Source organism: Mesitornis unicolor, unplaced genomic scaffold, assembly GCF_000695765.1.
Source record: "Mesitornis unicolor isolate BGI_N332 unplaced genomic scaffold, ASM69576v1 scaffold21095, whole genome shotgun sequence".
Taxonomy (NCBI): domain Eukaryota; kingdom Metazoa; phylum Chordata; class Aves; order Mesitornithiformes; family Mesitornithidae; genus Mesitornis; species Mesitornis unicolor.
Window position 1 is genome coordinate 11,468 of NW_010185065.1, and position 52,002 is coordinate 63,469.

At 37.5% G+C, this 52,002-nt stretch overlaps 1 protein-coding gene across 1 annotated transcript; it reads right to left on the reverse strand.

The window, feature by feature from the left end:
• Window positions 1-11,397: 11,397 nt before the first annotated feature.
• Window positions 11,398-38,733, reverse strand: ITGB8 (integrin, beta 8; the record flags this gene model as incomplete). The annotated part of the gene is made up of 13 exons (XM_010184716.1): window positions 11,398-11,830; window positions 11,924-12,087; window positions 13,192-13,295; window positions 14,909-15,134; window positions 17,372-17,777; window positions 20,624-20,758; window positions 23,363-23,452; window positions 23,547-23,642; window positions 28,521-28,679; window positions 31,262-31,427; window positions 33,165-33,411; window positions 35,848-36,022; window positions 38,648-38,733. Coding segments are annotated over 13 exons (2,177 nt in total), but the record flags the coding sequence as incomplete, so codon positions are not given.
• Window positions 38,734-52,002: the final 13,269 nt, after the last annotated feature.

Consider the following 52,002-nt stretch of genomic DNA (forward strand, 5'->3'; position numbering starts at 1 on the left):
GGGAAAGATGCTCTCAACCAGCAGACAAGTGTACAAGGGATCAGACATACAGACAAACTTTCAATTTGTCTACTTAGTGCACAGTACTCAGGTGATAATCAAGAAAAGGAAAGGTAGAAAATTCTGGAGGCAAGAACTTTTTTGCTCTGAAAAAAATAGCTGGAGACCAGGACTTCAGTGGGAACTTTCTCTGAAACATTCACTGTAACCTCTGCAGGATTGGAGAGAGAAAGGCAGAGCTGTAGTGCTCGGAGGGTGGTATGTGGAAAAGACATGAAAATTATGTATCAAATGACGACATACTAATGTTAGGAAGTATTATCAAAGGAATTGGAAAAGAGTCACATGGGTATGTTCCTGTGTCAATAAGTGGTTCATCTACATTTTGAATCCTGAAAATAGCTGTATTCCCTCATCCTTAAGGTAGGAAAGGAAGATGCCAGTGATAGGAAAGGATTAGAAAAGGGCAGCAACGATCATCAAAGATAAGGAAGGGCTTCAGAATAAAAAATGACCATGGAGTCTGGGAAAGGTGACTTGGGGGACATATGACAAGCTCTAGAGAAGAGAGTGGCTGGGGCTCAATGACCCCCCTGTTCGAATGCAGGAGCTATAGGCCACCAAGCAAAGTTCTGTGTTCAAAACAAAAGGAAACAAATTTTCATGGAGCAGTTCCAACCTCGGATTTTTTTTTAAAGTAAGTTCAATGGCATGTACTTGAAAGTGAGGGTTATTGAATAAACAAACTAATCAGATGTAGGAAATTCCCTAAAGCAAAAAGTGATCGGAGGTTGGGGGATACTCAGGGAAGTAATATATACTTGGAGTATATATATAATGCTTCCCATGGCACCTCATCTCCACTGTTGGAGACAGCTACACTGGGCTAGATGGACTCTAGGTCTGAAAAAATAGCGCTATACTAAAAATAGTACTTTCGTCAGAGCATGGTTCTGGTGCTATGAGAGTACTTGTCACTACTTTGTCCCTAAGGTAAGGAAGGCACAGTGCCACTCAACTTCCTGGTGAATACTGTAAATAGGATTTTACTTTAACAGCTTGTAGGGAGGCACCCTGGCGAAGTAGCAGAAAAATATAATTCTAAGGACATCTCAGAAAGATTCAAACTTAAAAAACCAAATCTTCAAACAAGTCCCTCACAAAATAATCCATTGAATTAGCAAGATTTCAGGTATGCTATACTGGTGACTTCAGTAGTAGCTGTGTATAAACTGACTATAAATTTTATATCCAATAAAACTGCAATAACCCAGGTGCTGTAATCATAGCAAAATCATAATACTGTCTTCTTTGGAAAACCTTGCTCAAAAATAGCAATTCCCTTATCTTGCTGGTTCAAAGGATTCTGCAGACTTCACTTTGTTGGCAAGAACTTGCATTGGCCTAGAGGAGCAGCAGTAGCTGGGCACTGACCAAACAGGGAGTAAAATCTGGCAAGGTAAACATGCACTTGCATTCCGTATGAACTAGGTCAGCAAATGTATCAAATTGCTTAAATGATAGCAGTTAAACTCGGTAACAGGCTTTCCTTCAAGACATTTCAAGTGATGTTGACAGACATTTAATTTTCCTTTGCCCCCCAAAAAAACCACCCCAAAACTGGGTACATTAACACACTTGACAAAAAGCCAGCTAACTAGACAAGAAAAATTCCTAGGTAGTACAGGAATTTACAGTGAATTATACATTACTTTATGTTCCAGTAGTTCAAACCCAAACGATTTTTTCAGTGAGTGAAAAGGGAATAAATAGAAAATGTAAGAACTCTTCACAACAGTTCGTAGCATAAATTATTTGTGATGCAAGAGAGACTATCAGCTAAGACAATAAATAAAGCTTATGCTTTGGCTTGCCAAACAGGTTTTGTAAGATATCATTTTTTTCAAAGAAGGATTATAACACATGTTACATTAACGTTCCTAATGTGTATATATCTGATCTCAAAGGGGACCTTATGGACTTGATATTCAAAGATGCTCAGCATGTTCACTCCTGATGCAGTCTTCCACTGAGCCACAAGGGCTCAAGACTTGAACCTTGTCTGGAAATTAATCTACTTGGGTTTCATTTTAGGCAGCATGAAACACTCTTGGTCTGTCATAAGACAGTAAATCTTCCTCCTGAGAATGTCACTTTTTTTTTCGTTTGCGAATTGATCTGACACAAGATCTTTCCTTTCTTTGGTGCTAATGATTCTTTCCTTTTTAAAAGCAAGACCTTACTTCCATAGGCATTAAGAATGAATTGGCTAAAGAAATATTAATTTATTATTTTAAGACCATGATTAGAACCTATTCATGAACCAAGAATCACCATATAAGGTGCTGCATCTGTCTCCCATGATTTAGGTTTAATATGCAAGGCAGCAGTCAAAAAAAGACAAAAATGTGAGGACTGAAGGAGACGAATATTGGGGAACAATACAAGCTGTGGTTTCAACATGATAGCAGCCTAGCTGTTAACAGAAACTGGGATATGGATAGTAATTTTTAAAGGAAGATCCTGCTATGCATGAGAAATTAGGGGAGGAATCCCATCTTAAATATATATCAAACAGGTATGTGAGACTGTATCTGTATGTGTAGTATTTGTATTTATATAGTGCTTGTATTTATATAGTTTGGTCTTACAGGCTATTTAGCAATCAGGGACTTCTTGATCCTGAAGAAAAGTTAATTTGGATGGAATATGCAGACACACACATAAAGGTATACAAGAAGAAATATTTACAAATAATAAAAAATTATCATCAGAATAGTGGTTCTGGAAAGGAAATGTGTCTTTGGGTTCAGAAGCTGTGAGGGTATCAGATTTTAAAGGTTGCAGCCAGATAATCCCTGTGGGTATCTGAGGACTGGCAACTGCACCAAGAAATAGCCCTGACTTCTGTACATTGAAAAGGAGTAGAGGAATGTGACTGCATCTGATCAGGTTTGGAGATGCTCTGTTTAGCTTTGCATTACAGACTTCAACTCGTTCTTGTCTGCCCCAAAATAAAAAAGCTCTCCTCATCAGCTGTTCGCTGATGAAGCCCTCTGATTCAGTGTCTGCAATTTTCAAAGGAGGCACAGTGAGGAAAAATTTCTCTGATAGCCCGATTTAGATATGGAAAGATGCACAAGAAGCTGAGAAAGATGGGAAGTACTTATTTTAGCTTTTTTTTTTTTTTTTTTGACGCAGGAGCCTGAGTGCAGCTGCAGAATGATTCAAGGACAGAAGCCAAAACCACATGCTGTAAGCCTCAAACACTTCTGAAGACAAGGATAATTGAGGTAGAGAGCACTGTGTTTAAGTTGCAGAAGTCTTTAATTCTACTTTGTCCACAGCAGAATAAAGCAAAGGTATGTCTAAAAATTCTGTGGAGGACCTATCCACTGACATGTCCCCTTTCTCCTCAGCAGTTCAACCATGTAGCTTGCACACTCGGTGATGATTTGAGTGGATATATCAAGGCTATGGTCAAAGGTTAAAGAGACAGAAGGGGGTTGTGGGAAAGGCTCCTCCTGTGAGCAGTCTTAAGAGCAGAGGAACCCCACTCAGGACCAAGTCCTGGGCTCTACATATTGCTCAGGCATGAACAAGAGGCTTAGGAAGAGGTTTAGGGCCCCAAAAGAGGGACTTGGAAAGCTGCAAAGCTGAAATACATACATCACATGCACCGATTTCAATAAGCATATGTGACATAACTTGGCAATATTATGGTTTTGTGGTTAATCATTTAGTTTTATCGGCTTGCATACACATAATCTTTATTAAACAGTAACTGTTCTTCATGAATCATGCAGTTCAAGGCCAAGAAAGCAATCAGAGGCCACATTATTCTCTGGGCTGAGCAGATGATAGAGTGGTTTGCAAAAAAGAAGACACTGCTTTCTGCCACCCATCACAATTTCCCAGAGATGAGGGGCCAGGCGGTGATAATGTTGGGGCCCTCTCTAGTGCTAATAAATCAGACTGGCAGCCTATGTCTAGGTAACATGAATTCTGAACAGTCCAACCCAACCTGGACCACCCCAAGATTCTCAAGCAGAAGATGAGCATCCAGAAGCCCCCTGCACCACAGTGATGGGTATGTGTGCTCTAAACACAGCTTCAGACCATCTAGGTTTCTGTAAAACTAGACTTTTTATTTAATTCAAGCAATACCTTTAAACTGTTTGGTTTTAAACCCAAGGTAGCAAGAATGTATTTCCAAGGTTCTTGTCTTTGTTGTAGTCCTGAAAGCAGAAGAAACTACCCACTTTTCAGATTAACTCCTTATTAGTTAAAATCAGTCTGTTATCAAAGTTTCTGTTTTTAATTCTAATAATTGCCTTCTGGTTGTCATAGTGTATATTCAGATCTCCCCTCAAACCAACTATCCCTAATACCAAACTGTTCTCCTCTCATCCCCTCTGTACACTCTATCAAGCTCTGCACCTACCACAAAGGGAATCATGCAGGGAGAGAAATTTGTAATAGTGTGCACCTACATGACTGGTGTCAAAAAAGTGGCTGAAATCAGGATCCCCTTCCTCCTCTGGTTTTAGAAGCTGTAATTTAGGTTTCTTTCCTCTTTGGAGAGACTGAGCAGCAAGCCTTTTTCTTGTCAGTGGTATCTGCAACAAAATAGCAGTTGCATTACATTTGAGCCAAATTAGGACACTCTTGTGCCCTCACTGACAACTTTGTGGATGTGAGTAAAAATTGGTTAAATACAATGCCACTAGTGTAAAAAAAAATCCTATCTGCCGTTTTCTGGACATTTTAAGGTATATAGGCATGATTTAATTGCTGGATTTCAGGGCACAGGAAGAAAGAAAGACTTCATACAGATCACTTACCATCATTCCACAACAAAAAGGGTATTCAACACAGCTTGGTGCCAGGATCACTGTCTATAGAAGACTTCTGTGTTAACATTAACCTTATTTTCAGGATTACTATCAAACGGGAAAATGAAGTCCTATGTCTGTAGCTCAAGCTACATGCTTAAATTACGTCTCAAATTCAGATCTAGGTTTATGTTTACTCTGAGTTGGTGACAACACTGATGTTCCCTCTATAAGAAACTCTCAAGGAAAATGTGTATTTTTCCATTTGTGGCACTGGTTGCACGTGCTTGCTCTGTGCACAGTTTGTGAATGCTGGTGAATCTCCTGACTCTATGAAAGGCAATTTTTCAGCCCCAATCTCATCAGTCATACTGGGATTACTTTCCTTGCTTAGACAGAAGCAGCAACAAAGTTGAGCAGATTGTCCTTGTGACTCACTTATTTTTCTTTCTAGTTTTGCTGTGCAACTTTTCACAGTTTTTTCTATTGCATTGTTGAGTCCTGAACACTGCATGACAATGATGACTGGGCACATATGAGTTGTCACTTGATTCTAGCTCGCTCTCTCATCCCCAGAACAAAAGCTGGATCAAGTTAGGAGCATGAACAGCTAGTTTTACCAGTGATGTTTTTCAGGTGTCTTGGTGCCACAGCTGTCTCTTACTGAGGCATCATGGTCTTACAGCACAGATTTTGAATGTCCTTACACACAGCACATCTGAAGTCCTTTTAAATGAGACATTTCATGGCCTTGTGTAAAGCAAATGCTATCACAGACTCTGCATGAGAACAGAACGTGTGCCACCTTCCCAGTCTGCTGATGCTTTTTCACTAGTACTCATAAAGCAATTTAGGCTTGCACTGAGTGGCATAGACAGGGCATCTGCAGAGAAATTGACCCATTCCCAGAGCATTAGCTCCTCTATCACCCAACAGAGCAAAGCAGAAGAAATGCGATCTTAACCACATATCAATCTATAGATTGTATTTCTACAAAAGGTATATTCTTGACCCCTACAAAGTGCTAACACATCCTGGTGCATTTGTGTTTCAGTTGGGTTGGGCCAGGTAAACCAGCTGCACCTCCAAACTACTGACTGCTACCGTGTTCCTTTCCACCTTCTTGAAGTCCACCCTGAATGGACATTCATCTGTTTGCCCACACCTGACAAACATGGTATTCTTCATATTTTCTCTCTCCAGGCACAGTATTATTCCATTTAAAATGATTTATATGCTTCCCTTTGCAAACATTTGTACACCTTAATGAAAGTGCTTTGTATTTTTAAAAGGAGGTGAGCATCTCTTCCTTATCATAGACATATTAAACATTAAAAATATGAAAAATCCATATGGATTAAATATTGATTTTATTTTTTAGAGAGCAAGTACAATGATGTTGCATTAAAATAATGCTATGTCATAGTCGTTACATCTCTGATAGAAAAATAAACATTTCAATATACTACAGTGTCAACTCATTAATAAATATCAAAATAGAAGTTAGTAGTCAACTGAAATTAATGAACAGCTATAAAAGTATACTATTTTAAATAATAGAATATTCAGTATATTTCCAGACAAACAAAAGTAGTGATTTAAAAGTATCATTTAAAATGTAAAATGAACAGTAAGAAGTTATAAATTTATTTAAAACCTCTTCCCTTACTAACATTTTCTAAGCATAAAATCTAGAGAAACATCATTTGCGTATACTTTTTTTACAAAAGGTAGTAAATGTTAAATAGAAAGATAAAAACTAGTATTATTAATAGCTGTCGCACCATTTCTAAATAAGACACTTTAAAATAGCTATTTTTTGAAGCAGTAGTAGGTAAAGTGAAGAAGATGTTAGCACAGTGAATTCATCCAACACTAATGCTTTCCTAAACGATACTTTCATCTTTCAGCATATCCCTTCAAAATATAACTGGAAAGCCCAAACATAACACAAGTATCAGAATGAAATATTAGGATTTGGGTAGAAGTTATTTTAGCAAATGCCAAACTTTTAAAAAAATTATTTTAATAAGTAGGTACCTTTTTTAAAGGATGTGTGCAGAAAAGGAAGCAAAGAGAACATGCAATCCAGAGCAGCATTTCCAAAGTTTAAGAATCTACTAATTTTGGTTTTTTAATTTTTCCCTTCCTCCCTTCACCCCCCCTCCAAATGGCCAACCATTCTGAGCTGGCTTGCACTCAGTGAAACCCCACTGATTTGGCTCGCTGTAGAAAAGCATTTACACTGGCTAATTTTGACTTCTTTTTTTTCCTCCTCTCTCCATGAATTTCAAGTCTCTGTAAGATCCATGACATGTTTGTGCATTGAGCAGTGTCACAATCGAAATTAAAAGTGTTCTTAACTACTGCTCCATTTCTGCTTAGCAAATAAATCTTTCCCCTCTCCTGCAAATGGACAGACAAAACACTGGCACCATGCTTCACTCACAGAGCAGAGAAAGCGTCACCCAGCACTGACTCAGCACAAATGCCTCTATGAAAAGTGCCCTTTCTGAGCTACAGCTTACATTCCTTGAGGCTGGCTGGTGGAGATCCTGGGGCTGGTGGGAAGTCAACTGGCAGATGCCCAAAGACTTCCCTGAAGCTTTAACTGAGGTCTGCAGCATCCAGGTTTACAGTACATACTGGCACAGGTGGTCCCTTGCTAGGTTACATGCAAGCATTGTTTTTGAGGTGTAAAAATATGAAAAGCTTGCAGTGCTAAAGACAGGGCATGGCCAAGTGCCTAGTACACAAATTGTACCACCTCTGCCAAGCCAACCTACTTTGAAGAAGCTTCCTGCTCTGACAGCTGGAGAAGTGTGGTCCCAGAGCACCATCTTTGTAGGGATGCTGTAGGATCACTCTCAGTTCTGGAAACTGCAGGATGAGGATGCCACCCCCTGCAAATCCTTGCACAGGCAACAGTACCCTTGCACCTCCCTATCTTGGGTACCACTAGGGCTTATGGCTACTTCCAGGACTAAGACTTGCTTGAAGCTGCTTCACACATTCACTCCCACAGTTTTGCAACACATGCATGTTTAGGTATGCACACTAAGCAGAAAACAAACACTATATATAACCAGAGTCGGAAAATAATTTTTTTTTACCCTGCAGTTTGAAGAATACTTTACATAGCAGGTTTGCATGACACCATAACAAGGAAAAAATAAATCCAGTTGAAAATAATGGATAAAATGTAAACTATGCCTATACAAACGTCCTTAAGGTTCACTTTCAACATTCCTTGTGAACATAAGGGAATTTCAGCTAGGCACAATGAAAATTCCTTGCATACCATGTACACATTTTCTGGATGAAACAGCTATTTTCCCACACACTTCTATAGCAATGTTATTAACATACTCATGATGCTTGAAGACAATAAATTTAAAGTACTTCTTCATTTTTAGTCTTAAAAAAATCTGAAATAAAATGCTTTTTAATTGCATAAGCATGTCATTTCTGAACTGTTAGACAGTTAATGGTAAAGGTAAAAAAGCGGGATTAGAATTTGGAAATTATGCAAATAGATTTTAAGATTAACAAATCTGCTGTGAAAAGTCATGCATATGTTCTGTTTGTGGGAGCAAATAAAAAAAAACCTCCCAAACCCAATGATGAGATGCAACAGTATCTGCTGGTATATTTTTAGGTAAAGGTATGCAATCAAATTATTTGACTTGTTTATTTCATTTTTTGAAGAAGTTCAGTATAAAAAGTTTTATTTAAGAAGTTTGGAACATTAGACTATTCTGAGGCTAGATTTTTTTTTCCTTATTTTTACAAGCATCTTTGATGCACAATACATTGAAAACTAATATGAACTAATTCGTCTTTATTATCTCCCATATTAAGCACTATAGGAAGCAGAGTCCTTCTGCAATCGCTGAGGAAATTCCTTGTGAATTACAGGCTGCTTTCTCATTTAAGGTCATGTGCTGAGGGAACACAGCTCCCTAAATAGTGAGGCTTTTGTTGGGCTATTCATCTTCTGCAGCAGCTCTTCTGAAAAACACGGTCAAAGGCAGAGGGAAACAAGTACCAAGCAAAGCCAGAGTTTCTCATGGATAGATTCCATACCTAGAAACAAAGCCTCCTCCCAAGGATTCTGCTCTGTATAAACTCCCCATGGGCCTTCTAAAAGCCTTGACCTGTCACATTAGCAGCAGCTTATTCTTTTTCACCAGCCTCCTCCACAATACAGCAAAGCCAAGAGGGAGATGCAAGAAAAGCTTTTTTCTTTTTTTCTTACAGAACTTTCTTTTTTTTTAACCTCAGGACAGCAAGCAGCTTACAGTGCAATTTGTCCTGTGAGCCTGTTTTATTTGACCAGAGCATTTTAAACATTCGGGTAGGTTTCCAATAAGGAAATAGTGGCCGTGCTCCTTCACAGGCAGTGCTGCAGAAGTAGTGGCAGTGTGATGTGTGTGGAAGGAGGGTTTTACAGCCCAAATCTCTCTCCCACAAAGAACCCAGCTCCATTGTCCTCTACCCACGTAATTTAACTCCCTCTAACAATGAAAAGTAATTTCTAAAGAAAAAAACATTAGCTATCACTTCAGTAAATGCTTTCAGGGCCATTATAGGAAATACACCTGAGGAAACTTTTTTACTTAAAAAAAAAACCCACCACACTGTTTAAAGAACATAATCACATGTTTTGTTATATATTCAGATATGCTCTGCTGAGCTTTCAAACCTTTGTTGTTTTGTTAAGTGAAAGAGATACCCAGAGACTTTATTTCCTACTCACTTAAAAATGCTAATGAATTGTGATAAACTCAACAGCAGGTAAACATTTATCGATCTTTTATCTTAATCCTACTGAAACCAATAGTTTATGGAGGAGGAAAATGGTTCTATATGTTTTGAAAGAAAATGAAAGTTTAAGGTATACTTGATAAATTACAGAATTAATCTGTAATTAAGATATTACAATGGAACCATCACTAAAATCAGGGTTCGTGTAAGGAAAACCCTTTTTCTGTAAATGAGACACTTTTACTTGTATGGTAGAAAGCTCAGGGACTACTCTGAAGACTGCTTTAGAAACACTTAATAGTCCAGTTAACTCTTTTTTAAAAAAACAAGCCCTAAAATCAAAAGCTTTTATGACAATTTAATGGATAGCCCATTGTCTATATATTATTTTTCTTGATCGGTCACTCGATCCATGACTCAATAAATTAACTGTGAATACCCATATAACACTTGTCATTTGTTCTGCATCCTGCCTTCCTTTCACATGTATACTCCTCAGATTTCAGTGGGAATTTCCAGAAGAAATACAGAATAGGAAATATGAATATATACTAATTTCTAAAAACTGCATATAAGGAGGTCTTGCTCTGTTTCTGTAACTCTTATCTGTGACCAGTACAGACTGATATTTAGCTAGCAGTAATTAATGTTGCTAAAATGATACACTACATACTCTCTTTTGAGATTATTTTTTTACTAGCAAGACTTTAGTGCATTAGAGATTTTCATAGGGTTTCAGCAGCATAAAGTCGGTCAATGAGACTGTTAGCTGATTCTTCCAACTAGCATATATCAATAACAAGTCTTCTACCACTATAGCTGGGTTCAGGGGTAAGAAAATGCTTCCCCTTGACCTTGTAGCAAAAATTCTGCTCTCAGATAAGCTCATATTGGTCCTGCTGTGTTTAGAATTTTTTGCCCACTTCTGAAGGCAGAATTTGCTCTACATTTATGAAATCAATTACTGTGCTCTCTTGAGAAAGAGACTCCTGTTTTCCTCACCTTCTTCCAAATTGCAGGTTCTTTTCCACATCGCACTGGACAAATTTCTCAATGCACAGTCACAAAAAATTGAAGTGGTTATGTAAGGATTCACAAAATCTAATCCAGTCAACTGATTTACATAGGAAAAAGGAGCACATGTGTAAAATCAGACTATGCCTGACATTGTACAAAAAGAACAAAGCCCTTATTTAGCAAAACACTGACATGTAGCTAGCAAACCAAACACAGCTCTGCTGTAATTTATTTGCTTGCAGTGGAGTTGATGCTGCTGACTCCAAAGATGGAAGTCAGCCAGCAATGATCATCATGTAGACTATGCTGTTGGACAGAGGAACTCTCTTGTTTTCTGTAGCCACTCAGTTTCCAAATACCTTAAAATTCATATATACATTTTTATGTTTAAAACAAGTAAAAAAGCTAAAAATTACTCTTTATCAGATATAAATTAAGTGACATCATAACATATAAAAAACTATATATATATAAAATTTATCTCTGTGTGTGCACACATGTGTATGCATATACACACACAACTATACATCCACACCACTAAGCACTCATTCAATCCAGTCATTTTTGTTAAGTAATGAGGAGAAGCTAAGAGGCTAAAGCAGGAATTTAGTCAACTGAGAGAACTATAAAAGTACCGATTACTCTATTTAAGAGTGTTTTAATAGTTCTATCTATTGCTATAATATACAGCAATGTTAATATTTCAGTCACAGCTTTTGTCCACTCCCACAGACCACACCAGTACTAGCTACATGTAGAGTGAGATCAGTGCTTTGTCAGACTAGTTCATATCTACATTCTAGGCCATAACTAAATAAATTAGAATATGCTAAAGTGCTACATCACACTAGTGTTCCTGAACAGTAGTAATGCACATTTCTCTTTCAAAAATAAAAAAATACAGCAGCTATAGTATCAAACATAGTCACATTATGTGAATATGCTTACATGTCACTTTGTTACAGCATTCAACAAAACGCATAACACAAAACCGTATGGCAACAGTCAAGACTCTGATAGAGTACAAAAGGTAACTTTTTAAAAGTTGAGCATGATGGAAATAGACATTTGCAGAAAACACACAGTCTTCAGAATTCACACTTGAAAGTTTCGTTTAATCGTAACTTGCTGATGTCGATATTTATTTCCTCTGGTTTGTCACGTCTGTATGTTACTGTTCTTGTACAAACAGTAGGCAAAAACATCTTATCCTTGAAGGAGAAGATACAATTTTTATCAATGGTTAGCTAACTTTTATGTGCAAGAAAAAGATTATTGAATATGATGGCTCTGAAATCAATTACCTTCTTTGTTGCAGATACTCTGTAATCAGCTGAAGACTTAACTTTATTGCTACTCCCCTGCAGAATTATCTGCCTGATGATAAGGACAACAAGCAACCCTATCAGAAAGGTTACTATAAAGATTATGGAAAAGACTCTAAAGTAGCTTCGTCCAGAGAAACATTCTGCAATGAAAGGAAAACACAAGTGTAAAGCTTAAGGTATGAAACACGCATGTCTCTTAAACAGTTATATCTACCACTGCATAGTAATGTCACATAAATGTAACAGCAACCTGATATAAGTTAAGGGAAAACAATTTAAGGGAAGATAACAGGCAAAGTGGCCATATGCAAGCTTTTAAAGCATACACGAAAGACAATTCCAATTAAGATTCACTATAGAAAAATGGTCAAACTATTATTCCTTTAATGTACAGAATGCAGGCTTCATTGTGCTGGCCATCATAAACTCTCTGTGAACTGAGAGGTTTATAGCTGAAATAGAGACTATGAATAACCAGAGATGTACGGGGCCAAGACAGCTTAATCTTCACAAGATTTCAGTGCAGGTCACTGGCAAAATACAAAAGAAAAAGTGGTTTCCTGAATCTTTGTCCAGTGCTCTCCTCACTGGTAAACCACACAGAAAGCTTTCCTTTAATTAATAACAAAGCTATGAGAAAATTATTCACAGTTAGTTTTCTCATTTATGAACAAATGTAAGATAGAGAGGTGTACGAAAATGTGAAGTGACAAAAGATAACCATTTACCTGCAGTTTTGTTGCAGCATGGACTGATTAAGCTTTACAGCATTTTATTTTTAAAAAAATTGTTCTTCCACAGCCCTCATAACTGTGAGTTGTTTTATAATTGAAAGGAATATTTAAACATTACTGAACATGAGGTAAGCATTCTACTTCATTATTCCTTGTTTCTAGTAATATCAAATAATGTAAGCATATTCAAAGTAATAAAACATACAGATGCCATTAACAGATTTTTATAAATATTTCTTTAAGCATGTCTCAGGCAGGATTATTATTAGATGTGACTTCTCAAGGAGCAGGGAAATTTGATTTAACAATACTTGCCAATCACACTTCCTGTTATTATTTATCTTTTATTTTCCCTGAACCTATGAGTGATTTTTCTTTTTCCTGCTTGTTTTCTTTGTTATTGTAATAATATGACATACTTTTGAAAGACATTGTAACACTGGTGAATTCAATTACCAACCCAAACAGATTGTCATCTCTTATTAAAACTACCTAGAAAACGTCACATACCTGAAGTCTGGTCAATATAATGCAGCAGGTAAGTGCATGAGGTTGTGCACTGGTCAAGTGTAGCTTGAGATGCATTGTTAGAATGATGACACTGAACACAATTCCTGTAAAATAAAAATCTAATTAAAAACCTATGTCTTTCTCTGCACTCCCCTTAAGGAAACTGTATCAACAGACTGACGTATCACTTGCACATAATGCTTTCCTGTTGTTAGTAAAAACATTGCGCCATTTATTTATTTTTTTTCTGGAATGTGATGCTTCCTCTCAGCATTTTATCCCTGCGATGTTTCTCAGAACCAGCTAGTCAGAAGTCGTAAAGTAAAACACGTCTTTGGCTCCAAGCCACCTTCATCCAGCCCCAGCTCTGCATTTTGTGATGGATGCTTTTCAGGGAGCATAGTTAAGGGTCCAGCACCCTTTCTTCAGCTGTCAGCTTCTAGTTCAGTCCTAGTCTTTCTTATCTGTCAGTCTCATTTGGATACACCCTGGGACCGAAGGAAAGAAATAGGTGTAGAAACACAGCTTTGTTAATAATTTTTGGATGCTATATTAAGACAAAGCCACATAAGGTCCCGCTGCTGGGCAGTTAAGAGGGTCAGCAGCACAAGGGGAAGCAGTGCCGCCAGTCTCACTACCTTCACTTTATAGCTTTGCAGAAGATGGCCATCACAAGTGATCCTTAAAAAGCTTTGACTGAATTTTTAACAAAGATATGCCATCTTCTGAATTTATTAAAGGTACACATTTCACAGCAACTTTAAACAAATGTAAGCCAGCAAGGCTAACTGCATTTTATCCAGGGAAGTCTTAGCAGTTACCTTTTCAGACATGGCCCAGCTCGGCTCTCCAGAATATTTACCAGATGAGATAAAATTCATATTACTCTAATAAACAACAATTCTGCTTTGATGCCAATTCCCTTTCCAACTAGAGGTTGATCTCTCATCCTCTTGGGCACAGTGGGATGCAGGAGGCCACATGTGCTGATGGGAAGGCATAGAAGAGCTGTGCCCGAAGACAAGGCTTCATTGACTCTTTAAGCAAGCATCAGCCAATGTGCCACTGACAGCCTGGTCTAGTTTCCTCCTTGGGCTGCTCATTTTGACCTCCACACTGTCTCTTCCTTTACATGGGTAAGAAAAAATGGCATGCTTTAAAACTAGCACAACAAAGACTAAGTGGTTTAAAACAGCGTAATGGAGAACGTTGTTCTCTAGGTAAAACCAGCTCTACTCTGCTGACTGACAGCAGTGACAATGCACAGGTACCACTCTTGTTCCATGCCTCCTTTCAGCTGAAAAGCACAAAGGGAGTGCAAAAATAAATTTGGAGAATATTACTGGACTTAGTGGCATTCAAGAGTAGGATATACTGTCCATTTAAAAAACTCTAAATTTATGAGCTTTATTTCCTATCCAGAAGATTTCATACAAACAACCATCTTTTAATAAATACATAAAAAAAAGACTCATAGGACACACCTCCTTTGACTTTAGAAAGCTGAATTTGGACACAGACTAATGAACACAGATACAGACATGCACTTCTGTTAATTGCCAGTGTGAACCCCTCAGCTACATAGAGAAAAGTTTCAAATAGGAATTGTTGCAATTTCCTGTAATCTAAATATCTAAGAAATACAGCCAAGCAGAAATATTTCTCCTTGTTTCAACCCTACAGAGTTAAAAAGACAAGTCTAGCACAAGAAACGTACCAGTTTTCTTCACAGGCTTTGTTACAAGTAGGGCAATATTCACACAAACGGCCAAAGCTTCTTGGATCTGTGCACTCACACTTTCCACATACACATTTTCCTCTTCCACTGCAAATCTGGCCCTTTGAATTCAGGCAGTGCTTTGCTGATTGTAACGAGCACTGGCAACGGTCACCTTCCCAGCCAGCAAAGCATTTGCATTTACCAGCTTCACATTCACCATTACCTACAACATCAGATAGCCTAGTCATATAGTCATATAGTCATATGCTTTTGTGAAAACATAGAAAAAAATATTCATATGCATACGTTCGTATTGCTGGTGCTTCATGTTAAATAGAGCAAGTTTAGACCTTGGCCTGCTAATTAGTTTTTAACTTAACATTTTGGGCTGACATTACCAGCATGATACATATTTATGGCTGCTGTTTCTTATTAAGTTGAGCGAAAGCTGCTACCTTGATCTCATCCTAAAACGTTTTACTAGAATTTTCCCTGTTGCCTTGGATCAAAGCACTGGGGATTAAAAATTACACAACAACCAGGAAAACAGTCTTCAGGCAAACTAAACAAACTTCTCTTAGCGAGAAAACATTCAATTCAAATAAACAATAAGATTCAGTGGAGGAAGGAGTATTGAGTTCATGTGCCCATGCCACATTGCTTTTTTTCCTTTTCTTTTCAGAAGCACACATGATAGCACTGCTTTACTGCCTTTTCCAAAGGACAGTTGACTGAGCTGGACAGGTGGGTATGTTGGGCTTATGAACCGTAAGTTGTTCAAAAAGATCCTAAAAAGCACCCCCTCAGGAATTCACCTTTGGGGGCCTTTACAATTTTGCAAGCAAAGCAGTGGGAGCTTTAGGGCAAAACTCACATGTTTTCCATGTTGTAGCACATGTAGGCAGCTGTACAATTGACATGCTGATGATGTTTAGCCACATTTTTATAACCCGCGAAAGCACCTTTAGGAAATACAGAGAGAGCGCAAAAAGCACAGGCAAATCTCATGAGGTGTCCTCAACTATGCCTAAGCAGTACCTACATTTCACACGAACTGTGATGGCCCTTCTTGTGCTCCAGGGATCCACAAAGCAGCTGCAGAGAGACAGTCCTACCTAACAGATGGGCTCCCCTAAAGAGGAGCAAGGCCAAGGTACAGGCTGCCCCTTTTTTCACCCAGGCTGGGCAAAATGGAGGGGGAAGGGGATCATAAGACATCTCAGAGCAAGGCTCTGTACTGGCAAATACCCCATGAAGGGGCACACTGCTCAGCCATGGCCACAGGCAGCAGGTTCCCCTTGTGGTAGCCTAGGGCAGGACGCCATCACATGTGACAATCTCCAACAAAACCCCTTGGACAAAGATCTCCCTGACTCCTCTGCAAACCAGGGCACCACCATCTCAGGCTTTAGGAGCTTGTAAGTTTGAAAGGTCTGCTTATGGTTAAGAAGTAGTAAATTCACAAAGTTAGTTGTCACAAGGGAAGAAGAATGAGAAGATGAACCATATTTCTTTGTGTTGGAATGAAATATTTAAAGGATTAGGTAACATTATTTCTCTTCATTTTACATAAAGTTCAGTCACCAGCAGAGCAAAACCAAAATAACTCTACTTAAGTCCACTGTATTACTCTAAATTTATCCAACAGTGGTTGAAAAAAAATTGGTCCCTTAATTCACTTATTGGTGAGTACAGAGTGAAATGAAAGGATGCAAGACAATATGGATTTTAAAGTATTTAATTACTTCTGCGGAGAAAAAACCATTCTGGTAGAGATACAGTAATTAATACTGATTCAATTCCATTCTTCCTTAATAACTAAAACTTAAAAGTACATGCTTTGTATTTTTTCATGTGCAATTTTCATTTATATGCTTTCTTTAAAAAACATAAAGTAGGCCACAAAAAGAATTTCTAACACCTCTCCCTGTTTCACTTTCACTCTCCTTTCTAGAGTTCCTGACAGTGTTAAAATATGTTTCAGAATTTGAAATCAGGTATCGCTGTGTCTCTCACAAGACTGATTTAGGGTGTTAGAAAATCAGAATATCATCTGAAAGTTATGATTCCTCCTAATCTCTTAGTATCTCATATTCTCATTAGGTTAAAATGTCTCAACTTGCTTCCTGGGATAATTTTACTGTTTCATCCAAGATATCAGTATCATTACTTCTGAAGAAGTTTCAGATTTGCATCTTAAAATAACTAAACTTAAAAAACCACAATAAATCCCCTAAAAAGCAGTGCTGAGGTTTAGAACATGGTGCATACCTTTACAGTGAAGAAAGACTAGGAGCACAAATTCCTGTGATGCTCTTCAGGACATTTAACACACTAATTCTGCACACATAATTCTTATACTTGAGAGCCTTATAGCATTGTTTTCAGCTACATCATGTATATAAGCTTCAGAAAACAAAACAAAATCAAAATACAGAAGAAATAAATTCTGCAGCTTACCAGAACATAAGTTTCCCTGGTGATACGGGCAGGAAAAATCATCCATTTCACAGTACTTGCCATACACCTTGCCCAGCTTGTTTTTGTAGCAGAAACATTTTCCATCTATGCAATTTCCTTGACCACTGCAGATGGGCTGGTCCTGGTGTTGTCTGCACCTCTCAGAAGAAAGCGTACCTCTATTAGAGTTACAGTTACTATCACTGCAATGGGACTGTTTGCCATCAGGAAAAGTTTCATCAGTCCATACTCTTTTGTGCCTTGCACTGTCTCCATACTGACAGCCACAGCTTTTCTGCACATTAATGATGGCGGTTTCATTGAAACCAATAGGCTTAAGTATTGCATATTCTCTTCCTTCAGTTGTATCACATCCTTTCATTGTAACCGATACATTGAAAAGTACCTAAGAAGAAATAATGACAGATTTTATATTGGTATTATTTCTTATAAATTGTTTAAAATTTTTAACACATAAATAAAGCAGAATCTTACCTTATGGATGAATGTGCAACAGCTAATAGTAACAAAATATTGGTCATTTGTCAAATATGATATATTAGTAATGACAGGCATCACAAATGCAGTTAAAAGCCTAACAGTAGAAGATTGTCAGCAGTCTACTTTTTATGTTAAGAAACCATAGTCCCAGAAGGTAAGTTTAATACAAGTTAAATAGTCATAAATTACCATCATCATCCTCCTAATCTTATTTCATGTGTATATTCTGTATGTATTATAGAAATGCTCAGATGAGAATTGGGACTAGATTGAGCAAGTCAATACACAAACAGAAAGAGATAACTCTTTGCAAAAAGAACCTATAATAAATGTCCTTGCTGCGGAAATGGTCTGTGCAAACAGAAACCACACAGGTTTTTTGGACAGCCCCATCTATTCCTACTAAGACACAAAAATAGCAAAATAGTAGCAGCCTATTTTTGCCATTCCTACAATGGGGATGGAGCAAGAGAGCCTTGCTACTCTTGCTGTGGCCCTGAGCAGACCAACTGCTGTTTTGGGATGGACCCAGTGCCTATCTTTTGGTCCCATCATGGCCATCACTACCATGCCCCAGGACCTCACCCTGATAGGACCTGCAGCAGCAGCAGCTTCTGTGGCTTTCCAGAGTCCTAGTATCAGTCACTGCCAAAACTCTTTGACAGCTCTGACATCTCTGATACTTTTACTGGATAGCAATCCTTGTACTTCATGATTATTTTTTTTTTGGGTGTTTTTGGGGTTTTTTTGACTGGTAAGATTCTGACAGGGTATTCTCATTAAGGCTATTTAGCCTGGCAACAGAAAGCAACTCTTTATCACCCCCTCACAAAGGAAGAATAATCAAGAGGAAAAGGTGAGAAAGGAAGTGAAGAGTGGCAAATACCTTTACATTTTACCACCAAAGAACAAAGATTTCCAAATAAAAAAAGAGGAAACCTAAGACACTGATTACATATGAGGTTGAAACTATCCACAAAGACTAAGACCATTCATTTCTCATTGCTGTCTCCCCTACCCGCTGCGCCCCCACACAAGAACAGCCGAGCCCTTGGGGACAATGGTGGCTTTGTGGTGAGTGGGGCTGTGGCTGCCTACATGGACAACAGGAGAATAATGCTGTGCAGAAGCATGCATTTCTTAATGTCATATTGAGGGGGTACACAGGCTTTGTCTCACCCTTTGCTTTTCTTCTCCTTGTTTCTTAAATGCACCACTACACACATAACCACTCAGCTGCCTACGTTTTGTGCATGAGACTTCTTCCTTTCAGTTTTCGGGCAAAAGCATGGCTATGCTTTTCTTCAACACAGAGCCCTGCTAGAAAACATCAATTTCATGTACAACATGCTACTAGAGAAATGGCAGGGAGACAGGAGGGAAGGGCATATCATGTCTTGCGTCTGAGTTGTGAAATAGGATGGGTCTGAACCACAGCAGCAGAAAGATTAAACACACTGAGACTAAATAATTACAGCACCGTTAATATTGACACTCGTTAATAGCCACAGTTAGTTTTGTACCCTGAAGAGGCCACAGGATTCTTCCAGAATATAACACACTTTGTGTTTTGGTAAGAAAAGGAAGGAAGAAGGATTAGACAATGAAAGGAATGTGATAATTAAGGAAAAGCATTTTGCCTGTAAATAAATACTGAAAGGAGGATTTACGATTAAAATAAATTAATCTCTTGAGGATGGCTCACTTTCAACAGCCGTAGATGTTTAGGACCACATGCAATCTTTTAAAATCAACTGGCTTGGCTTTTTATTAAAAGGAAACAGATATAAATATTTTTCTTTTCATTAAACAGAACAAATTCCAGCCCTATTTCTTATGACATGCACACGGAACAACACTGGAGAAGAGATGAGTTAAGAAGAAACACATAGCAAAACTCCCTTAAACTGCAGAAGCTAATCAATAGCAAGCCATGCAGACAAAGTTCAGGAAAGCACAAAATACATCTAAATGAACATATTTAAAATTCATACATTTAATCTACTGATTTGTTTTGCTATTTCTACACCAGCTGAGATGTATGTACATGGCAAGAAGGAAAGAACTCCTTGACCCTGCTCTCCAGAAACACAGACCTCTTCCTGGCAAGCTAAATGAATTACTCCACTACTCCAAGCAATTAAATAAATATATCAAGGCACAGAGAAGTTGTTCTGGGAAGGAAATAATATTCTCTATATTAGCCAGACATCTTCCCCTGCATTTTCATGGTGCATGATGGTCCTGTTTTACAGTTTTTTTCACTCAGTAGATGGCACCAATACAAATGGGTATAAATAATTTTATTAATTTGATTTATAAAACAAACTCATTATCCACAAACCTGATTGTGCACAAAGCAAGGAGGGGGAAAAGGTGGGATCTTGTACAGACCCAAGGAATACAAAGTCCAGTGATTTTTTTCCACTGGGTGATTATTTTTCAACCTCTGTGTACAGATCTCATCACAATGCACATGGCCATTGTGCTCAGTGGAGGACAAAGGAGGAGAGTTTTAATGGTCATTAGCTTTCAGGAAAAGCTTTGAGCCTTAGTTCCATGAGATTAGTGAGAATTAAAATAAGATTCAGGAAAAATAAAACCAGAGAATAGTAGAGAGTCTGTGATCACTAATCACATAAATCCATTTTCAGTTTAAGTAAATCCCTACAAGATTTCACACCATTGAAACCCAGCCAAACAGAAAAATAAGTATTCCAATTCCTTGAAGAATGAGAACTATCAACATACTTCTTCATTATATCCCACATTTTTACATCCTTCCATGCCAGTCTTTTTACTTCCATCAGGACAGATTGCAGTGATACTGAAATGAAGACCTTGGATCTGGTTATCCACTTGAATTCTCACTTCAGAGATTAGTTTCTGTAACCAGAAAACAAGTTTTAGTCACATTGCAACTCAACATATAATGTGCATTACCGACTAACACCAAGTACGGCTACTATGTCTGACTAAAAATGAAGAAAGCTTGTCTGTGTGAATAAAGGAATGAATCGAAGCATTGTTTCCCATATAAAGACCCGATTACATTCCAGATATACACAACCAGTGAACTGATAATTCTGATAAAGAGGATTAAGTTTTGCAGATAAAAATGTTTTCAGCTTTTCTAAAATGGTTTTGAGACTGTATCTTTGGCAATTTGAAAATCTATTCTAACAACTGTGCGCAACAAAATCTGCTTATTGTTTGAAAGACTACACTGTCTTTTAGTCACACATTTAAATAAACCAACAAACATATATACAACTACTGATACCCAGCAGAAAAGGTTCCTAATTGACTTGACACTTTATAAAGTTCTGATATTTTGCGTCTGTCTTGTTAAAGTTTTCTCTGAACAAACCTAAGGGTGATCTGAAGACTATTGGGATTATTCTTACTGATTTATTTGGGATATCTAGGTCTGTATAAGTCAACAACTAGTTGACCCCCATTAGGGCTTTCTGCAACATAAAATAACAAAAAGGCCAGCTACTTTGTAACTTGCATTTACTGAATGCTTAAAATGCTACTTCCTTATAAGAAGTAATATTGCTTCTTGAACTACTGAAAATTTATTGAAGCTCTGTACAAACCTATGAGCTGAAAATTACACAAAGAGATTATTAGAATTCCTGGCATGATACTATTTAAAAAATTAGTTTAGTGGGATATTTTTACAGCTACTAAAGGAAATTGAATTACATGAATCTGAACGCATGTTTATCTTAGTAACTTTTTGAAAATTAGTGACTCATCTTTGGCTTTTTAGCCAGGGATTTTCAGCCAGGATTTTCCACAACTAAGCCTAAGGCTTCCATGCCTAGAACAAGAGTGCAAGAGGCCCACTGTCATCAAACACCAACACTAAATTTATTTTCTTATCTAAGTACTTTTGCTTTCAAGAAAGCAAAACATTCAAGCCCTGTTCACCATGTGTTTGTATATTACAAGCCCCTAAAACTATTATAAAAATCTTGACCTATCAAATCCAGTGAGGTTTAGGATGGGAAGGAAGATACTGTCTAAAAAATTAAAATAAGGCCAGAGCAAACTGGGGGTGGCTGGAGCAGGAAAGTCCCACTGAATCTTCCACTGAACTATATAATTATTTTGTAAATTTTTGTTTCCTCTCCTTGAACATTTGGCCTGAACTGTGCTTTAAAAATTGGGATACAATTTAGGATGGGCAGTGTAAAACTGGCATACAAAAGGACCATGATCTTCTTTTTTGCCACCAATTTCCTGCAAAATTCCATGCTCAAAATGAGATTTTTTGACTTTATAAGAGAAAGTACACTATCAGTGAGAACTTCTCTGCAATTTGATTATACTGAACCTCTTCTGCTTTTTGAAAGTCTCTGCCTTCTGCACAATGTTTTCAATATGACACTGAGGAAAATGTGCACAAACCAGCTCGATTGAATAGGAGCAGACATGGGACTTGGCTCTTCATTGCAGCCCATTTGCTGAAAGCTAACAGTCTGATTTAGATGGTTAACCTAGGACAATGGATAATTTCAGCCTCCCATGTCCAATTAATTAAAAAGTATGTGATACACGTTGATACCTTGTATATAGCTTTGTAACTGATTTTTCAACTTTTAGAATTTGCATGTTTGTGTAACTTGCACACCTTAACAGCATTCAACCATTTAACCCATCATATTCACTTTGCTTCTGCTGTACGGGCGTCCTTTGCTCTGTTACATCAAATGTATACTTCTTGGTTTCATTTTCAAAGCTGTTTATGTCCCCTCTTAGCAGGCTTTCATTCACTATCAAGATGCCAATTTTCATTTTCAAGCTGCCGTTCCCTGTCAGTCATTTGTGAAAAACAACTTTATGCTCTTTCCCATACTATTACTTTCAGTTGAGAACTCTAGACGAGAGTTCACAAAGCCATTACATAGTTCTCTCCCAAATCCCTATCAAAACTCTTCACTGCCATGCCTCAACCCCCCTGAGTCATTACATTGCTTTGTGCCGTATAAATCCTGCTTTCCACAATATCCACTGTTGTCAAACTACCTCCCTGTAAATTCCTACCTGTTGTCCATTTTCTAAGAATTACACTGTAAAACCCTCTAGTCTAGATGCTGCACTTTCTGCTCTGAATTTATATGGTGCCTAGAGAGTGGTGTCTGGTCTGTAACTAAAGATTTGAGAAGCCAAAATTCAAGTAAGTTCGACACTTCTTTTGAAGTTACATGGCAACAGGTGCAGAAAATTAAACAGCATATTTAGGACTACATTTAGAATAGAAAAAGTGATAGCTCTTGCCTTTGAAACCCTGACAGCCTGGGAATTCGAGAGCTGTCATGGGATAGCGTCACCCACCAACCTGAACATTCAGAAAAGTAGGGAAGTTATCTTTGTGGACTTTAGATAGGTGCCAAGATCTGGGAAATTCCAACTTTAGGCTATGAAAGGTGAAAACTTCCTGTACAAATACAACATATAACATCATCACTCTGATCATACCTGATAGGCTTCTACTACCAAATCATTGAGATTTGCTGCTTGTGATTCTATCTGTCTTGCAACAGTACCAGGCAACAGAGGTAACAGATCCTATGAAAAATACAATAATTTATGCACAGTTTTAATTTTTAATATAAATATTGTGCTTTCAAAATTGGAAAAAGAAATCAAGCTTCTAACCTACTTTATACCAATGGAACTGGCTTCCTTGAACTGCAAAAATAACATTGATGTTATTGTCAATCAACTTTTCAGAGAGCTGCCCAAGAGATGGATGCTCCTGCAAAATACAACAGAAAAGAGAACACTGCAGTTTGGTAGAGAAAAACCTTGTATTTCACATGTGACACAATGCAGTATTCCAAAACCACCCCAATTCTTATTCCTAAATGTACAGAGAAATGCGAGACCTACATCCAAAAGAAGGTGGAAACAGCAAGGCGAGTAATTAGAAGTTTGTTTCTCAGAAACGTGTTTAGGCACCAGCTAAATGCAGCCACTGGGTCAGGTTCTATTAATGTCAGTATTCTGTACATATCTTCTTATGACTGACAGCTTTCTACTTCTCTGTATGTCCAAGACCTGATTTAAGAGTGATGTCTCTAGTCCTCACTGCTATGAACTGTTACATTTTCTTAGCCACGCTTGTGCTTGAAGAAGGTAGCATGAGTTTCACATCTCTCCTCAGTAGTGACATTACTGTATTTGGTAAAGAACCTGTGACAGCATGTCCTGTGCCAGTAACCTGCCTTTCTACACTTCTCATTGAGAGATCTGACATAGATTTGAGAACAAGAGGTGAGTTACTACTCCTTCATCCAAGATCTGGGGAAGCACAAGGGTGTCTGTGTGGTCCCAGTGGACAGTGGAGCTATGTGAGATCCCTCCAGCTTCAGTACTCTAAAACAAACTCTATCTGAAAGTCACTGCTTATTTACCATATATCTGTGAATACTTCTCAAAGAAGAAAATTTAACACTTAAAATTCATGACTAAACATAGAGAAGTGACTGGGAAGTCGGCTTGTGTTTCCCTTGACAGAGATTTCATCTGGACACCTCCACTTACATCAGGTTCTTCAATCTCTTTCCCCTATATACTTCTGCTGTCTTTCTTCTCCTGATATTTTTCACCATCTGCCCCATATTGTCTTTGCACAAACACACTCTGTTTCCCTGCACAATTAATTTCTCCTCAGAGTTACACCTGTTACTCAAGGCACCCTGCAAGTTAATTGTTCTCCCAACAGTAACATGAATGCCAAGACAGCTGAGACAAATTTATGCAAGGGGGCAAAATCCATTTTCCATCATATTGCACCATTATAAAGAGCCTCATATAGAAAGAACAAAGGAGTTTCTTGCTGCAGTTTGATCTTAGCCAGGGTCCACACCTCTCTCAACTTTCCTACCCTTTGGTAAGAGATTATGTTCCTTAAGATAAGCAATGAAAGGTAGGTAACACAGCAATAAACAGGCCTTCTTACAGCTCCCGCTGGGGATTGTGCCTTATGTGAGGGCCCAGTGAGCACACATTCCCACTCCACAGGTGCTGTGGGTGAACTGCAGTAGCAGTGGCTTTGTTGCCATACTCAATATCCTGCAACACTGTACTACAGCCTCCTGTCTTCTCCATGACCACAGACCACAGTGGTGGGGCCTTCATTGTGCTGCACAGTCCTACAGGCCACATGCAACTGTCTGGCAGATCACAGACAGACCAAGTGGTCCCAGGGCACAGGTAGCCAGACATTCTGCATATACCTCCTGCATTAGAAATGTGTGAAAGACAGTGTTGAGGGATCATGAGATGGTGGTCAAATAAGTCAGTTTCAGTGCTTAACTTGTGACAGTAGACACATCCGAATTCCAGTAAAGTGGCCCTTCGACATCTCTGCAACTAATGGCAAAACTCTGGGATCGGTGGCATCAGAAATGGGTTTCCAAGCCCTCATGAAATAAAAACTTATTTAGATGGAGCTTACTGAAGTCCAGAGATGACATGCGTAGATGTGCAAGAGTTGCAGGGACTAAATCCCCAAACTACCAACTCTGCTTACAAGTGTACTTGTCAGCTCTAACTTGAGTGCCCAGCTTGGTTAGTAGTGCATTAAAGTCTCACTTCGGATTAGAAAGAAAACTTTTCTTTTTATTAGAAGAGACTTTTAAAAAAAAGCTTCAACACACCCATACAATCTTTTTTATTTTTAGCATGTAAAGAGATGACAAAAGGAACTGCTGGTCACTCCTGGACCCTCATTTTGCTTGCGGTAATAACCTTGCTGCACTTCATGTATTTTTTTCTTATCTCTTCCCACTACTGCTCAGGCAAATGTACTTTCCTTTTCATCATCTTTTCTTGTTCCAATTACTTCATTCATTTTATTATTTTAACCTACTCTGTTAAGCTGAGAAGACAACTAATACAGATGTTAAGTATTTCAGAAAGGGAGTTAACCAAGCACAGATGTAATTAAAATGGATTAGATTTCTTTCCCGTCTCATGCTTTTTTGCTGACCTCTGTGTGAATGCTTAGCAAAAGTTAGAAAGAACAGGCAGAGAAGTGACTAACTGGAAACACTTCTGATGTAAAGGTTAAGCTTATGCAAACAAATAAAGCAAAGTCCTCTTAACTGGCACAAGGAGGAAATAAAAGTATACCAAAATGAAATCTTAAGACGACCCAGAAGCTAAGAATTGAAGTAGGAAAACAATGTAATTACAGATGGCTCTTTAACTTATCACAGCACAACAAAATTGCACTGATAAGGAAAAATGAGCAAAAATATATTGCGTATGATGTATTTAAAAAAAACAAACAACTGACAGCCTTGTATAAAATAGTATTTTTCCCCTGATTTTACTTGTTCATTTCAAGTTTCTTTAAGGATCTTTATGACTAAAATAATCACAGGCTATAAACAACTGAGAAGTAAAAAAGCAGGAAACCAGTATATCTACCCTTACAGACACTATTGTGTTATTATATCAAATCTACTCCAGAAAGTACCTAATACTGAGAAATATTTCTGTTCCACTCCTATTTTATTATTAAGTGCATGTCCACTATTACATGTGGGCATCCAAGAATTAGTCCATGGTTGAAGAAGATATAGGCCAGCAGTCAGAAAACACATAGGCCAAAATGTGCCATCACAGATGAAAGCATCTTTAAAGCTCATTTCATTTGGGTGGCTAAAAATACAACCTCATTTCACAAAAGGCATTAATAGCAATAAGCATGGAGATTTCTGATTCTATATGGGACAGTAAAATCATGATCTTTCAGTTCAGAATTCAAAAAACACTTTATTCAGTCAGATATCAATCTGTCATAATTACTTAGAAACAGGCTAATTAAATTTGTCTGTATTTTATATTGGTGAGGTTTTCCAGCTGAAACAGAAGCTCATTTCTCAAGTTGGACAGAAAATTAATATAGTTGGTTTTTCTTCTCTGAAACAGACTATATCTTTATTACCAAAGGAATCCTGAACACCAGCATAAGATTTGTACCTTCAGAAATTGCTAATAAATACAGCAAAATCCCTCTCATTTATAGCACTGAAATGGGAGGGGTGTGGGGAAAGACAGGAAAGTTTTGGGATTATTTACTCTAAGTAGAAAGGAAGGGGTTGTTCTTATCCCAGGGACACTGTAGAAATACTGAAACTGAACAGACTGGCTAGAGAGAAATAAATAATCCTGACATCTGCGAGGGAATATCCAAGAGGTGACAGAGGGAGTATATGAATGCAAGAACATTAGACAATTGGAAATCCAAATAACCTTTCTGTCAGCACATGCTCAGCTCCCTCCTCCGCTCAGCAAGGTCCCAAACACTCACTGATTCCCAGAATCCTCCTGTATTTCATGATCACACACCATACAGCGGCTGCTTCCTGCCACCCCACCATCCCTGTAAACACCAGTTGCTGGGATTAAATTCAGGTCTAGCCTAACTTACTCATAGCCCTCATTGACTTTACTAGCACACTGCCAGCTCAGGCTGAATACAGGTTATATATAGGCTATAACTGAGTGCAGCTAGCACTAAGAATAAAACTGTAATGTGCTCTAATGATAGCACAGTTCATATTTCTGTGTTCTGGTGATTATATGACAACTAAATAGTGATTCATGTTTCTTAAATAAATGATTCATATTTATTTAGTTAAAAAAATCAAAGCAATTAAAAACTAAAAAAACTTAGAAAAAATGTCTGTCTTCAATCACTCATGACTACTTTATACATTCTTGAAGAAATTATTTTGAAAGCTAAAAATATCTGCTGAAGGTGTATTATTTCACTACAGTGGATCTGATGCAACTTTTGCACAGGTACGTATTACTACACATTGGTTTTATACTGACACTCAAATGTATTTAATGCTACATTACCACAGCAGAGCTTTGTGGCATGAGAATATTTTCTAGTCCATCATGGTTGAATTAGCTCATTGCTGTTGTACGTCTTCTGTTTTACTCTCACTAAGCCTTTTCAGTCACAGAATCACAGAATCACAGAACGTTAGGGATTGGAAGGGACCTCAAAAGATCATCTAGTCCAATCCCTCTGCCGGAGCAGGAACACCTAGATGAGGTTGCACAGGAAGGCGTCCAGGCGGGTTTTGAATGTCTCCAGAGAAGGAGACTCCACAACCTCTCTGGGCAGCCTGTGCCAGTGCTCTGTCACCCTCACTGAGAAGAAGTTTCTTCTCAAATTTAAGTGGAACCTCCTGTGTTCCAGCTTGTACCCATTACCCCTTGTCCTATCATTGTTTGTCACCAAGAAGAGCCTGGCTCCATTAAAGGACCACAAAGCATGATCACTACTTTTGTCTCATTAGCAGGATCATACAATTCTTGCATATGCATGTAAGAATTGTTCATCATTATGAAACGGTAGTAAAACACCACATCATAACCAGTATCATATTCTCCTCTGCTGTATCTCAGACTCCAAAATATTTCAGTCTAGACAAAAACAATGTCAGTATTGCCCAGTGATTGATTCTTCATTTCACATCTTGCCTACCTAGGAAAATACTATTCTAATAATTGAACTAAAACCCATGTTTTGGCAGCAATCTAAACCCGTCATTTATGCCGTTTTACACCCCTTCTCTGCAGGCAGAATGTATGACATATACCTTACCATACTCGTAGCTTTGATGTACACATTATCTTTCAAATGACAGTTTCCATCATGGGGAATTACGATCCCTGCTAATTTACTATCAAGGGCCAGATGGGAAGTTTGATCTGTCATCACAAGAAGCAGTCGCTTTGCTTCTTTGCGCCATCCAATATGGCTCTAAAAAGAAAGCAAAATTAAGCATAAGAAAGCAGTAACTACATATGTTCTAAAATAACAAATAAAAAATGAATGTGAAACTCTACTTTCAGATATTACACTGCTTAGCAGCACTAAGTTTAAACCAGGCTATTTAAAGCATTTTGTGTGGAAACATACCATGTCCTACATCTGAAAACTACTACTGCGAGTCAGAGATCCACTTACCATGTTCTTTGCTTTTAGAAGAAAGATTTCTCTAAAATATATACAAGTTATGCATTACATAGTGAGTTTGGGTAATAGCTGCCACATCGTGTGTATCTCTGTTACATAAAAAATGCAAATGCATAGCTTTTGGATCTCAGAGAATTGCACAGATAGCATCACAACCAACAAATACGCACTAATTTGTATTGGTACTTGGTGCCCTCTTCTATTTTCACCATATATTTATTTAGTTTATATTCTCATCCTTCCACAATTTCCCTTTTCTATACAGCTTCCCAGAAAGGACATTGGCATGTGATCAACCGATAAACTAAAGTTTGAGTGTCTTCATGCACCAGCAAACTCAAAAATTTTTTATTATGCAGCAAAATACTACATCTATCCACCATTCTAAGAGATTAATAGCAAAGTTGCACCAGCAAGGGTGAATTTAATGTATTTTAGGAATTCAGTGATGTGAAGGAGGCGGCAGGGCAAGCTTATATGTAAATTGGGTTAGGTGCTAATTTGTATTTCCATAACACTTACTCCCCCGCAAGGAAAAAATGGCTGCTTCAAATCAAACTTTTAGAGGCACACATGAATCACCTCACATTCTTTTTCATTATTCTCTCTCTCAATTATTCCATCTTGTTCACTAATTCCATTTTTCCCCTTCCTTGCTCCTCCTTCCAATGATGCCGTCTCATCTCTACCATTTTCCTTAACACTGCCTGGTATCTTTCATGTCATGTGAAAGGAGTATCTGCAATACAGTCCATGTAATCAGCCAGGCTTCATGACTTACTCTCTACTTTCCTCTCTTTGCTTTGCAGAGAGCAATTTAGCTCCCTTCTCAGGCTCATTCTCTAGCTCTGAATGGGGAAGGAGTATCACATAAACAGCAGAGATACAAAGTACATAGGGGTGTGGTGTCTTTCTCAGCCTCCCTCAGACAGCATTCCTCTAAAGAAGGGGTATTTTAAGTTCTGTTTATAAACAAGTTATATCATAAATAATCCCAAATTCTCCCCAGCACTGAAACTTCTTGCTCCTAAAGACTCCACTTTGCCACCTCAAGACTCCTATCTACACACGTCACAGCAACCAAAATTTTAAAGAAGCTTCACATCCTAACCTGCTACTGCTTGCAGGAGGAATGTATTGGTTAATGCAAGATGGAGCAAGTCATAAAGTTCTATTGTAGGCAAAATGAGTGCACATTAATATAAATTATAGTTCATGATGATCATTATGAATTGCACATTGTTCTCATCCTTTTTGGTTCACAATTCAGTTAACAAGAAAGCCTCCTCATGCTCATGAGTCTTTCCATTCTATTGTTTTGGGAAGCATATATTATGCTAGAGTTCACATCATGAGTATGGAATGTGACCAATGAGAAACACTGAATTTTGAGGATTATTTTCCAAAGCTTCAGAATAATTTTTTATGACAGCCGTGATCACAGTGTCTATGAAGAGTGGCTTTTATTTACCTGTTTTGCAGTCCATCAGAATTTGAAAATAAAACTGGGACCAAATTAGTAATTTTTAGCATACTTTCAATACCTTTTCGGCCTCAACTCATTCTATTGCTTAAAAAAAAAAAGAATGTGTAAATGGACAAGACAGAGTTGAAATACTTCCTCTAAGAGGACCAGAAAGATTATCTTATGGAGCATTAGCAAACCCATAAGCCAGCCAACTTTCCGAATTTCTATTGTACTCTTAGGCACAGAAGAAAAACAACATGCAAAAGAGCCCTTTAGAACAATTTATTATTATTTAAAATGCTTATAGCTTGGGAAGAACTGATGCAGATCTTTTCCACCCTTTTATGCATAGTAGAGATGGTGACGCAATTTTCTCAATATACAAAAGCAAATTTTTAGTTGATTTGTATTGTTTTAAAATACAGTCTTCAGAAACTGAGATAACACTGAAGTGCATTTGTTTTCCTTATCTACATGAGCAGGTATGCAACTGATTCTTCAGTTTTCAAATGAGTTCTTAAGTAGAAGAAATGTCAAATGGTATATCCTCACCCATGAATGGAAGGAAGGCTTTAATTATTTTTAAATTAATTTTGCAATTGACTGAAATGAATACATGTGTCTGTTCAAGCAAGGAGCAGTTGCTTTCATTGTCTGTCCCACATTGGTTAGGCTGCTTAAAGTCAGACTTTGAAGAACACCATTAAACAATACTGAAAAATATGTTCTTATGCTCTCCTTTAGCTAAAGGAAAAGAGGGAAGAAATCTTACTATTATCAGTCCTAGAACTGACATTTTGAATTCAGTAACACTGAGCACTGTCGTACCTACATATATATATATAACTTACATCCGTGTCTGAACTACCATTCAGTCATCTGTTAATAGTCACCTTACCTGGCACACAGCTGCCTGAAGCATCGCATCAAATCCCCCTTCAGGTGTATCAATATTCCCAGAAATTTTTTGTTTATTCACTGCATTTTTGAATTCTGCTATATTGTCCGTCAGGGATAGCACATGAATATAACCATGAGGAGGCATACAATCTAAATTATAATCACTGTACAAAAACAAAACAAAAGTCAAACATATTCCATATTTTCCATTTGAAGGAGATGTAAGTATTCCCTATTAACCCATAAAATCCTGTTACTAATGAAGATGTATACATGCATGGCAGATGGAATACTTAAAGAAAAATAACTCCAAGCAAGTTCAAGTTCAGTGGGAATTGGTTTGAATTTACCCTGAATAACAGGCGTGGGTTTTTTCAGTATTTTATGGAAATGTATACAATATAATTTAGTTCATAATAGTAACAGTACATATGTAGTGTTTCTGTACAGAACAAGAAGAAAGACAATATGAGTGAAAACAGGATCTCAGAGAGTATATGATCCCTTTTGGAATGCCTATGGTACTGTACAGCTTTGCTTTTCATTACTCTGAGAAAGGGCTATAGCACCACAGCATTCAGATCCTTTAATAGCTTGAATTACAGCCTACTGGATCAAAACTAAAATTAAATCTAAGTTCCTACACCCACTATTAGTAAATATAAAACTAATGTTGAGGTTAGTGACAGTAACCTCACTAAATGGATGAGAAACTCCATCTACTGCATCATCTTATTTGTAAATGACACTTTAGAAAAATATGTATAAGGGAAGAAAGGATAAAGTTTTACGTAAGTAAGCTAATACCACAGCACCGATACAGGTCATTGCTCTGTGACCCATTTAGAGCACTGGAATTTATAGCCCAAGCTGAGGTGCTCATCTGATTCAGAGATGCTAAGGAGGTTTCATCTCAGTTACTTTTTGTTGCATATGGCGTAGGCATCTGGGCTATAACCTGCCTGCCCCCAACTCCATTTACAGTCAATGAAGTGAAACTGGCACTGTAAGGATTAATACTTCTGCAAATGTCTACTTCTAGGCAAAAAGAATTGTGTCCTGGCAGTGCTAACTGATCTCCACTGACTACATAGACAGTCTAGAGGACTACTTCAGACATTAACATTTAGATCTGTCTAATGAATTCCACTACTACGGCCAGATTCAAAAAATCATTAAGACAAAAAATACACTTATGGACTTCACAGAACTTTGGATCATGTCTTCCTAGGAAAGATAATAATGAGCAAGAAGGTCTGAAACTAAAAATCACTTTTCCAAGTTTTTTACAGACTTGAATTTGTTATGAATAATCTTGTTCTCCAGAAAGTTTTCAAAGTGATCCCTCACTTCATGTAAGCATAGAATGCAAGGTATAAAAGACATGGCATGAAAAAAGAAATGCAAGCCAGAACACTTTCCTTATTTAAAATGGGAGTTGATTCATATTAGAACTGTGGAATTAGATCATAGGATGACTTTTGTTCATCAAATGAGCTGAAAGAAACTGTGTCCCGTCGACAAAAGCAGAGAAGTCCTAGGTTAGAAAGTACAGAACTTTGTGATGGATCTAGGCAACACATATCAAAAATAACTAAGAACACAACAGTTGATTATAAAATTAAATGCAAATCATATTCAAATATACCAAAGTAGCATGGTGTTTGGCTTGTCTTGCTAAAGAAAATACTGCACATTTTGTCTGAAGTAAGTCACTAGATTTTTCAGAAGTTATCACTGTATAATAATTTTCAGCATTTCCTTAGGAACTTTGCTGTAGAACCAAGGTGTAATGAAACAATGACAGATTCTGAAGAGCTATCAAAATAAATATGCATAATACAGATTTGTGTAATTAAATAAGTTCTCAGTGGTACAGTAAATATACAAAGACTACATACCTGCATTGGTTATGGATTCTACCTGGATGAATACTAATATAGGGTGACACAGTTTTATCCACATAGGATCCAAATCCAAGTCGAAAATCAAGAGAAATATTCTCCATCTTTTTAGATAACGCAAATCCAACAGAATTTAGTTTTTCTATATTGTTGTGCATAGAGGCTGAGACATCAACTAAATAATAAAGATCCACAGGGTATTTCTCTAGAGGACGAACTTTTAACATAAAGTTTGCTTCACTTCCTGATTCAAAGGAAACAAATAAGTCTATTTACTATTTTTGAATGGGCAGTCTTAAAAATACATTTATTTTTACAGCAACCTCAGCACAAAGTTGTTTGTGTCAGCAAACAGAAAAGCAAACAAACAAGAAAACCTCACAAGAGTAAATGAAACCTTGAAATATCATTCAAAAATAAGCCATAAAGGAGCTCTCTGTAGAACACCTTGAATTTTTTTTTCCTTGCAGGAGCACTGTGCAATTTATTGTAAAAATCTCACTTCTCCCTATTTTCTTTTTAATTCCTGATTATGCAATCCCTTTGGCATTACACCAAAAAGCAGTAATGACTCTCAAAGGACTCAGATCTGGATACAAATTGTGGTTACTCACTTCAAGGTAGACACTTCTAAGTATCCTACAAATAGTTTGTCATATGAGTCTAAAACATGTATACCATAAAGACAGCACAGCCTGAAAAACTCATGTTAATTATGCTTCAAGTTTATACTAATCTGCTTCCAAAGGTTTGACAAGAAAACTCAGTTAAGATCAAAATATTTTTTTTAAAGAAACAGGTTTTAGTATTAAAAAAATACATCTTTTGGCATACACAAAACAGAACTCTTATTTCAAAATAAAAAATATCTGTCTCTCCTGCAGAACTATATCATGTTCCCACATATAATAAAAATGTTAATGCTCTGGAAGCCACTAAAAATAGTTCCCATGTTTTTGCTTGTCTAGTATTCTGTAATGTCTGACTTTATACAATATGACTTAGCTATTCATGACATTTACTAGTGCATAAGACGTTGCTAGGTAGCATAATTAAAGTACATGTAACAAAGATCTGGCCCCAAAAAGTTAAAACATGCAAACTACTTTCTTTCAGTGGTCTTTGAGCAGAATCCACATGAAAATGTCAGGATTTGTCAGGTCTGGTATGAAGAAAACAGAATTTCAGCGTGCTGTAACTTACGTGTTTCCTTTTTGCCAGTGTAAATTGAATTACTTTTTGTAAATGACCCTTGCAGGTCTCCAGTTTGCACATAGTGAGCTGCTGAGTGCAGCTTTTATTTTTTCCCACGTAAACCCTGACAGTAGGGTATATATAAACAATGACAAAAAACCCCAGTATCAAAATAAAAACATCGTTGCCTGCATGATTATACTGTATCAAATTTCTGTTTTAGGCACAACTATGGCTGTATATCTGTGTATTTCCCTGGGGAATAAAATACGAGCAGGATGTCCATGTACCAAAAGTTACTCTTCTGCAGCCCTTGGAATTTTAGTCTTTTGCCTCCCTAATTCAAGAACTTCCACAAAGCATATGGAACCCCAAACTTAATTTCACCATTTACTGGCAAAAAGGTTCATTAAACCAAAGCTTAGAAAGCTACATTTTTTCTATTAATCCAGTATTCTTTTGGAAGTAAATGTGATTACAGACACTTGTAGAGCTAGGTCAGTTCCTGAGACTGTTTCTCAGTACAAAGCAGAGTATCAGTCACTTCTTTGGAAGGAGAGAGAGAGGGGGGGAAAGGAGAGAAAGTGCTGATGTTACTTTCTCAGTTTTATTATTATAAAGATGGAAACCCAGAATTCCTTTGTGCTTTACACTCATGCAGATCCTTCCTTTTTCTTCTGTAATTGACAGAAAATTTTCTTTTATACACTGAAGATCAGCAAGATACTTTTCCTACTCACTTAATGTTTTTCTACCAAAGACTGATCTCTCTTAAATGACATATTTCTTTCTTCAAATATATTTTGCAAAATAAATAAATGAATTAAATTTTAATATATGTAACATATCCCACATCCCTTTATATAAACTTCCACTTCTGCTGTTGGCTAAAACTACTTTAGAGACAGAAACATACACTGATTTAGCTAGAGTTCAGTTGAGGGCAAACAGAGATATACTAGAAAATCTCAGATCTATAAAAGGACTTGTAGATTTTATTACGGCCAGGAGTCTCACATTTTATATATGAAATGTTAGGCAGTGACTACCCAAGTTTCCTTTAGGAATCCAGTCCTTTCTTATACACTGGCTTCGATGCCTTCATAGTTGTCTAGTCAATGCACTTAAAAGTAACCAAATAATCAAACAATGAATTTAGGAACTCCAGCCCAATTTACATTCAGTAAAGAATACAGTTTATATGCAATTTGTGTAAGTGACTAAAGAAAAAGAACCGAGAAACCACACTAGAACACAGAAAAAACTACCTAAAATCCCTTTTCTGCTTATTACTTGCTTTATCCTGTCCTTCTTCTGTGTTTGACAGAAGCACTTCTTGCTGAAGATCGTACTTGGATATGGGAGCAACATCATCACAGTCCTACAACATAGCATCATTCTTCAAACTAATTATTCCAACCACTTTGTCACAATCTGTGCTTAACTTAAATTGACTATAATATCAATGTGTTAGAGACAACCCAACCTGGACGCAGTTGGACTGAAACTTTTCCTGGTGTCACTTGTGTATTTATTTCATGGTCACTGGGTATTGTGACATGAACTGTGGGATTTTCTATAAAATCTGATTGGCAGCCTCTTTTCAGTAAGTTGAAAACAGTGTCACAGCGTCCTTTCTGTGTTGCGTCCGCCATGAAATCCTGTTTTATAAGAGACAAAAAGTACAAAACAATCTGAGTGGAAAAAAAATCAACTGTAATATGTTCAAAGGAAAGAGAAAAACAAAATTATAGTCCTTGAAACAATAAAATATGTTACTATAATTGCATAAATTGTAGAATAAGTTCATGGAAGCCATATGTTTTTAATAAGGGTAATGACAATATATTTAAAGTGAAACCTAATTGCCACAATGCCTTTTTTTCTACAAAGGACAAAACTTTTGTATGAGAAAGAGGATCTTGCACAATCAGAACAAGCTGACTTTGAAGAAAAAGGAAATTATGTCCTGTCACTATGTCACTAAAAAAATTTCTGTGCTATGCTATGAGTTAGTTATACCAAGAAAGTGTCATTCACATGAAATCAAAACAAGTTAGTTTTCAGAGGAATCCACTAGAGATGTTATTCAGGCTAATATTTAAAAGGAGCAGCAGCAGATCAGCTTTAGATTTATTTAACCTGAATTTTTCTATCACAGATGCTTAAGTTTTACCCCATACCCTACATCAAATCCAAAGTCCATCTGGACTATATCATTTTAGTCCCTAGAAAGAGGAAGCTATGTAGTACAAGACTAGACAGTTTAAGAGGCCACTAACATAAAAAGTCCCTGTAACAACAGAAAAATGATTAGTAGTAGGATGATATCAGAAGCAGCACATCCTTTGTTGCCGTGAAAAGACAAAGTTGCCAAAATTGTGCCAACGTGATCCAATGCAAAATTCCTTCCTGACCACGAATCTGATGATTAGCATGATCCTGATCATGCATGGAAAAAAAAGACAAGATCCTTTGTACTCTTTCAAAGCATTGGTCCATCCCAGCCACAGCTGGAGACCAAACAATGGACAATGTATGGTGTTTCAGAGGCAAATGGGGAAAGTAAACAATCAAAAAGTGCATACAGCCAACTGTGTATTAGAGAATAGTAATTCAGACCCTGAGAAGACCAGAGAAACCCCCTGAAGAAGGAGACTCAGCAGTCATGCATCTTGTTTTCCAAGTTCCAACTCAGTTTTGTAGTCTAACTCTGATATATTTTTCCCATAATCTTTAATGTAGACAAGAGAAAAAACTTTTTTAGGTTACTACTATTTATATACCCTTTTTGATGTATATATATTTCAAAAAGGTAGATTTTTAAATGTATAAAGAACTTAGCTTATTGTTATCACTAACAACTGATAGATATGTAGCATTTTCTGAAGTTTGCTGTAAGGGGGTATGAAGTCAAAGCATCTTAAGTGTTCCTCAGGGATGATTTTCTCCTTTAAAAAGTTGTTTAGAAGAAGAAGGCATGCTAAGCTTAAAACTGCTCCTCAGACTTTGCTCTGGAAAATTTTGACCTGCATTAATATGGGTTTTGCCTTTCCACAACCATGGACGGGTGCATAGGTGAATGAGCTACCAAAGCACCATCTAAGAGGGCTTGACAAACCCCTGGCTTCCATGAACAGCTCTCAGGATTGACATGAGAACAGAAGCAAGAGAAGCAGGGCAGAAGTGAAACCTGGTCAAATCTGAGTACCTCATTAGAAAGAGACCTACTGCAGCTCCAGAGCACTGAAAAGCTGATGTAGCAGATTAAAATTGTGCCCTTTGTGAGACAGGACATCAGGCCACAGTAATGGACAGCCCCACATCGTGATCCATTGTGCCATCTACGCGTGCCCTAAGGCTCCTCTTGGAATACAAGGCCTCCATTGCCTCTACTGCATTACTTTTCCTTATACTTGTTCCAGACTAAGTTAATCATTTCAAGATACAGTATCTTGGATAAAGTTACACCAATGCCTTACACTCCTTATCTCTTCCAGGGACACCTTAGGAATTTATCTACCTTCTCTGCTAATGAAAGATACTACAGATAATTTGCATGTGACCTTCAAGACCATATGCATTTGTAATTGCCGGTGATATTGTTAAAAACTTTGCTTCCCTGAAGAGCTTAAAATGGTCCAGCTTAGTCAAAATCATGTAATCAACTGGTTTTTTTCTGCCAAACAAAACCAGAAATCCCCATATTCTTACAGTTTGCAAACCAATAACAATTTCAGAATAATTCTTGCTACTTAAGATCTACCTTTTGTGATAAGGCTCAGAAATAATAATTTCAAGTGTCAAAATAAGAAAAGTATCATTTTTTCCATTTGTGACAGGGTCATAATATATGGAGAAGTCAAAGTTAACTCCACTGTTAGTAAAACCTTTTGCTAAATGCAACAGGCATAGATGTATAGACCTGCTCTGATATATAATGACATAATATAAATTACTGATAAGTAATGGTTTTGAAGCCAAAAACTGTTGAACTCTCAAAGTTACTCTAAGTCTGCCAAAGCTGTCTACATAGCAGATGGAACGCTTTAAAAAGTTCTCACTTTATTTAAAATTATTGCAATTTTCCAAATAAAAGACTGTATTTTCTCCTTTGGAAACAAAATAGATTTCACATGAATTCTCAGGTTCTGTCTCCAGAGATCATTTAAAGATTTTCTTTCTATTTCTCACCATAATTTTCACAGTTTAAAAGTCTTTTATCTTTATAAAGATCAGAAGCAGCTAAAACATAAAGTCAAAAGTAAATAAGCAAAATGCCGTACCTCTTGAGCACACCATCCACACTCTGGACCCAAAGCAAGACACTTTGCACATGTTACTGCATTTGAAGTGGCACATCTGTTTTCCGCTGCAATGAAATATAAAACCAAATATTAATGATTTATGATGATACGTGACAATTGTAAAATACCTAATTTTAAACCAAGATTTCAAAAATTACTTCACCAGTTTAACAGTGATGACAACGTGTCCAAACAGAAGTAAAACAGAACAAAAGCAGCGCAGTGAGAGAATACTTGCAGCATTTTTTTTTCATCTATGTATGTAAGAACTGTATGTACAGATTGAATAAACTCCATTCTCAATGCCAAATTTCTAAGATCCTGATTTGGAATAATTTTGAAGTGAAAGTTTATCTTTGGCATATACCTTGCTGATTTATTGGCCAACAGAAAAAATATGCCAGGTAGCTTATCTCTTCATAGACATGTTCTTTTTAAGTCATTCACACTTGACTGAAGTATTCATTATTCACTCTGTATGGAACCCAAAATATTTTCTCACCTTCTAGAAATATTTCCCCTCTGCATTTTCTGGAATGAATAGTTTCCCAGAAGAGGCATATTTTTTTTCAGAAGCAAATAAAAATTTATCCAACATTACGTATGTCACAGATTGAAGACACATCATTCTGTACTAACAACTGCAAAAACTGTGCCTCCTAACAGATCTATCAGCAAGGCCATTTATACCCTTTTCACAGCTTTTTTTTACAGGTCACTGTTTAAATTACTACTCTTTGCCATGAAACTTTGGCAGTCAGAATCGAGAAGAAGAGATAGCCTTTTCCAAGGGACTTGGTCAGTTCAACTTGAATGTCAGCATGAGCTTTTCAGCATTCCAGCCTTTCAGCACATTCAGCACCAGGTGCTTGCAGACCAGTGTGCACCTACATGAGGCAGAATTCAACTGCCAAGAGCTATGAGGAAGGCAGATAAAATGACTCTTCAGTACACAGCACCATAGTAGTGCTGTTTAACAACACTGCTTAGTGGCATATTATATGATTGCAAAATATACTGGAAACTAAATAACATGAATTACTGCATACTGGAAAGGCTACATCTCTTTATTGGTGCATCACAATAACGTGCAGATCATGATATCAAAACAGTTTGAAGAAAGGTATGCTTTTCATCCAAAGTTTTAGCTACACGTAGTGTCTCTCAGATTATTTCTTTCCAACATGCAGCAATGCAAACCATTTCTTTAGAATAATGAGAGCAACTTCTCCCAGTGAAAAGCTGTATTAGGAAAACGTGTACTAAAATATCTTTTTTATCTTTATTTAACAGATTTCAGCTATGGAGTCAAAGATGAGATCCCATATCACATGAACAGCTAGTCCTCAATAGGTCACTTTGAATAACTGATGACCCAAGGAACTAATCACAGCTTGCGTTACTAGTATCAACAACTTATATACCATTATCAATATTAACAAGCTAGAAAGGCCTAGTAGAGCACAATTGCAGCATTATTCTGATAACACATAAGTTAGTGGCATTTTCATTAATTTCAAAGGTCAGATCTATATTTCCATTTCATATAAACTGCTGTTGACAATTTTTGTTATGCAGGCAATGTGAGAAAAGAAATGTATATGAAAGGGAGAGAAACTCTTACAGATAGGATAGAAACAATAAGCTGAAAAGCAGCCCAGGAAGATGCTGGAACAGAGGGAAAACTGGTTAAAGGGTGGGGGAGGTGGGCAGGGATAAATAAAGGAGGAGTCGCTAAGGAGAGAGAAAAGAACAAGACAAAATCCAAAAGCTTTTTGTTTGTTATAAAAACAAACACAGCAAGTTTGACTTGGATGCGAAATGACAGCAAGCTCATTCGGCACTGACACAATAAAACTTTGCATTTTTAAGAAGACGGCAACAGCACTTTATGTTCTGGATTCTGAAAGACCAGACTTGTAGGCCACAGAAAAAGTTACTGTGAACCGCAGGAGAGATGAACAAAGGTGAGGATCCCAGGTAGGTGCTGACATGCACAGGGTTGTAGAGCTTGCTGCATATCTCTTTGTAGACAGCAGTGGTAAAGTGCAAAGACACAGAATGAAAAGTTGTTGAAGGAGTGAAAATATAAGGAATGTAATTGTTCTTGGCACAGAAACATCACTCCCATCTTCAAGCGGATACCAAAGACAGCAGAGATGAAAGACATTACAAGAAAAAGAGAGTAAAATGAAGGATTCAGCAGAGGTGTCAAAGGAAAAGGAAAGTTAAGAACTGCTGATGTGCAGCAAAACAGTGGGTAAAGACCATGGGGCAAAGCAGGATGACACAAACTTTGAAGTTACCAATCAAGTAACATCCACCACAAGAGACAGAGCTGTTCTGATAACCATTAACAGGAAGAAATGAGAGACCTGTGTATCTAGCTAAACAGGTAAGGAATAAGCGAAATTAATTCCTGGTCATGGTAATCAGTAAACTAAAGCAAATTAAATAATGAGTTTGGCCTAATTAATTTTCTGTAGTGATTTTTGAGACTCCTTCCTTAAAATGTATAATTCTGTCTGCATAACACACATTTCCCAAAATTAAATGCTACCGACCATGTAACAAAACACTCATGTCATCTGCACTTGCTAAAAAATAATTATGCATCTATGAATGGAACAACTGTACTATGTTTCCAGATGCATTGGAAAACTGGCTGAAAAGTAATTGTCCCGTTTCTGTGTGTTTAGTTTATTGAATCTACTGAACCTTGATTTAGTGTATTAATACAGCCTGTCTCGTAAAATATAGAGGTTGTGAGTGTCTTTCTAAACCGCTTAGACAGAAGAAAAGATCTTAAAATCCAGTTTGGGTTTTCAATGTGATCATGGCAGATGAAATGCTTTAACAAATGAGATCTACAGTATTGGTAGATGCAAATCTCTTTGCTGATAACTCTCCAGTCTCAAGAGCTGCATTTTCAAAACATGAAGTCACAGATTGGCTATTGACAACCTTGGTACCATTGGCTCAAAGAGCTAATTTTTTTTGGACTAAAGAGAAACTTGGAAAAGGTTTATTAATGCCCAAGACACATTCTGGCTATATCACTACTGCAGTTCCCAAGCACATTGACCCTTATAGCAGTAACATTTATGGACATGCTTTCATTCACCAAATATTTATTTGGTTATAAGCCTACACTAATACCATTACTGATTTAGGATCTCAGTTTCTTTTAAAAATCATATGCTAAAGCAAGAAACATTATTCTTATGAGTTGGCTGAAAAAAATAACTGAGATTTTTCCTGCCACTTCACCAAAAACAGAGTCCAGACAAGACTGAGTTACTGTACAGCCAAAGCTAAAGGCAAGTTTCTACTGGCTTAGCTATAACTGATGTATGCCAAAAGGTATTTTCAGCAAGGGCCAAATTTTGTGCTGGGAGCTGCACAGGCATATGCATATAATATAAATTGAGTACAGCAGGTTAAACTGCACTTTTCCAGCCTCCTCCACAAAATACAACTGTGCTCCAATGACTGCAGCTATTTACAGTGATCACAGGTATGGCAAGCCCAAACTCTCAGCAGCAAGAGGGATCAAGACAAGACAAGCATCATATATATTATAACTATATCCTGCCTCCCTAATACGAAAATAACTTTATCATGCTCAGGTTATTTATCTCAGAGATGGAATAACAATAAAGCACACTGGCATCTGAGAGGGGATGTTAAACAGGTTTTCAAAACCGAAAGCACTTTGTTCAAGAAGAGCCAAGATTTCGGATTTATATCAACTTCACTGTTGGTACACATTTATGCTGGTTTTGGAGGGTGTACCATTTGCTTTTTTATAAGAGAAAACCAAACATAACTGGCAGCTTATACTCTCTGATAATGGTCCTCAGACTGTTGAAGGCTAGTTAAGGCAAGAAGATAGGAAATTATCTAGCTACAGAGCTCACTTCTTTAAAATCTGTATCCAATCTTGTTCTAGGGTAGCAATCAGCCAGGCTGTCCCTCTCCAAAAATAACATGGCCTTCAAGAACTTGCATGTAGTATCACTTCTGAGGAAAGCAGTCACTTTTATACAGGGTACTGCAGTTATCTTCACCTTTCTGTCTTTCTTCAGGAGCTAAACGGGACTCCTGCAAAGGGGACAGGCAGTAATCATCCCAGCTAACGCACAGCTTCTCAGTTCACTTAGGCTCCATGTGCAGATACAATGAAAAGCATTGTAAAAATGTTTCAGAGGGGGATTTTTTCCCATGGTTATTGTGTCTGACACTTACTTGCTCCAATTACAAGGAAAGAAATGAGTGCTGGTGCTTTAACTGCTAATCCTAAAAAGAAATTCTGGAATTAGGATTTCCTCCCACTTTTCGCAAACAAGCAATAGTTCTCTCTACCCTTTGCGCACAATGTCATGCTTTAAAAACATGCTTTGTCACCAGTTTTTCCAAGAGGGTTACAAGTTATTCCTCAGAATCAGCTTTAAGAGGTCCTTACCTTTGCCCAGAAAAGGAGATTTCGACCTGAAAACTGTACATCTATTATGCTTTATAATAAGTTCCTAAGAGTACTTCAGCAAAAATACCAGGCAACTTTTCTTCTCTCTCCCTTTTTTAAAATTACATACTGGATTTGTTAATTGGTTTCACTTTTCTATTAACGGTTGTGCACTTTACTTTCACTATTCAGTCAGGAGCTAAGCTGCACACAGATTTGAAAACATACTTTACCAGCAAGAGAAGCAGCAGTAAACTAAAAAGTCAGCATGTAACAGACATACGTGTTTGCTAAGAAAAAAAAAGATATGTAAAAGAAAGGTGCAGAACATGTTTGGCACTGTTAAACATCCTAGACCTTCTTTTTCTACTAGTTATTAAAAAAATAAATAAAAACCCCCCAAGTGTTACAGTGTTCCTAGAAAGAAAAATGGAGAACACTGGAAAAGATAAACCATAATGCGGCTACAGAAAAGATGAGAGTTATAAATGAGACACAAATAAGAAGTATATATATACATGCACACTGGGATAAATGTAATGAAAAGCATCACTAGGGAACAAGTCCTGATGACTGATACGGGCTCCCATTCCTAACACTGCCAATATCCCCCTGATACTTTTGGGGTTCCTCAATTAATCTGCATTACCATATGAACACAGTACCCTATAAACACAAGTGGCACTACTACAATAAAAAGCCACCCAAATGCAAAGTAATACAGCAGCCCGCCTCATTGTATGAGAGTTCATACCTTTGCAAGCTACAAAGCAAAATAACCAAGATCCTCCTTTTCTGTGCACTGTGCAAGCTCTGAGTGACACCACTCAAAAGAACTGATGCTGGATATGGGCTGAACAAGGCACAAGCCAAAGGGGGCAGAGGAAAAGAGAGAGAGCTCTGTCAACACAGCATTAGAAAAGCTCTGGCAGAAAACAAGAGGCATGGCTGATGCTGGAGGACAGCAAATGTATCAGAAGTCTGCTGTGTAATGGCACATTGAGATGGAGTTCCCAAGTAGTGTACAGACCTTCCATAATTAGGGAATGATACAGATTCTAGGCTTCAAGGAGGCACTCCTGACATCTCTCTGAGCCTACATATGCTTCGTCACTCTGAAAAGTTCCATCTCTTAAATGGATGTTGCACGTCATTCAAGAGAAAAACTTGGAAAACAGAAGTTTCAGACAGATGCATATAAACTCATGTTTTTCATTTATATTTGTCAATTTAGACTTTTTTTTTTATTTTGTCAGAAAGATGCATATAGCAGCATTTTGGAGAAGGTACCACCCAAAATAGCTACTGGTATAGCATGAGGACTCACAAACACAACATTTAAACCACAGCCTCAGACATGACCTTGACTGTGGGAGACAGAGCTATTGACTACTCCAGACCAACTTTGTTCCCAAGCCACAACACAGAATGAAAACAAGCAATGTAACCTTGAAATTTTTCACAACACACGATTTTTGTTTCTTGGCCACTTTTACTTGTAGTCTCTCTCCTTTCTGTGAAACTTCCTGCTTTTATGGGAGATGGTTAAATTTTGTTGATGCAATCCATGCCTGCAAATAATGAGTCAAAGACTATTTGGCTTCTGAAACCAACCAACCTAGTCTGTCTCTTGCAAATAAAAACACAGCACAATTTAATCTGATTATACCATTAGAAGAGACTCATTTCCCACAGCCATTAGCTTTTATGGCACGAGTTTGATGGTCCTGTTTGCCCAGCTTTGCACCAATAAAAATGGTACATATGGAACCAAAGAGCTTAAATATTTTTCATTAAATCCCTTGGTTTAAAGGGAACTTCAGGATGTGCAGAGCTGTGTCAACTCCCTTGTTTCCTAGGAGTGAACATGAGCATGGTAATCATTATGCTTTAGTCATTTCCAGCTGCTAGAATCTCTCTTGGAGTTGGCCAGCTTGGATACAGTCATGCTGCTTGAGCGAAGCCTGGAACGGCTACTGCTGTATTTCACTGCTAATTAAATTTGTGTATTAGTAAGCACTGCAAGCAAGTAGCACATCAACAAGTCAGAACAGTCAGTATATTCCTGTGTATACTATGAAGTCTTTACCTAAATATGAGGTCATGATATATATAAAGGTAAACAAAATTGACTAATTTTTGCCTGCTGAAGAAATTCAACCTTGAATAAAAGACAACTCAAAGTTATATCTCCCACCATCTTCTATAGTTCCACCTCCTCAAACCTGGCCCTCAACCCTCAGTTGCCGAGTTGGAACAAGCTCACTCTGCATTTCAGATGTATTTCTCAAAGCTGAAAACCTAATGGAACCAGTCCCTCGATTCTGAACACAAAATGATAACTGAATTGTGCTTTTACAGATGTTTTTCTTGAAACAAACCAAAAGCCCGAAACAAAAAACTGTGTGTATGTGTGCATTAGGAAGACATGTCAGGGTTAAAACAAAACACTGAACACATAATACATAGTTTACATTCACAGTGACAAAACCTCAAGAATATTAAATAAAAGCTAAGACTGGTATCAGACAGGATAACTGGCACTCTTTAAGGACTTGCAGTATGTAGTGCACAAGTTTGGAAGGACCATTTATTCAGCAGGGCTATTTCTAAAATGTTGTTGCTTTCTGGAATAGTGGTTGGTATTTGTGGCTTCAGTAATTTGCTTCTCAATAAGGTTTTCAATCTTCAAGCATGGTTATTGGCCCTGAGACAAATGAAATGTAGTGAAAACTTTCTGGGATTTTCTTCTAAAAGTCCTTCAAAGGTGAGTTAAACTACAGTGCTTTTCTCAATATATAGATCAAAAATGGATGAACACAAAGATCTTCTAAGAGAACATTGAGAAAATAGTTTCTCAAATAGGAGATACATGCATTGTTCACAAATGAAAAAAAACAACCAACCCAAACCCAACCATACCTGTCTAGGAACAGACTCTGGCTAACCCTCATTCTAGGTTTATATAACCTGTGAGGTTTTTATAATCTAGGGGCTAAGATTACACAAAACATGACCGCAGGATATAAAATATGCAGGCTGGTATACTAACTGTAACTACTGGAGCACATACACTGTTTGAATGCAAGCTTCTGCTTGTGCTTCTGCAAGTAAGTATTCACGTACGCGCATGGTCTGCAGGTGCAGTTTAAAGGCTCTGTAAGGGACAGCCTTCAAATACGCAAACTCAAGATTTTAAACAGGTAGTGGTTTATTTAATGTTCTCAAGCAATGCCACAACATTTCTGACAGCAAAATGCAATCCAACAGTTTTGCTTAGATTGGAAGAGCATGCTTGCTGATGTTATTAGCTTTATTTAGGTCATTTTGCATCATCTGTGCCAGAGTATAAGCTGTCCCAAATCTTCTTATTTCCTGGGAATCCTGTTTGTACAAGATGGGATCCTGGTTCAGCTTTCCAGCAAGAAGCTCACATCTGAAAGAAGCAAGTTGTCCGCAGCACAATACTAACCCATCATCCTACAAAGAGGAAATAAATTGTACTCTAAGTACAACAGGACAAGTGGAATTTACTTAGCCTAGTTCCCTTGAACACCAAGAAGGAAGAGAATTTATTTTGGAAAGGGCACTTACTGGTGTAATCAGACTTGGATTACTTTTGTGATGCTGCCATACCTCATGCAGCTGCATTTGAAACACAGCTACAACAACAGCCAAATACAAAAAATACTTAAGTTTTCAAGATCTGAACTCCATGAAATACTGCTGCTAACAACTTGACTCCTAAGTTAGGGGGCAGAGAAGGCCTGAAGAAGAATAAAAACATAATTTCACCTGTTTGAAGCTACAGAATTTTCCTCCTCCAATAATTATAGTTAAGAATCTCTGCCTTAATATCTTTTGATAACTATAAATACTTCAGACTCATTGCTGCCACCATGGGTAGTACTAGGCATATGATGACGAAGTCCCAGGAAGCACAGAAACACATGGATTAAAAAAGTCAATTATGAGCTTTGCAAACTTTTCAATTTAGGCAAACGTAGCCTCACTTAGAAGCTGTTTTTTGGCAGATTTCTAATGCTGTAAATTCTGATCATCCTGAAATACTTACATTTTGCTCAAGGGGTTATTCTTGTTCTGCCACCAGAACAAGAGGGAATCCTGAATAGTTGGCAAGAAGCTTACGTTTCTTCTTGAAGAAAAGTTCCATTACAGTGGACAGTGAACTAATTCATTAGAGCCCTACTTCCTTCCCAAAAGCTAAACTAAATAGCTCAAGTCCATTTATGTTAACTGCCGAAATAAAAAAAATAAAATAAAAATCTTTTAATAAAGTTAAAGTGCTCAGAGAACAATAACAGACCATATCCTACTTTGTCCATCATAAATTATACCTATTTAAGCAGATCAGAAAGAAGTATTATATCTTTCCACTGGTAAGACATAAGTCAGCAATTCACAATGGACACACACAGGAGCTCCGAAGACAGATTTTGCTGGAAAGGAGGACATAAGTAAAAAGACAAACACCAAAAGGCCTTAAGAATTTGTTTAAAAAAAATAAACAAAAAAACCCAAACCCATGAAAGTTTATTAACACAGATTTATATGCTTCTCCAAAATTCTCAAGTTGAATGTATGGAGAACAGAAGACAGCTTTGAACCAAACTGCCTGCAGTTACAGTAAAAGCAAAGGATAGTTCACATATATGATTCTTGAAAAGATAGCATATTATTTCAGTGTCATTAATGTATTTTAAGAACACTGAGCAAACTTTAAAGCTCAAGACACAAAGCTATTCCGCTTGTCCTTCTTACCCTAACAGAATTCACTAAGATACATCTATCCTAATACTCTGGCTTTGCTATATGCAGTTTTTTAAATGTACGTTGGTGAAAAACAGAATTATTCATGTATATAGCGCAGATTTTATTTGTACAGTAACGCTAATGTTTCTTATGTCAGGCCTATTCTAAAAAAGTGAGATCCCTAGCTTCTAGGGACTTACTCTCCAAAATAATGATGATGAATCTGATCTTCTAAAAAAGTCTTGATAAATATCAGCAGTCCGTGTCAACGAACACAATTTGTAAACAGAATATCTGTTTCTCTTCTCATACTTCTTATTGTAGATTAGTAACCAATACATTTTGTCCCAAATTCAAGATGCAATTAACATGGGCATACCATCATGAGTTCTTTCTAGGGACTTGAGAAATATTACCAGCATTTCTGCACTTTATGAAGGGTAAGGGAGATTATAATCTGGAGTTCTGATGTCCTCTTGATGAACATACAACCAGATGAGGGTTTATTTGATGAAGATTTTAAACTTCCATAAAGCTCACATTCTGAGATCTTTCTGATGCTCTGGAGAGGTAAACTAAACTTAGGCTGTACTTTCATGGAAAATAAAATTTATTCATTTGGGTCTCTTGACTAATGAGGTATAATTCCTGTTTGCTCAGTTGCAGCTCTAGGCCTTGAAAGTTTAAGGACCAGAAAAGAAGTTGCTGCCTTTTCAAACTGCTCTACACAGTATTCTTGCTGCATGCAACCTTCAGCAACAGCCTGTCCTAAATGACAGAGCCAAGCTTTCCAAAGATCCAAGAGTTATTGCTCCTCTACTTGGTATACTCATTTCCTCTCTTTTCTCACTGTCAGCCCACCTCAAACATCTGTAGCATGGAAACATTGCAAATACTATACATGCAATCATCAATATTATTCAACTTGCAAAACCCAAAAAATTTAAAAAAACCCCTACCACATAAAACCCCTGAAGAGACATTAAATCTGCAAAGCAAATTTATGCATACCATTGGCATAATGTGCTCCTCAGGCAATGTGCACATAAGCAAAATCCCCTCCCTTGCTATTCCACAGAACCGCAATTCTCAAACACCCAGGTTGGCTTTTCCAAAGATGGTCCAATACCCTGAGGAAGCAGATCACCCACGCAGACTCAGGAGATTAAAAATGGATTTTCTCTTCTTCTTGGATTGTTTTAAACCTTAGGACCAACAGAACTGTCTCAGTGCTGAGTATCCCATACAACAGAGCTTCTTCCACTGAGCCCCAAAAGGAAATGGGGCAGCACAGAGAAGAAATCAACAGACAAACACTGGTTAAAGCTACCATGATGTACCATTTATTTCAGACTTTTTGTGTCCAGGGATAGACCTGCATCACTTCTCTTCAGAAAGAGTTCTTCCATGGGTGGTTTGAATGACTTTTTCCATTGCTTTGAGAAGTGACACAGTAATGATTTATGAAGCTTTCTAACTAGAGAGAACACACAAAAGAATCTGATGTGACAAGAGTGGCAAAGCACAAAGACCCAGATAAGGGAACATTAAGGAATTATGTTAGGCATCAGAAGGCATGCTATGGGTTAAATCAGTTAACAGTTTTCCCTGCCATGATCACAGATCCTCTACTTTCCCAAAACTGCTAACCAGTCTTTCCGAATGACAATCTAAAAAAGACTTAAAATACAAGCTTTTAAAAGGTCAAGAGATTTGTCAACCACGACTATGTAAGAAATATGTTATGTGATGGTTCTCCAACTCTTAAATTAGGGATAAAGATTTTTCACATTACCCCATCCCTGTGTGTACATCTGTTTACTTAAGCTTCATACAGGAATGACTATCTAGATGTTTTTTGAAAGCACCAAACACCTTAGTTTTCAAATTTTAATGTAAGTAAAAACTGTTTTTGAGACACTGCTGAGTTTTGAACCAATGTCCAATCAGGCATTCCTCAGTATTTAAGCCCTATATATTCCATGTGTTTAAACAGCAGATAAAAACTAGAGTTTCAACAGTCTAGTTTCTGATCAAGGCAAGTGAACTGTCCTTGCTGAAGTGAGCACTTACACAACTGGTTAACACAATGCATACATGTGCTCTTGTTGTAGAATACAGCTTTTGTCCAGTTCACTGGTTCACATCTTTAGGAGTTTGTCAGGCTTTAGTGTTCAAATATAAAATTGGGATCTGTACAAATCGCTATGGAACTAGCTCCATTCTTATGTCAGGTATTTGTTTTAGTTGGCTTAGTAAACTGCAAATTTCCTTTCGTGAGACTTACTGAACAAGAGACCCTTTGTAGAAGGCGGCAACACTAACTTTTTTATCTGAGCTTACAGAATCTCTAATTTGGGACTTGCAACTTTACAGTGTTGTGAGATTTTCTTTTGCATTCCTCGTAACTCCAAACCCAGGGCCAAATTCTACCTTTATTTATCCCCAAGCACTAACTCACATCTCAAATCGCAGTTTGCAAAACAAATATTCCAGGTAGCATAAAACCATCCTATTTTCAATTATAAGAGCCACAAATGCTCCAATGAGAATGCATACACAAGTCCCATGTAGATTTCATATTAATTCCAGTCTCCTTTAGAACTGGAGATTCAAGGCAACAGATACACAGGTTCTTCCAACTCGGCACATAAATAAACTGAACTTGCTGACAGCACGGGAACAGCATGATGCTCTTCTCCATGCCCAGCACTGTCAAGGCAGAAGTAAAGAGGAGTGGCTGCTTCAACAAAGCTGTGCTGCCAAATAGCTGTACATGGAGCTGCTGCCCAGAGCCTCTCTCGGCAGAAGTTCAAAGAATCCAGGTGGTGCTGCACTGGCTGATAGAGCTATCACAACCAAAGTAAAAAGCATACAACAACAACAACAACAATAATAATGAAAAAATTCACATGTTCATTCACAGAAAACCAAAACAAAACACTCTTCTTGCTTCAGCTGTGGCTCTAGTCTGTAAAGTGATTATGTATGAAGGAAAGAATTTAGTGTGACTTTCAGCTTTCATGAATTAGCAGAGGTTTCAAATGAAGAGGAAAAAACAAGGTCTATCTGAGTTACAGTCTGCCCAATCTGGGAGCTGTTGTCACAAGAACCATGTAACCCATGACGTATCACCCGTGTATATTTTCCCTATCAAGCACAACAAAGAAAGCAAGCATCCTTTGGCACAAAAGCCCCATGCACAATCTCCCCGATGGCATTCTGTTCTCAAGCATTAATTGCTATAGTGTGTACTCAGGAGCTACACTCATGAGCAAGCACAGCACTGTCCTCTCCATAGAGTTTCAATTAGCCTTTCAACTCAATTACACTGCATAGAAAAGAATCTGGGATACTAACTACAAGATGTCATGTTTCATAAGAAATATAATAATATTATATTTTATTTTTCCTATTGACATTTAGTTTGGTTTTGAATTCAAAATATGGAACCAAAAAAGCAAAACAAATTATCCTATGAAAGTTAACAAATTATTCCATTGTTTTAACAGCACTGGGTAAATCCTGCTGAATTAGGCATGAATTTGTCACATATGCAGTAAGGAACTTAAGACTAATACACTGTTCCCATTGTAAGTCTTAATTTTAGAGGTTACATATTAACATTTTAAATTAACTCCAGGCTTAAACTTGGAATATTAATTTATTCCACAAGGCGGGGAGGGGGGTAAGAAAAGGTGATTGATAACTTGATCTGCTTTTCTGACCACTACTAGTTGAATAAGATCCTTTATGAAATACTTAACTAACCTGAGAGCTCTGTCTGATCAACTACTGTATAACAAGGTACATTTGCACAAACACCTAAGCCTGCATGCATCAAAACTGTTGCCCAGGGGTTTGGGAAGCCCTTCCACAATTTTATGAGTCAACCACATTAACAGAGCCTTTGCTGCCACCAGTAACACTACCACCAGGGAACTGTCAGCATACAGGTTACCCCAAGGTAAAGAGAAGACAACCTTCCCTAACTCCATCCATTCTAAATCCTGCGACTAAATGTCATAGAAACGATGTAAAAATGAGTTTTCATTCCTAAGAAGCGTCTGTCCGCAGCTTGTGACGCCCCGAGGGG